Source organism: Rousettus aegyptiacus, unplaced genomic scaffold (genome assembly GCF_014176215.1).
Source record: "Rousettus aegyptiacus isolate mRouAeg1 unplaced genomic scaffold, mRouAeg1.p scaffold_m13_p_14, whole genome shotgun sequence".
In the NCBI taxonomy this organism is placed as follows: domain Eukaryota; kingdom Metazoa; phylum Chordata; class Mammalia; order Chiroptera; family Pteropodidae; genus Rousettus; species Rousettus aegyptiacus.
In genome coordinates this window covers 35,909,752-35,971,203 of record NW_023416289.1, presented here as the reverse complement: position 1 = coordinate 35,971,203, position 61,452 = coordinate 35,909,752, and the positions used below count along the sequence as shown (strand labels likewise).

Genomic DNA, 61,452 nt, shown 5'->3' with positions numbered 1-61,452 from the left:
GGAACAATATGACTTGAGAGGGACTTGAGCCATCTTAAATAGGTCAGCTATAGAGTGAAGGGAGTGGTTTATGTTGGGAAAAGGGCTAGGGCTCATGAGAGTGAGTTTGAAAAGCTGGGAGAGGAGCTGATGGGCAAAGTGCATGAGGAAGGAAATGCTAGTGCTCAGAGACAGGTATTGGGAGGCGGGAAGAGGAGCATTCCAGGGGAACCTTGGAAAATGGGATGAAGACTTGATTACTCAGGAGTACAGCCTGGGGAATCTAAGGTGGGTGCTAAAGCCAGTGGGAGAACTTAGACACAGAGATAGCAGTGTGGCTAGAGCCCAGAGAAGTTTCCTATAAAGACTGACAAAGGATCCAGAATCAGATTGTAGTAGGGCTTGTTTGGTTTACCTCAGGATCAGGGTTACATCTCAGTTAAAGCCAGTTAGTCCTTGCATTATGTATACTTTAGTGTTGGGTTAAGGATTTGAAGCATCTGGAAGGAGGGACTGAGAGAACATGAAACATTCAAGGGGAGGGGTGCCAGACTCAAGTGACTTTGTGGATGAGGCTTCACTATCCCTAATAGTCATCACTGTAGGAGTTAAAAACCCTTAGTGTCCTCTCTCCTGTGGATCCTATGCTACTATCAACAGAAGGGGCACAAGACCCACTCCTGCTTCAGACTGCTGGGTAGATGGGCACTGTCCTTTCAAACTTTATAAACAGAGGAGATGGAGGGGCAGGGAAAGAAGGGCAAGGGAAGGAGTATGAGATGGGAGAAACATGAGGAGAAGGAATTGGAAAATTACTGTCAGGAGAGAGGGGGGACCATAAAGATGATGAAAAGTGGGAGTAGGAATGTGGGGATCATAGTGGAGATAATATTGAGAAACTCGAAGCTGCACAGACACGAGCAGGACTGGGCAGGCCTGTGGTGAATGCAGGCAAGATGCAGGGATGGGTAATTGACAGAAGGAAATAGGGAAAGTATGTATTAGTCAGGACTCAGTTCAAGGAGCAAACACCTAACTCGAAGTAGCCTAAGAGGGTAGGGTAGGAGAGTTAAGGAGTAACTGACTCCAGTAGAGGTATCGCTGCCTTTAGCCTCACATGGGTCCAGGTTTCATGCAAAATTTCCAAGACATCTGCCTTGAGTTTTGGCTCAGCTTAAGAGTAGCTTTTATGCAGAGGCTGCACATAGTGGTCCTGACCATGCCAGGCTCCATCATACTTAAAGCTGACAATATTAGGAAGAAAAAATATCTCTCAATTGCTCCACAGGTTCTGCAGAATTGAGTCTCTCAGACTGGCTCAAGAGTCTATCCTGAAAACTATCTCCATGGCAAAGTGGATTCAAAACGTCTCCAGTGCCACCCAAACCTCATAATCACTCTGAAGCCCACAGAAAGCTCTCAGAGGATGATGGGGTTGGGGTTTTTAACAAGAACATTGAGCTTTCACACAAGTTGGCCAGATCCTAGAGAACTAGCAGCTGTCCACCCCAGAGCAGAAACCAGGACATTTCTACATTCAAGTGAGGGCATGGTTTCAGAAGAGGCTGACCCCATACACACACGTGTGTTTGTGTGTGTGTGTGTGTGTGTGTGTGTGTGTGTGTGTGTGTGTAGGGATAGTATGAGAAGGCAGCATCCTGAGCCTTCCTGTCCTTTTCTAGTTTCAAAATTACCCTTACCAAATAGTTCATATAGTCTCCAGTAGTCCATCAAAAAGTTAGAAGTATATGGTACTTTACTACCATGTGTAATTTCTAATACCATACTTCGTATAGACTTTTGAAGTTTTCATTTCTGGGGTTTCAGCACACTGTACAATTTCACTGGTGTTCTGCACACAATTCGGATTTTTTCCTGTGCTTGGTGCAGCTTCCCTGAAAATTGCTGTATTCCAGCACAATGCTACTCAACCAGCGTTTCCACTTTTTTGCTTGGTGGACAGTTCCATGTCAGCATTTTGGCCTTTCCTACATTTCTGCCTCAGATCTCCATTCTCTTTACAAGAAAAGTCCCCTTTATCTCCTAGTGGCTGCTACTCTGGTATCAGAGTTCTGACAAGTTCTTCACTGCCCGGTGAAACAATCATTGCATCAGGCTCTTGTGTTTTGAGAGACTAGTTTTAAGGCAGCTCTATGGAGTTCTCCATATCACATCACTGTTTGCTTCTGGTGCAGATCCTAAATGGAAATGTCTTAGTTTACTGGATTTTTTGTTTTGTTTTGTTTTGCTCTACATTAGAATGTGAGTTCTTGAATCCTGTGACCTTTTTGGCTTGCTTACCTCTGAGTCCTGATCCCTTTGAACAATATGATGTACACTATATGCAGTGAAGAAATGTCTGTTGAATGAATGAATTTTATTTGGCTTTATTAAGTCATTAACTAATGATCTTCTTGCACATATTGGCATAAGAAATACTTTATTGTTAAGGAAATGTCTAAGGAGCTGTTGCAAGGACTCATGAGATCTCATCAGAAACCATGGAAACCAGAGAAAGACCAGAAAAGGGAGGAACAATGTATTTAAATTACTTAAAGAAAAAGCCACCCTGTCAAAACTATCCTTCAGAAGTGGAAGAGAAATTAAAGACATTTCTAGAAATAAAGGAGAGGGAGTTGCTTACTGGTAGACCTGCCTTACAAAAGCCAAAGGGAGTCTGTTCTTCAGGCAGAAATGAAAGAACACTTGACAGTAATTTGAAGACATATTAACAGTAATTACATCAATAAATATAAAAGCCTTTAGTATTATGCTTTTTGTTTGTAAAGACTCTTAATAAGATTTAAAATATAAATGTATAAAATATCAATCCATGTTAATCCACAAAATGTATAAGGAGTCATTTATGACAATTACATTTCAGTTATTGAATGCAAGTTGGTATCTACTCAGACTCAATTACTATAAACTTAGGATGTCAATTATAACCCCCATGGTAACCATTAAAATATCTTTTAAAAATACACAAAAGGAAATGTAATCAAAACATTTCACTACAAAAATAAACAGAAGGCAGTAATGGAGGAAATGAGAAACAAATAGGCATAAGACACAGAAAGCAGACAGCAAAATAGCTGAAGTCCTTCCTTAGCCATTACTTTAAAGAGATCTAAGGTGGCCGTACAACTATCAGACCATGTAGTAGGCTTTAACTCAAACTCTTACAAGAGACAGAGGACATCATATATTAATAAAATTCATTTAACAATTATATACTCAACAAAAATACCTCAAAATATATGAAGTAAACATTGACAGAACTGAGAGAAATGAGATGTACAATAATAGAGATTTCAATACCCCACTTTGAATAATGGATAGAACATCTAGCCAGGAGATAGATTTTTTAAAAAGGGTTGATGCCATAAATCAATGAAACCTAACATGTATACAGCAGAATACATATTCTTCTCTAGAGCACATAGAACATTCTCCAGGATAGACCATATGTTAGGCCACAGAACAAGTCTCAACAAATTGGGAAAGGGTAAAATCATAGAATCTATGACCACAATGGAATGAAACCAGAAATCAACACAAGGAGGAAAATAAACCACACACTGTTAAACAACAAATGGGTCAAAGAAGAAATTGCAAGGGAAATTAGAAAATACAGAGAAATGAAAATTAAAAAGCTTGTAAGATACTGCGAAAGCTGTATTCAGAAGGAAATTTGTAGCAGTAAGCACCTACATTAAAAGAAGATTACAACTCAATAAGCTAACTCCACCCCATAAGATACTAGAAAAAGAGTGAGCTAAACTGAAAGTTCTTAGCAGAAGGAAGAAAATAAATATTAGAGTAGTTAGAAAAATGATAATGAAGTCAAAAGTTAGTTCTTGAAAGGATTAACAAAACTGACAAACCTTTAGCCAGAGTAAGAAATAAAGTAATCATACAAAGAAAAACCAAAAATCATTGGAGATCATTTCAATCTTATCTAGGCACGTGTGACTAAAGTGAAACTGGAAAACACAAGACAAATTCAAACACAAAATAGTGGATAAGCAGAATAGAAGTGAGAATATTTAGTTACTGTTTTCCGTTAAGGACCAAACAGTAAACAGGTTTTGTAGGCCACGTATGCTCTGTGTTACATATTCATTTTATTTTTTCTTTACAATCTTTTGAAAATAACCATTCAGCCTCTAGGCTGTACCAAAACAGGGCCACATGCGAAATTTGCATCATGGACCAGATTTTATCTGCCTGCTGCACAAAACCAACAAGTAAGAATGGGAGAAAATTCTCAAGAAGCATTGTTCAGTACTCTGGTACAGTAACCATTAGCCATATACTGCAGTAAGGAGGTGGTAACACAAGTGTAAAATACACAGTGGGTTTTGCAGACTTTGTTCAAAAATAAGGTAAAATACCATTAATGATTTTTACATTTACTACAGGTTGAAATGCTAACATTTGGATGTATTTGGGCTAAATAAAATACAGTATTTAAATCAATTTTACCTGTTTCTGTTTGCTATTTTAATGTGATACTGGAAATTTTTAAATTACATATGTGGTTCTCATTACATTTGTTTGGACAACACTGCAACATGGCAATACTGTGCTTCACTTTATTACGTTTCACAGATGATGCCTTTTCAACATCAAGGGACCCTTCACCAGCAAAAAAGATTATGACTCACTGAAGGCTCAGATGATGGCTAGCATTTTTTGCAATACAGTATTTTCTAATTAAGGTAAGGACATTTTCTTAGACAATGCTATTCCACAGTTAGACTACTGTTTAGCATAAGCATAATTTATATACACTGGGAAGCCAAAAAAATTATGTGACTTGTTTTATTATAATGGTCCGGAACTGAACCCACTGTATCAGAGGCATGCCTGTATCTGTCAAAATCTTTGTATTTTGTTTGTTTTTTTGTTTGTTTGACCTGCCAAAACTTTTAAATGTACATGCCTTTTACTCAATATATCCACTTATAAGAATCTATTATTTTCATAGCATGAACTGACACTTTTCCTATGTCATTTACATAGAAACATATCACCTTTCCCAAAGAACCTCATTTTATTCTCAGAAGCTCATTAGTGAAAATCACATTGATTAACTTTCTGTGGAGATTTTTTTTGGGAAGAACAGAGCTGGCAGGGATGGGGTGGGATAAGGAAGGCACTGCAGTGTAAATGTAAGGCAAAACTCATGGATAAGTCCATCGAAAACTTCCATATCTAGTTACGTTGTGTCTATTGCTAGACAGAATTCATATTCTTTCAACTATTAATGTACTGAGTGAACTAGCCAACTGAGATTTCCAATCATTTAACAAAATCAGGCAATCTGACAAAAGTGACAGCTGAAATTAAGCAGACTGGCCCAGAGGAAGGACTTTAGTGGAAGACATACAAAGAGTAAACAAGTAGAGTACAGTTGTGCTTTAAGCCTTGCAGGTAAATAAGAGATGAGGAAGGGAGCTAGACAGTGTTTGCAGAATTTGAGATTTTTTTCCAAGATACACAGAGAAGGTCACACTGAGAATGTGACCTTTGAGTAAATACAAGTGTCTTAGAGAAAGGTTTCAGAAAAAAATCTATAGAAAGGAAAAATGAAGATAAAAATTCAATTGCAGTGTTAAACTGTCCCATGAACTAAACAATAAATGACCACCCCCTGCATCCTCAGCACAACCTCTCATTATTATAGTTCTTCCAGTATAGTGATCTTGAACATACTAACATACAGGTCAAGGACATTTCCTATAGCTCTTGTTTAAGACCCTTCAAATGCTTTGCACCACACTGATACCCAAATCCACATTACTAATCCTTGCTGTCATTTTTTTAAAACTCATGAATATTATGATGCTAGGATGTAAGTTTTTATCATTCTTCCCATTTTCTGTATGAGGGTATGGAGATCCAGTGAGATGGAGTAATTTGCCGAAGGTAGCACCAATACTACATGGGAAAGCTGGGCTCATACCCAGCCTGCCTGCCTCTGACAGCATGTCTTTAATCGCTATGCTGAATGACCATGGCATGGGTGCACCACGTGCAAAACACCACATGGGGCTTTGCATGCATTGACCAAATCCTGAGACAGCTCTGGGTTGAAGACACTATCACTGTCCCCACATTCTTATGAAACTGCTGAGGCACAGATAGGTCCACCGCTAAGTCACGAAGTGCAAGAGCTCAATTTAGAGCCAGGAATTCTCACTGTACATGCCTGAACATTTGATTATTTGGTCGAATCACCTGCATGAAGTCAACCTGCTTGAAATGGATGAGTGCATCTCATGTCTATCACTGCATAGTTGGTACTATCTTTTCCTTATGGCCACATCAATCATCTACTCTCCACTGATTTTTCTCAGTATATATGAAGTCTTTCATCCATTGCAAACTGGATGATGCCTGCAGAACTTCGTGGAGACCACTGTAGCCAGTATCACCCACAAGACCCCTGAGTAAACCCAACATTCATGTCTGGAGTGTACTGCCATTACTCTCAACACAAAACACTGCTGCCCTCTCAGAACCACTCATTAAGAATATCTTATAAATTTATAATAATTAACTCCTTAATATCCTCTAATTCACTTTTTCACAAGTCTCTTATCTGTTATACAGTTGGTTAGTTCTAAATCACATCTAAATGGCTTTTATTTTTTTTCCTTGATTAGGATCTTTTAAAGCACATCCAAAATCTTACATACTTTTTAAAAACATAACCACAATACCATTATCACACCCAAATAGACTGAACGATATATATTCTGCCTGGCAATGGACAAGGTAGATTATTTCATCAAATGTAAACATCTGACTCTTGTGTTTAGTACATATTTAATCTGCAACTACTAAGTCCATTTTGGATCATATCATTTATCATTTAACAGAAAGTGCCCATTTTTTCTTTCCTGGAAAAGTGCCCACATTTTAGTATGACCGATTGTGTTTTTAGTTGATAAGAGACTCTACACCTTTAAGTCTTCTGTGAGCTGATGCTGATCTAGAGGCTCAATTACATTCAGATACAGTTTTTCAAGAATATTTTATGGGCAGTGTTCTGTATTGCCTGTCACAGCCTAATGGGATGTATGTGATCTGACTGTCCCACATTAAGTGTAGTAAGAATTATAAATTGGGTGATACCAGCCTTTTCTTCCACCTAAAGTTTCAGTCTCCATTAATTAATGTTTTCTAAACCTGTAATTTCACCAGGGCTTCGAATTCTATTAATCCTCCATTTTTCTTAATTCGTCAAATAACTTTGCCACACGGTTTCTTGACCTTCATCCTTCCAATAGTCATATTCTTAACTGCAGTTGCTCATTCCCACAGACAATGCTATACTTTTTACCAACACCCTCAATATCCATGAATCTCAATTTCAAGCATTCTGTTCTGCAGTAACAACTCTGTATCTTGTATTTCCAGTTTAACTTCCTTTTAGTTCCCCACAACAGTAACCATTTACCAACCACATACCCCACCCTCTGCTTCCGGCAATGCTGCTATTTTTCTGTGGAGAACTCTTCCTCATAAACTTTGTCGTGTAACTCTTAAGAGTCTGCCACAGAAACAAAGAAAAATGATCATTTACACAATGCTACTGGTCAATTATATCTCAGTAAAGCTAGGGAGAAAATAAAAATGATCATTTCTACCATTACAAAATGATCCATTTGCTCTGCTTTTATTCTTTTCTTCAAGTCTACTTCATCTGATATTAATATAGCTGTGCCAGCTTTCTAATGTTATTGATGACATGAGCTATCTTTTCCCTTCCTTTTGCTTTCAACCTATCTGTGTACTCATATTTAAAGTGCGACTCTTGGCACAATATATAGTTGAAACCTGTCTTTTCTTCCCATGTGGCAATCTGTTTTTCTTGGAAATACACAGAAGAGGAAACTTCTTACGTGCAGGAAATATTTTATTTCTTCCTTTGGTTGCTGGTTACCTTTATAATTTCTTTGTGAAAATGCACTTTCCTGTGTGTATAATATGCTTTTTAAAGTTTAGTTAAAAATATACAAAGTTAAAGGTATTTTGTCCACTGGCAATAAATCCAGGGATCTAAATGCATCCCATCTTCACACTCAATAGGGGCTCAGTCTCCATTGAACCAGAAAATACCTCCAGTGTATGGAGGTTCCACACAGTATCTGTTTCCTGTGGTTAAACTAATTCAGCACTAGGGACATTTTTGTCAAGAGCTTGGGAGCTTGATACCGGTGGCTGTTGATCATTGGTCTCCTCCACGCTGTGTCGGATCCCGTATCCAAAGTATATGGCAAATCCTAATATCGAAATGAGACAATGAGAGGGAAAAGTGGGCACTCTCCCCACTTCCAGGTGCCCAATAGGCCTCCTATTACAGCATCTGAGACAGTTTTGGGATAAGGTAATAGGAAGAGGGTTGGGTTCAGTCACCCAAGAGGACTCTTGCCCCTAGAAAGCCACTTACCAATCACCATCCAGATGCCAAATTGGGCCCAGGTTCTAGTGGTCATCTGCATCATCAAATAAGTATTCACAAAGATGCTCGTCAGTGGGAGGACAGGCAAAGCAGGGACCTGTAGGCAAAGTCAGTTAATCCTTGCACATGACACAAATGCTTGAAAAGCAGACTCTTTACTCCACTGCATGGAAGGAAGACTCCAGTCCTATTTGGACTGTGTGTTTGATACCTACTTATATCAAGTATCCCACTGAATGTTCCCAAATGGAACTAGTAAGTACTGAGTGTGGATCACAGAATGGTCCATTGGTTTTAGAACTCCCCTTGTTCTCTCCTGGTCCAGCAAAGAATGCTTAGACTGAAAAGTATGCAGAATTCATTCACTCAAGGTAGATAGATTAGAGACATAAAGTCACTTACCTTGAAGCGAAGAGGAATTGGGTTCTGGGGCTGTCTCCAAATGATGAACGTGATTCCTAGAATAAGCAGAAGTAGCAGCCCAGCCACTGTTGTGAACACTGGGTCTACAGAGAACAGATGGCTGGGCCAATGGGCCAGTATCAAGCACAGGATCGTCAACAAAAGAGCTGCAAGAGTCAAGTTAAAGGAGAACAGGTCTAACTCCAGAAGTCAAATATGTTGGGACCTTGGGTCACATCCCACCCCAAAATTTCCCCCATCAAGAAGGGCCACCATGTTTCCAAGACTCCTCATCATCTGCCAAAGGCACACTTCCTGTCAATTTTAGAACACCACCAAAGAGAAAACCCACACTGCTCACCAAGCAGTAAGGCACATCCATAGACAGTGTGGCCAGATTTCCGAGTAGGGATGGTGTTGACAGGGTAACACAGACTCTTTAGAGTCTTTGAGGTTCCTGCTTCAGGTACAGATTCCAAAGAACTTGCTTGAAGTTCAGATTTTGTCTCAATTATTTCCACCTCCATTTTCTCATTCTTTCTTAAAACCTGGTCTGGTTGGTACCTGAATGAAAGATATCAAGTCCATATTCACACTAGCCCTACTCATCCAACATCAGGCAGCCTAAGCCACTTCTTCTGCACTTAGAAGACAGTATGAAGGCAGAAGAGGGTTAGCCCCCCAACAATCCTCATGAGTTCAAGACCTCCGATCAAGAGGTAGTAGAGTCTCACCTGAGGACAAGCACAGAGAAGGCCACTAGGGAATAAGTAAGCAGTGTTCCAATTGACATGAGGTCCACAAGATCACTGAGCTCGAAGAAGAATGCCATGAATGCTAAAAAGAAGATGCAAATGAGGTGAGAAACCACTGGAAGTGTCCAAGTTGAGGAAATTGATCAGAAAAGGGGTGGGTTTTGTTTATTTACCTGCAAGGGTTCCAGAAACGATGGTGGCTGTGATGGGAGTGTGAGTGCGGGCATGGATCCGGGCAAGTCCCCGGAAAAGGAGCCCATCCTCTGCCATCGCGTAGATCACTCGAGGCATGGGGAACATGGAACCCAGAAGGCTGGAGGAAAAAATGGGAATGAGTGTGAAGATGTGGAGAGCAGGATACACCAGGGCTTCTGCTCCCCAGCCTACATGGGGTAAGGTGTCTCTTCCTCTCATCTCTCCATCTAAGGCTGGGGCACTTGAGAATCTGAAGTAGATGGAGAGGAAACTTTGACACTGACCTGGATGAAAGAGCACAGAGGGTGCCAGCAGCCACAACATATTTGGCAGAGGCCCATCCGACATAGTGAAAAGCTTGTGGCAAGGGGCTGTCAGAATCAATATGATAGTAGGGCACCATGAGGGTGAGTGCCGCTGAGACACCAAAATATGCCAAGAAGCATATGAAGAGCGAGATCACAATGCCCAGGGGGATGGAACGCTGAGGATTGCGGGCTTCTTCCCCTGCAGGACAGGTAGAAGCATTGGTTCAGGAAAACACACCAAGATGAAAGCACAAAATACTCTTAAACCTCCAAAGCAGGTTAACTTTTTAACATCCTATGCCCAAGGGCAGCCTAAATTGTGTCCAAACCCCAAATGGGACGGAATGACCATGTTACCTGCTGTAGCAATGCAATCAAAACCAACGAATGCGTAGAAACATGTAGCTGCTCCATGGAGAATCCCATCAAAGCCAAAAGGTATAAACCCTCCAGAACCCAGAGGGCCCAAGCTGTGGTGAGAGATGGTGCAAGGAAGAACATGGGTGAGCTGTGTTCAGCCATGTCTACTGGATGCTTCAGTCAAGACCACAGTCCTCATCAACTGGACCCATCAGCTCAGATCTGTTCCCTAACATATTCCTACTCCACCACCCCCCTGGCCCCCCGCCCCCAAGCACAGACACTGCCATGACCAAGATTGCCTCCTAACCTGTAGGTGTCATTGGATCCAGATTTGGCCTCTTCATAGTCCTGTTGTGTGAGCTGCCAGTGGTGTAGGTCTCCCTTAATGAAGCCAGAGAGGATGACAAAGCTGAGAACCAAAAGGTTCACACTTGTGAACATCTTGGTAACCAGAGCTGACTCACTAGCTCCCAGAACCAGTAGACCTGTGGGAAAGGTGAAATATAAAACATAGTTGAATAAAAAATAGCTGACTCCATAGAGACAGAAAGCAGACCAGTGGTTTCCAGGGACGGGGGGAAGCAGGATGGGCAGTGATTGCTTAATGGGGACAGGGTTCCTTTTGAAATGATGAAAATATTTTGGAACTAGGTGAAGACGATGGTTCCACAACATGGCAAATGTACTAAGTGCCACTGAATCATATACTGTAAAATGGGTAATTTCTTACTGTTGTTGCCATCTCAGAGTATAGATATGTATCAAATCACATTGGACACCATAAACTTACACAATGTGATGGGTGTCATTAGATCTTAATAAAGTGGGAGAAAATAATAAAATAAAATTGTTAATTTTACATTATGTGAATTTCACCTCAATTTTGTTTTAATTAAACAACATCATTTTTAAAAACTTTGGTTTCACCACAGAGGAAGAAATGTGTCTGTCTAAGTTGATAGTTCTCAGATGGAGGTGGCTTCATCTTCCAAGGGACATTTGGCAATGTCTGGAGACATTCTGATTGTCCCATTTGATGGAGTAGGTGCCATGGCCATCTAGTGAGTAGATCATTGGCAGATCACTCAATATCCTAAAATGATTTTTTAAAAAACGAATCCCAACAAAAACATAGGACAGCCCCACCCCCAACACATACAAATGAATGATCCAGCTCAAAATGCCAGTAGCGCCAAGGGTGGGAAACAGTGGTCTACGTTTTGTCTTCCTGCCTCTCCCACCACGTGTCCATTTATCCAGTCTCTAATTCACCCACCATTTCGCCATCTCGAAGCCCTTCCCATCCTAGCTCCTTATCCGTGCCCCACTCTTCCCATTGTGTCTCTGACCCCTGTCTCACCAGTGAGCAGCAGCACCAGGCCTAGTGAGATAAAGTCTGTGTACTTGGCCAGGTGAGGCACATGCAGAGAGAAACTGCCCTGCAGGACCCGAGAAATATGGTTCCCAGTCAGGCTATCGATGGTGGAGCTCCAGGCCCTGGCCACACTGGCACTACCTGTAGGGCAAAAGAAGTAACATTCATCTGCAAATGTTTTGCATCCCTATTAGGGTGCCAAGGGATATATTTTGAGGAGAAAAACACAAAATACATAATCTCAAAGAATTTTTTTTTTTTTTTTGCAGGGTGGGGAGAGCAGGCACAGATGTTTCACAAAACAGGGAAACTAAGATGTCAGGAGGAGATCAGTGTTGTGTAGAGCAATAGGGAAGTGGGAGCTGGAGGGCTAGGAGGTGGGCACTGAAATTTTAAATTGGGTAGTGGAGAGTTTCACGGAAGCAACAGCTGAACAAAGACCTCACAGTGGTGAGAGTGTTGAGCCTTGAAGAATATGTCTCTCTGTCACCCGCGGGAATTCTTCCCCACTTCCTACAATTCCCACTTCTTCCTGATTCTTTGTTCAGTAATTTAAGAAAAGAAGGATAGAGTTGAGTAGAATGAAGTTTGGGAGTGTTCTGACACTCTTACCCATTTCCCCTCACAAGGTAAATAAAGCATTTATGAATGAGGATGAAGACTCCAATCCCTTCTTCCTATAGTCCTGATCTGCAGTCCCTTGTTTTCCCCATCATCCCCATCATCTCACCGATAACATATGAGAGTATAAGGGTCCATCCAGTGATGAAGGCACACAATTGTCCCACCGTGACATAGCTGTAGAGATAGGAAGAACCGGAACATGGAACCCGGGTCCCAAACTCTGCATAACAGAGCCCAGACAACACGGAACTCAGGGCAGCCACCAAAAAGCAGATGACAATTGCCGGTCCAGCTTTCTCTTTGGCTACTTCACCAGCCAGGATGTATACGCCTGCTCCCAGGGTGCTGCCCACACCCAAGGCCACCAGATCTAGGGTGCTCAGACAACGGGCCAAGCCAATTTCAGACCCTTCTCTTGGCTCCACGGTCCGCCTGCGGACCAGCTTCCGGCCAAATAGACGAACATGCTGACACAGCATCCCAGATGGAGTTGAGGAGGAGGCTAAGATCTGCAGAGAAACCAAGACAGATAGCTATCAGAATGCCCATCCACCCTTGGCCCTGGGAGTTGGGAATAGAAAACCGTGGCAGAGCAGTGGTAAAAGGACATATTGGGTAAGTCATTCATCTCTAAGCCTTGGTTTCAAATGTAAATAGGACTTAATACATTTCAAAGTTACTGGAAGGATTGCTTGAAGAGTGCTGTGCCTGGCACCTAGTAGCTACTCAGTTGCTATGAGCTGAGTGGATAAGAGTGCTGATTTTTGAAGCCATATCACCCAGGTTCACATCCAGCTCTGCCAGGTATCAGTGATCTGATTTTGCACAAGCTACATACTAATGCTGAGTAGGAGGCAAGAGAACCGTAATCAAAGACTACAATATCCTGATCAGCCCTGCAGCCAGGCCAGGAGGACACCTGCAACACAAAAAGAGATTTCTCCTGGGATTACTAACAGCCTATTCTCCACACCTGTGAAGGGGAAAGAGGAACCGAGTCATTCTCCGTGGCTAAAACTATGGGAAACCTAAGGATTAAAGGCTGGAAACTGCCAGCAGGCCTTTCATTCTACATATTCTTACCTTTTCATGCTACATACTCTTCCCCTTCCTCACTGTATGTCCACATTAAAGGAAATGGGTTAACAAAGTCTTTTAAACTATAATTCACAAGAACTAAAAAAAAAAAAAATGATATATAAACTGAATTTGCTAAACACTCAGGACCCCTCTCAGTGCCTTTACTCTGTCTCTCACTGTTTCTCTCACTGTCCCCCTCGCTTTCAGCCTCTGAGAGGACACCACACTGTAGAGTGTTACCCTTTTTCTAATAAACCTTCCTTTTGACTCCAACTTTGGTGTGTGTTGAATTCTTTATACACTTTCCGCCAAAAGACCTTCCTCCTCTCTTGGTGCAGGGCTTGGTCTCCCTCCCCACCAACCCTCCCCCACCTCGGGGAAATTTGCCCTATCCTGCATCATCAATACTGCTCTTTGTCCACCCTTCTCAGTAAAACAGAGGAAACTCTTACTATTATCATCATTATTTCCTCCTTTCCTTGATAGGTGACTGCGAGACTTGGTCAAGGAGAGAGAAACTTGATGGCTTTGTGTTTTGTTGCCTGCAGAGTGAAACAGATTTGGAATTTGGAATAGAGCAGAAAGAGATGGAATTTATAGGGAGGGAGAGATTCTAGCCCAGATCAGTTTCAAGCATCAAACCAGTGTGGCCTCCCAGTTGCCTGGAGGGAGGGAAGACTGCTCTTCATTCCAAATCAGAAATCAAGAGACTATTTCCTATTCTTTTGGGGCTTGGAATGTCTCCTCATCACATTTCTGCAGGGCAAAAAAACATGACCTATAAAGGAAGGAAATTCTTACACAGGCTACAACATGAATGAACTTTAAGGACATTATGCTCAATGAAAGAAACCAGTTACCAAAAGACAAATACTGTATGATTCCACTTCTGTGAATTACCTAGAGTAGTCAGATTCAGAGACAAAAAGTAGAATGATGGGGGGTTGGGTATAAAAGGTGTAGGGATTAAGATGTCGGATTGGTAGTTACAAAATAGTCAGAGGGATGCGAAGTATAGCACAGGGAATATAGTCAATATTATAATAACTATGTATGGTGTCAGGTGGGGACTAGACTTATCAGGGAGATCACCTCATATGGTATATAAATGTCTAACCACTATGCTGCACACCTAAAACTAATGTAATATTGAGTCACAACTGTAATTGAAATTTTTTTTTAAAAAAAGAAAAAAAAAAAAAAGTAGAATGGTAGTTGCCAGGGACTGGGAGAGGGGAAGTGGGGAGTTATTATTTAATGGTTATGGCGCTTAACTTGGGCAAGATGAGTTCTAGAGACTGGTTGCACATCAATATAACTATACTTGACATTCCTGAACTGTACACCTAAAAATAATTTAAAATGGTCAATTTTATGTTATGTGTATGTTACCACAATTTTTTAGGAAATACTGTCAATAATAATAGAGTCCATTATTAAGACGGTAAATTTTGTGTGTTTTACCACCATTTTTTAGAATTGCTGGGTGTTTAACAAACAAATCAGCATATATAAGAGACTAAAATCAATGGCCCATCAATCTTAAACCCTGAATAAGTTTTACCCGTTAATATTATTTATACATGAATCAAAAAAAAAAAAACAGCCTTAGAGCATTCAAATACTCATCTCATCTCTCCCCTCACTCCCCCCATACACGCAGCTCCTAGCTCCTTCTACTTTCTTCCAAAAAATGGGTCTTTTCTACCCTTGGCATGGAAAGAATCAAGCTGAGTAACTGTATGCTGGGATTGCCAAGGTGTTTGGGAATATCTGAACCTATGTGCCCTGTCTCCTACAGAAGAAGTGTTATCCACACTTACCGGACTGCCGGAGCAGACCCTGGATCACTGGATCGAAGTCAGTGAGGTTAAACCAGGTGGAGCTGCAGCTGATGATCTCTCTAAAATGAGCTAAGAACCCATATAAGACAACTCTATCCCTGAGTAGGCAGGGCAGGGGTGGGTGGGCCGGGAGTCTCTACAGTGATGTTATCAGATGTGGAGGCTTCTGTGGTTACCCTCAAGGCACTGTACTAAGATTGTTTTAAAATTGTAGTTAAATAGCCTGTGGCCATGCTACCCTGAACAGTCTGATCTTGGAAGCAAAGCAGGGTTGGGCCTGGTTAGTACTTGAATGGGAAACCACATAGAAGACTGAGTACTGTAGGCATAAAAAATATATAAATAAAATAAAATAAATTGTGGTTAAAGAAATATAACATAAAATTTGCCATTTTAACCATTTTGAAGTGTTCAATTTGATAGTGTTAAATATATTCACATTTTTGTACCTTCACATCTCAAGAATTCTTTTCATCTTTCAAAACTGCAACTGAAACTCTGTCCCCAACTAAACACTCCCAATTCCCCATCTTCCTGGGCTCTGGCAACCACCATTCTATTTTCTGTCTCTATGAATTTTACCACTGTAGATACTTCATAGAAATGGAATTGTATGGTATTTACCATCTTTTGTCAGGTTTATATCACTTAGAATAATGTCCTCAAGATTTACCCATGTTGTAGCCTGTGTCAGAATTTCCTTGCTTTTAAGGCTGAATAAGATTGCTTAGTATGGATAGACCACCTTGCATTTATCCATTCCTTCATAGATGGAACTTGAGTTGTTTCCATTTTGGGGCTGCTGTGAACATAGAAGTACAAATATCTCTTCGAGACCCTGATTTCAGTTCTTTTGGATATATACCCAGAAGTAGAATCACCAGATGACATGAATCTAAGATTTGTTTAAACGCGTGATGATATATGTGGGCACCATGCCTGACTGGCCCAAGGTCTGGCTGGTCCAAGGTCTGGCTGTGATCTAGGCCCACAGCTAGGAATAGGAATCTGCAGCCAGATTTAGAAAATATGAAAACATACTTCAGCTTATTGTATCACACATGTGTGGCCGAAGGCCACTTTTGTACTCTGCTATGTGAGGAGACATGCTGTCTCCTAGAGAGGTAGGAGAGAAAGCAGAAAGAGAGAACAGAAGGGGAGCACAAGAAAGGGGAGTAGAAGAAGTGCGTGTAAGATTGAGTGCACCATGCACTCCCCAATAGGACTGAACTCCCCAGTAGAACTGCACTTTCCAACAGAAGTGTGCTCCACACAATAAAGTTGGTGCCTGCCATTTCATCCTCATATCTGCATCTTGTGTATTCTTCCAGCTGGGCCTCACACCAGCAAACCTTCCCTTCTTGGTCAGCAATATCCCTGACCCTTATAATATAGGACAGGGCAAATTTCCCCGATGAGGAGAGGGGGGGTTGGGGGGAAGGAGAACAAGCCCTGCATCGAGAGTAGAAGAGGGTCCTTTGGTGTAGGGTGTAGAAAGAATTCAGCACACACACCAAAGTTGGAGTCAAAAGGAAAGTTTATCAGAAAAAGGGTAACACTCTACAGACAGAGTGGTGAGTGGTGTCCTCTCCGAGGCAGAGAGTGAGAAGGAGAGTGAAAGAGACAATGAGAGAGAGACAGAATAAAGATGCTGGGAAAGACTCTGAGTGTTCAGGGAATTCAGTTTATATGTCATTTTTTAGTTTCCATTTCCTTTAATGTGGATATACAGTGAGGAAGGAGAAGAGTACGTAGTGTGAAAAGGTAAGACTACTAGAATGATAGACCTACTGGCAGTTTTCAGCCTATAATTCATGGGTTCCTGCTTCCCACAGGTGTGGGGAAAGGATTGTTAGCAATCCCAGTAGAAATCTTCCTTTGTTCTACAGGTGTCCTCCTAGTCTGGCTGCAAGGCTGATCAGCATATTTCAGTCTCTGATTGTGGTTTGATTAACATTTTTAATTCTCCTCTCTACATAAATTTGACCATCAGGGACCCTGACATAGCAGCCTTATAACATGGGACCCACTCGCCATGCTCTTTCTGTCCTCTTACACTTGTTGGGAGTGGGGAAACTTTCCCTCTTTTCCTCTCACTTCTTCTTGCTGGTTGAACATGAAACAGAGTAACAGGAGAAAATCCAGTTTTAATATGTGTGCACGGGGAATTCACATAAGCATAAAAATTCCACAGACAGGAAGGCAAGATGTCATTCTGGAACAAGGAGTGGGAAGCAGGTGTCTAGGACTTTGGAGGGAAGTCAATTTGTGAGGGGATGAAAAGAGTTAATGTTTAGTAAACTCTTTGTTGGGGCATCTTGAGACAGTGGGACACAGCGAAGTCTTTAATCAAATGAGCCTTGCTAGGTTCCTTCCTATTTGTCACACTAGTTCATGTTAAACTATATTTATCTATGATGACATCTCCCTTTTTGGAGCAGGTCCTCTTCCTTAAGTTCTTTTAGGCAGTAGTCAAAAGTTCTTCCTGAACCTCCTGGGCCTTTATTATTTTCAGCTCAAAATATTCTGCATGTCACAGCGGCACATCTAGGGGTGACTCATTCTCAAGCCCCACACAATTCTCAACTTCCCACAGTCTGCACATAGATGCTCGATTGTCGAGGACATCCCCGGCCCCAACCGAAAGAAGGGAAGCTTAAAATCTCTGATGTTTGCTAATTCACACAGCAAAATCTTGTAACAAGTATCAGGCATGCTCCCAGCCTTGCACACAGGGACCAAAGGAGATAAAGATGAGTGTGATTTGGTCCCATTCTGCCAGGAGCTCGGTATGCTGAAAGAGATGAAATGCAGGCAGAGAAAGGTGACATGATGTAAGATGTAAGCACCACTGGTTCATGGAAGGAAATACATGGGAGCAGGAAGGAGAGTGTGCAATAAAGACACTGGGGAAGGGATGACAGGCCAGATTATGTCATGATTAAATTACCCACATGCTAAAACACTGAGCACAAATCACTGAAACTGGACTAAAAATATATTCATTGACTCTTAACACTAACCTTAAAAAGCCAATCACATAAGGACAAGACAGTGGCTTAAGCTATTGTAGAGAGATTTAGTTGGTTGTGTGTACCCCAGAGTTGGGATGAAGATTACTTTAAATGGAAGACATTTGAGAGTCAACAGACACAGAAAGAACCCTTCTCAGGGTGTCCCTTATCTGTCCAAAAGCAGAAAATTGTGAGAACTAAGGCTGCCAAAAATTCCCTCTTCAAGAGATGGCCTTCTCCCAGAGGTGGAAAGGAAGTAAACCTGTTATTATAACTCCCATCTCTGGAAAGTTTTATGAGCCCTAAGAAGATGGAAAAACCATTCACACCCACATAGACAAACATTATCATGAAGTTTCCTATCTCCCCTTTTTTTCTCTTAAAACCCTATTTTTCTTCCTAAGGAAACCTACTTGTTTTTCCCCTAGAAGACCTTTTACCCCATTCCCTGTCCCTTGCAAAATCAGGTATATAAGCCTCTAATTTTAACCATTTAGCAAGCTAGCTACTTTCGTTAGCTCCTATATGCATAAATACTCCTTTGTTAGACAGGAAGGAAACTAGCAAGGTGCATTTGATCAAATAATCCTGCGGCTCTGTCTCTTGTCTATTTTTGCAGGCCCCTAGTCACAGAACCTAAGAGAGTAAAGAAAAGTTTTTCCTCCCCAAAAGTAGAAAGGTTTAAATGCTTTAAAATGTGATGCAGCTACTGAACACAGTATGTAGTTGAGTCAAAAAAGTAAAATATAGAAGTACAGCAGAGGGAATATAGTCAATAATATTACAGTAACTATATGCATGATATCAGGTAGGTACTAGAATTATCACAATGATCACTTTGTAAGTTATGTAAATGTCTAATCACTACATTGTAGACCTGAAACTAATTTATTGTATGTCAACTGTAACTGAAAAATAAAAACATAAATTTTTAAGAAGTATAGTTATCCATTTAACATTGCCAAAGGCCCACTATATGCCAGGCACCAAAATAGGCACCAATATTTAGAAATAAAGACACACTCCCCTTTTTAACAACAGTGGGACATTTGGAAATGATTTACAGTCATGTATCACATGATGACATTTCATTCAGCAATGGACCACACATATGACAGTGGTCCCATAGGATTATAATGGAGCTGAAAAATTCCTATTACCTAGTGACGTCATAGCCATCAAAACATCAGAGTGGAATGCATTACTCACATGCTTGTGGTGATGCTGGTGTAAATAAAACCTACTGTGCTGCCAGTTGTATAAAAATACTGTGTACCATAATTTTACTGTACTTTTCTATTTTTAGATATACAATCACTTCTCATTGTGTTACAATTGCTTACAGCATTCAGTACAGTAACATACTCATAGCCTAGGAGTAATGGGCTGTACCATATAACCTAGGTTTGCAGTAGGCTACACCATCTAGGTTTGTGTGACACACTCAACGATGTTTGCACGACAATGAAGCCACCTAACTATGCATCTCTCAGAATGTACCCCTGTTGTTAAGTGACACATGGCTGTATATGGAATTCTTATATTAAAATAAATTCCACATCGTTAAAAGAGTGTAACTTTTCAAAAAAATCATAAAATAATGGAAGGGCTTATGCAAAGAGTTTAAAATAATATTAGAACAACGATTTGAGCCTTGAGAATATCATCTCCAATATCACATTGTAAAGAATTTGAAAGACCCAAATCATCAGGTGTGGGGGAAAAGACACTTTCCTCTACCTTTTAGATTCTTCTGGATGGTCCAGTAATCAAATTGGCATGAGATAGATTCACAAGAGAAAACAACCAAATTTAATTACATACATGTATATGGGAACCCCACATACTCAGAGTCAGAGACCCCACATGCTGGAGAGATTCAGGGATAGAAAGGAAAACAGGTATGTATGACATTCTGAGCTAGGGATGATGTAAGGCACCTTGGGTCCTCAGAGGAGAGGAAGGGCATTGTATAACCGCAAGAAGAGTAGGCATTCAGAATTAGATGTTTGCAGGTAGAGGTTGATAAGTTTTCACAAACTGAAAGTACCCATCTCAAGAGCATCTATGACAGCAAGGAGACATTACCAACACCCCAGAAATTGCCCTCACCCCTTGCTCCCATCCAAGCCTTCGAGGGATAACCACTATCTTGATTTCTAGTGGCACAAACTGACTTTATCTCATTTTGTATCATACATAAATGGACTCATTGGGCTTGGAGATCCATCCACAGGGTTGTTGCATGTAGTTGAGGTTGCCCATACCTGTTGCAGTAAGAAATTTTATCATTGTACATACATCTCAAACTTACACAGCATCATAGGTCAATTATATCTCAATAAAGCTGGGGGGAAATCATGTAAATATGCCACAAATTATTTATCCATTCTACTATTGATGGACTTTTAAGTAGGCTCCAGTTTGGGGCTATTACAAATAGAGCTTAGTAGATGTCTCATAATGAATACGTGAACAAAATTGTGTTGGGTATATACCTAGGAGAGGTTACACTGATTTCACTTCCAACAGCTGAATATCCTCATTCTACATTCCTGCCAGCCCTTGTTTTTTTCCCATCGTTTTCATTCTAGTTATTCTGGAGATGTGTAGTGCTATCACATTGTGCTTTTAAACTCGTGAAAGATGATAAGACTACAACTCAATATCTGAAATAGGTAAAACTGAGTTTACTGATTATTATAGCAAGGGAGTGCTGTGGTAGTCAGGTGTAGTCTCTCCAAACAAAGCAAATTGTAGGGAATTGATGAACTCTCAGAGGCATGAGTGGGTGGACATCACCTATAGAATTTTGATCACTCAGATATAACCCTTGTCAATTAATTGGCACTCAGATGTGTGTTCATTGGAGTGTGACCATTCCTAACTGGTTGACTTTCAGAAGTTAGAAGCTATTACTTACTCATTGTCTTTGAAACTGTGTTTACTGAAGCAAGTTGTTGATCAGAGGAATTTAAAACCAGTCCTACTGGCTACCTATCATGGAAACAGAACAGTCTTTTCCTAAGAGTGTGTGAACATTTTCATTCTCAGTTTCCCCTCTAGGTCCCCACTCAGACAAAAGTGCCAGAGAGATCATCAAAGATTGTACAAATATTGAATACAATTTTTGATACCTCTAAAGATGAATTTATTGGAGAGATCTAGATATTAGAGCCTTGCTTAGTATGACTTTATCCTGTTTTTCGAAATCATTTATCCAGTCATCTCTGAGACTATTTATGCAGAAGTATTTAAGACAATCGACAACAGATACCAAACAGACCTGAGACAAAAAAGAAAGGTCTGTAAGACACTTCAGAACTATAACTCAAGATTTCACAAGCCTGACTAAGGAAACAAGATCTAATGTTTTTTTTTTTTTTTTCGAGTTTATTTAGATAGCCGGATGCCTTTTGACATAGATAAAGATTATTCCCACTCACCTATAATGTGGTTGTACCACACAAGTTATTAAAAATCTTTGAATTGTATACTTGAATGGATGCATTTTGTGACATGTAAACTATACTTCAGTAGATTTGTTTTTAAAATTTAACCTAAATTTGTCTCTACTCTTCTTATATGATCCAAATGAGTATATACCTATGTCATGCATATTGGCTCAGTTTAAATGAGTAAGCTACTACTATTGATAATACTTGGATAATATTTGTATATCTCCAATGCAACTTTTCTATATTGGAAGCAGATTGAGAAAGGATTTTTTAAAAAATTATGCCCTCAGGTTAACTAGAAGGCAGAGAATGCTCAAACTTCAAATTTCATGTAAGGGGGAAAAAAAAAAACCACACCAAAATCCCAAAACATTCCTTCTGAGCCTTTGCATTGAGTGCACTTTAAAAAAGTGTATTTCATCACACAGTGAAGTACACAGATGTCATATTATAAAGTTGAAATTTATATGTTATTAACCAATGCAACCCCAGTAAATTTAATAAAAATTGTTTTAAAATAATTTTTCACAGCCAAACGAAATGACAACTAGCAACCTGATAGAAAGTTTTACAACATGCACTAACTACAGACATAGGACTGCTATACTGTCAAAATTAAAAACAAATAGAGACCAGACTTAAAAATTCCCTAAGCAGACAAAATCAATTTAGTCAAGCACGCAAAGCTTAACTTAACTTATTTTTGCAAGACAAGGGAGGTTAACTTGACCTGGGTCACTTCTTGCTTATGCCTCTGAAAATCATAAGCGAAACTTAAATTGCTCCCCAAAATTGATATGAGGTGACTGCTAATCAATTTCCTGTTATTTAAGAAAATTCAAAAGTTGTAACTGATCACCGTAAAGATGGTGAAGACACCGTCAAACTGCTTCATCACTGAATATGCTGCTTTATAACAATATACCATTGAGCCTCATTCCATGTTTTGATTTGAGTGCTTCTGGTTTGTTAGATGTCATTTTGGTGTGTGCATAATAAGCTTTTACTAATTACCGCTTCAGGGATTCATTGGTTTTACTCCTTTCTCTTTTTTTTCCCTGAACTTCGACAATATCTAACATATAAAGAAGAAAAACAGACTGAAATCTAAGAGGAAAATGGTCACTCACAGCCATCTTCTGAGGTAAGGTTATTACCCTCCTACTTTACAGATAAGAACACTGAGACTCAGAGAAAGCTAACTTTTTTTTTTTTTTTTGAGAAAGCTAACTTCATTTGAGAACTTATCTTCCAGATATACAGACATAGTTTTCTCTTATAGGGAAAAAAAAAAAAAACCCAGATCAAATCCAAAGGTTCCAGTTTCTGCAGTGTATTTCCTACCAGGAAAAACATAGAAATGTCTCTAACCCATTAGTTTGGGTATGGAAGCACACTCAAAGGAAAAGGGACAAGAGAAGGAAAGGCAGAAAGATCCTTTATAAATTCTGCCGTGACCTAAAGCCACAGGTTTTGAAATATATGGGATTAAGCATCCCAGAGGCTTTGTAGAATTTCCAGCTTGCTCCTGTGCTGCAGGCGTCAGAAGCCTTAAGGGAGCTAGGCGGTGGGGGACCGAACCCGCTAACAACTCTCAGATAGCAGAGAGATACTGATAAAGGCGAGTGAAGGAACTCTGTCCTCTTCAAAACATCCATAAGCTTCTACGACCTGAGCTATGTCATAAGCAGGGGAAGACAAGGCAGAGACTGTGGGCACCAGCCCATCCAGCTCAGAGTCACACTGTAGCCAAATGCAGTCTGGGTTACCCATGCAGGCTTCCAGGGGTTCGGGCAGAGGTGTCCCTTGGGGATCCAGAAAGCTTGGAGGGACAGGGCCTTCACTGACATGGTGTCTGGGAGCCCTCCTTCTCATTCTTTCTACTCATTCTCCATTGAATGTGGCAGTTCTTACACCAAACCTGTGGAGTGAAGAGGGGCATTGAGGACACTGAGGTAGCCTCTGTACCCTGGAGAGTGTAATAATGCTGCAACAAGCAAATGTATGCACGTCTTTTCAAATTAGTGTTTTGGGTGAATGGATAAAGAAGATGTGGTGCATATATACCATGGAACATTATCTAAGCCATAAAAAAAGGAAATCTTGCCATCTGCAACAACATGGATGGACCTAGAGAGTATTGCGCTGAGTGGAGTAAGTCAGATAAAGACAAATGCCATATGATTTCAATTATATGTGGAATCTAAAGAATAAAATAGGTGAACAAACAAAACAGAAAAAGACTCAGATACAGAGAACATTTTGATGGTTGCCAGATGGGAAGGGGCTTGGTGGACTGGAGAGCTGGGACACACTGGGACTGTGACCTCCCCATTGTGCATGATGGGGAAGCCGGACTGTGGGTTAGGATAGAAACCCCATTCCTGACACTGAGAATAGTGAGGTGTCTCCCTCTTCCGCTCCTCACCGGGGAATGGAAGATGACACTCAAACACAGGTTGGATGAGGGCATTGCCTAGCACACACACAGGGTGGAAGGGAGGAGGAAGTGAAGGGCTGGGAAGGCGGGTGGGAACATTCCCAGGAATCAGTGTGGGACTTGATCTGAACTGAGCCAGTGCCTCTCCTGGGATTTGTCAATTAACAAGAACGAATCTCAAGTAAGACACAACGTTAACCATTTTTCATAGATGATTTTTCCCTGGGGCCAGCTTCATTGTGTTCATCTCTTAAATAGGGGTACTAAAAATCTTGCCTAATGGCTGTACAACTCAAGGAGAGACTCCCTGCCCAGAGCCCAGCCAGGTCCTCCAGCCTAGGTGTCCTTCCTTCACACCTGGATTCTGGGTCTTGTGAATTTATGGAGCTGCGATGGGTTCTGAGAAGTGTTGTAAAACCCTGGCATTTCAGTCCTTTTGCCAAGATTTGCACATCCCGAGTTTTCATGAAAAGTACAAACCACCTGGACATATGCCTCACTGAATCCCCAGGAGGAGATTTCCACGACAGGGTGCCAAGTTGAGCCAATAAAACACAGGGTGCCTAGCAAAATTTGAAATCCAAATAAACAATGGATCAAGTTTTAGTAAAGTATGTTCCATATCAATTGCCTACTGGAGACAAACTTGTAGGAAAAACGGTTCGTTGTTGAAGTGTGGAAATTATTTGTGGTTCTAGCCTCCAATACAGGAGCCATACCTCTTTGACTAAAATATGACTCATCGTTCACTTGAAATTCAAATTCAAATGTGTGTCCTGGATTTTATCTGGCCACCTCTTTTCACTGCCTGTGAGTGCCCATGTCTGGCAGAATGGCTCCCTGACATCCTGGACACGGCCAGATGGTGCACGGTCTCACATCAGAAGACTTATTAGTCACCCTTTCGTGGACCAATTAAGAAAAATATTTTTTTGAGCAATGCTTCTTGCCAAACACTGTCCCATTGTTTAGACAGGGAATTTGAGAATAACATCTGTCTTCGAGGATCTTACTGAAGGAGGACCTGATAAAGATCCTGTATTATGGGCCTCATGGTATTCCTGGCCTCACTTCTTCTTACCTTATAACTTGTAACCTCACACAAACTTCATTTTTATAATATAGTCTTTTCTTTCCTTTGATTCAAGCTGGTTTTGCCCAAGTAAAGGCTTTACAACTCATTTGCAGCCAACACCCCTCCCCCACCTCCCTCTCCTTGTCCTCTGTAGGCCTGCTCCTCAAATCATTAAGCTTTAGGACAAATAAGCTTGGTTAAACTTTGGACCAAAGATAATACCTTGGCTTTAGAAGGGTTTCATCCTCAGGCCACAGGATCAGATGGGTGGTGCCATGACTGATTCCAGAACCAGACACAATGATCAGTGACCTCCTTCCCCTTTAATCATCCAATCAGTAGCACTCAAGATACCAACTCTGTAGTTTCCATAGTGAATGATTTTTCCCTATATAATCTGTGTATCCAAGATACCCTGAGAGCCTTTGAGCGTTAGCTCTTTGGCATCTCTAGGAATTGCAATTCTCTAATGAACACTTATTCTAAATAGCCCAACTCCTGTGTTGATCTATTGGCTAAAAGCAAAACAGGCAGTATGAGTCCCAGACTCGATTGCCTCTGGTTTCATTATGATCCCAGTAGGATACAGAAATACATCATTAAAATGAAGACTGATGACCACTGCAATAAAGGAAGTCACACAGAAATAATCCTTCTTTTCTGATGCTCCTCCATCCCCCAGACCCTTCTGAATATTATATTCACTTCAGTATAATCTCTGTTGTAGAATCTGAGCCCCTGGGCCTGTAAGAGCATCTCACAGGCTGGATTTTGCTGGTTGTGTTGCAGCCGCCAGCCCCCGAAAGACACATGGACCACCAGAACTCAGTGAGTTATAGGGAACACACTCTTTATTCAGTCAGCTGGGTCTGTCAGGGGTATGCAGACCCCAAATAAAGCAGCTCCGAAATGTAGAGGCACAGAGTTTTTGAGCCCCAAATCCCATTCTTCATTCTGTCTAAACATAAAGGTCTATTTTTCTTCTATTCATTATCCGTCGACCCACAGGTCGGGTGCTCAAGCAGGGGTACAGAAGCAGAAAGCTTATTGTTAGGATGTTATGTTCTTATAGGTGACAGCCTATGTTCCCGTGGACATAGCCAAGCAGTAATTTTCCAGCCAGCACAGTTGCACATTCTTGGTACAATTCACTGTGTCCCTATATTCTCTATATTTCTGCCAGTTGACAGTGGCATCAGGAACTGGTCCAGACTTAGTATACCCAGTATGTTCCTGTTCATTTTGTGACATCTTATCCCTCCCCCCCCAAAAAAAAAAACAGAGATATAATAGAAACTTCTGAGTATTTTTTAAAATGTGATCTGTTGTGCAAAAGAGAAAAATGGAGGAATCACTCTTTCATCTTCCCTTCTGAGAAAAGCGCATGTAAGTTTAAAAAGATGCACAGAGATGGGCCTGGTGATTAGCTAGCAAAAAGCATTCCCGGAAAAGAAAAATCATATGCTGACAGTTATGATGAAGAAACTAATGAGGACAAGGTCTTTACAAGAACTGATAAGAATTCCATTTTTCAAAGACATCTGGGAACATTAAGGTACTTTTTAGCTAGGTTATGTCAAGATAATTATGTGCGTTTTGAAAAGAACATTCTGGTCTAGCTCCAGAACATATCCCAGAGAGGCCAGAGTGGATGTCGGGCAAATGCATATGATGCTGATTTGTCACCCAGGGGACATCACAGTCAGCAAAAGGGAGGCAGTGGGGTGTAGGGAAGTATTGGCAGGGGGGATATTTTGGGAGGGGGAATTTCAAGGACTGTTAAGTTCCCACTGACTTAGGGTGATAGGGGAGATGGAGTGATGTACTGGCAGTGGGAGTGCATACAGGAGATTTTGTGGATGCAGATCAGTAAATCAAATTTGACCTCAATCCAAATTGATTTCTCCCTAAAGTGCTGTGAGCACTTCACAAGCAGAAAAATGTCATTAACCAGAGATGCGCTTTCCCAGGCAGGCCACCAGGGGGCGCGCCGAGCGAGGCAATTTCAAGCAGTGCTGAGGTGCTGTTTCTGCAAACTTCTTTTTTCTGGCCCTTAGAGATGAACCAAACCAGAATTGCTAAGGTTGTTATCTTGTGGCAGAAAACGCTTTCAGAACCAACGTCCCGGTTCAAAACCCAATGCCACCACTTGGCCAGCTACTGGATGCCTTTAATATTTATCTCTGTGCTTCATTTTCTCCTTTTATAAAATGGGCCACAGGTAAGTGCTAGGTAAGTATGAGCATTTTGTGATTATAATGCCTATGACCTTAAAACAGTCCTTGTCCTAGGCCCCAGAGGACCAGATGACCTGTGCTAACTGCTTTCTGTGACACTCCTCACCCTAGAGTGATGTCTGTAAGATGCAGAATAGCCTGAGTATTCCTAAAAAAGCAAACAAACAAACAAAGACTTCCTAAAACAATTTGGAAAATGAAGTCACACAGGTCTGATTTTTTTCTCCTCCTTTGACCCTGCAGGACACTAACATGCTGCACTGTAAATTTCTAAGAGGGAGAATGTAGGTTCCAGCATTTCCCTAATTTCTTTTCTTATATCCTGTTTAAATAAAGAAGGCAGTAGATTTGATTGCCAGCGAAAGAGTGTCCACCTAAGTCTTATAAGAGTTTATTTGACAATGAGTTCCAGAAGGCAAAATCTCAAGGGATTGAAAAAATGCTCCAAAGAATGGCAGTTTTCAGCTTCTTTGAAACATTAGAATCAAAGAGGAAGATGTAAGAGGAGTTACATGAAATCCATTGGTGGTAGATTAGGGAGGTAGGAGAAAGCAAAGCAGGAGAAATCTCTGGGAATGGATAAAAAAGACAAAATAGAAGAACACACACTTCTTTTACACTTATTGGTGGGTACACAATAGTAAATAATAGAGATGTTATTTGGGAAACAACATAAGAATGTGGCCTTCTATGGTCTCTGCTAACCTGTTGTGGTGAGGCACGGTCCCTGCAAACTTTTTTTCTGGCCATTAGAAATGAACCAAACCAGAACTGCGAAGGTTGTATCTTGTGACAGAAAACGCTTTTAGTACCAGCGTCCCGGTTCAAAACCCAACTAAGTATCTTAGATGCAAAAAGACGATGGGCTCACTTAAGGTAAAGATGACCTTTGTCAAGAAAGCTACAGGCCTAGGAGGTAAGGATCTGCCATGATCTGCTTTTAGTTAGGTATTTTTATGCTTAGACCATCCTATGTGGTTACTTTCAGTCTCTGAATTTGTATGACCTGTTTTGGAAGATGAGGTTCTGGAGATGGATGATAGTCAGGTTTAGTATGTGGCCCCTTTTTCATCCATAGGTTTAATTTACCTGGTTCCAGAATTTTAAAATAATTTTTAAAAGTTAAAAATTGGCAGCTCGTACTTCCACTCTTGTTTCTTTCACCATCAGTCATGTTTGCTTACTACCCATACACATGTAGGCCCTGCGGGTACTACTCTATTAGATCTTATGTTATTTGGGTTTTGTAAATTGTTTTCTCCCACTATATGCATTCTCCTGAACCTCTTTGTTTTTTTTTTTTTTTTCATTCAACAGTGTATCCTAGAGATTTTTTTAAATCAAAGACAGCTTCCTTAGTTTTCTGCACAGTTGCATACCATTCCCATGTACATGTATGGATTAGAATTATTTATTTACTCTTTTACTGACGGATTGTTTCCAATATTTTGCTGTTATACACAGTGCTACAATTAATAACCTTGTATTTACTTAATTCTGTACATGTGTAATTCTCTCTGTAAGATAATTAGAAAGAAATGGTAAGAGGGCAAATGCTTTTTTGATTTGAATTCCCAAGTGGCCACCAGAGAGTCTTCCCATTTTGTGCTACAATTCTAATATCTGAGGACTTGTTTCTCCACTGGGTTTCCAACAGTGTGAATCTATTTCCATGGAATATCCATTCATATCCTTTACCCATTTGAGGACACAGATTTCCAAAGATACTTGGTCATTCATTTTGAGGTACGTATCAATCATCTCTGTTTGCAAGACACTGATTTGAAAGACTTGACATCCCCTTACCTCATGTCACTCCCATTCTCCCTCACTATAACATCATGAAATCAGGATTTTTAATATTCTCATTTAAGAAATGAACACAATGAGGCTGGGCCTGGGGGGAAATCATCTATGAAAAGTGGTTGGCACCATGTCTTACTTGTGACATGTTCTCATAAATTGGGAGATAATATAACAGTATTACTGTATTATAGTGATGACTAGACTATTATTATAATAAATATTATCATTATTATCACTATTGTCATTGTTGCTTATAAGAATTAGTATTATAAATATTGCTATCGTAGTAACAAGTATTACTAATACTTAAGTATAACTATTACTACTTGTAAGTATTGTTATTTTTCTAATAATAAGTATTACTATGATTATCACATTGCTTTTGTCACAATTTACTTTTTTTTGATAACAACCATCAACATTTATTAATCATTGTTTTAGTTCAGGGTGCTATGACAAAAAGTACCACAAACTGGGTGGCTTAAACAGCAAATATTGATTATTACAGTTCTAAGGGTTGGAGGCCAAGATCTGTGTCCGGTGCTGGCAGATCTGTGTCTGATGAGGACCCTCTTTCCAGTTTGCAGATGGCCATCTTCTTGCTATCTCTATGGTAGCTCTTATTCACAGATCCCACTCTCAGATGTGCTTGTGTGCAGGTTGGGTATTTTTTGTTGAGTTTTAGATGTTCAGCTTATTGTTGTTTCAAAGGGAGAGATCTGGAGACATCTCTCACCCTGCCATGTTTCTGACATCACTCCCTTTTGTTACTATTTAGAATAACAAATATCACTATTATTATTTGAGTTCCAGACTTATGGGCCTTGAGGACTCAGCTCTAACCACTTTTTTACCCTGTCTACCTTCTCCCACTGAAGGAGACCCCCAAGCAAACACTCCAAAGCCCTTAGCTAATTAGCAACACTAGTGAGCAGGAGTCCTGGTTTGCAACAGCTCCATGATCATGAACAAATGACTTGATGTTTCTGGATTTTCAAATAAAAAAGAGAACTGCAGTAGCCATTGCACTTCTGTGTGCTTGGGACAAAAAAAAAAAAAAAAGAAAAAAGAAAAGAAAGGATGCTGTGAAGCACTACGATGTTGCTTAGCAAACAGTCATGCTCAGTAAATGGAGCCATAATCGAGTTCCCTGGCCGTCTTCTCCTGGCTCAAGGCTCTCCCCCTCCCCCCGCCCCACCCCAGATTTGTGAGGAACTCACTGACTCATCCATCCAGCTTTTTGCAGGCCATCGCCTAAGCTAAAATATGACAGAAACGTGTCTGACTTACACTTTGCCCTCGAGACACCCCCAGTCTGATGGGATAGGCACTCCAGCCCAGGCAGAGTGACTCAAGCATGGAACTTAGGTGGAAAGTCACAAATCTCCCAACTAAATATAAGTGCTCTCTCTAAAAGGAACTTCCAGGAGATTTCACACATTTGTCTTTCTGGGGATTTATACTTCTTCTTCAATGTTTATTTCAAGTCTCCATGCCCTCTCCCCCTTCTCCACGGTCACCCAAAATGTGCTTCCCTGTGCAGTTAGGGAAGGTGACAGCGGGGACTTCAGAATGTGCTGGGATCTAAGTGTGCCCATTTGTGAAATGGGAACAGTGGCAGTCTAAATACAAGAATGTTTTGACTTTCAATTGCTCGTAGTAAAAATCGAACTTAAGATATAATTTATAACTGACTCATCAAATACTGAGCACAGATGTAAACGTCCTAGAATAATGATTAATTCGAACCTGTTCTCTCCTCCAAGGTCAGATTCCTGACTCTGAAGCTTCGACCCTCCTCCCAGGCCCCAGGATCCCAGCCTCCAGCCTCAGGAAGTTCTCCCCACAAAAGACTTTCAGGTCAAAGCCTTTATTCTGCTAATGCCAGTCCTCGCAGCACCTCCTTCCCTACCTCTCACCCCTACTCTGCTTGTCAGTCTTAACCACTCTTTAATGTGGGGACCCACGTAGACCCCAGAGTTGAGATGAAGATTATTTTGTCTATTCCAAAGTGAAAACATCTGAGCTACCAGAGATGCAGAAACCTAGATGAACTTCCCTCATTGACACTCCCCCCAAAAACCAGCTGCTCTCTACCCCCCTCCGAGTGAGTTTCCTGCTAAGACAGCAGCCATCACACACTGCCCCATTTTCTTTAGCATCAAAAAGCCCAGGAGGACCTTCCATCCGCTCCCATAGAAGCCCCACCACCCCTTCTTTTGTTAAATCGATTGATATAAACGTTCCTTGAGGCTATTCCTCCAGGTTCTCATTACAGGGAGATGATCCTTCAGGCGTGTGTAAACAAATCTGATCTTTTCTCTTGTTAATCTGTCTATTGTCCATTCATTTCCAGGCCCTATTGCTGGACCCAAGTTGGAAGAGGAAAAAATTTTTCTCCCCACACCTGAGAATATCGTTCATAAAACTTCCTATATCGTGGGGAGTCAGCTCTGTACTGACCCCCTCCATCCAACTGCCAGATGTTTTAGCCTTTTCAAACCCTGAGCTCTTGATGCTGGGCCCCAAGTACTAAGGAATTATCTCTCCAATGAAGACCTGGAAAATAGTTGCGTTCAACTAATACTTGTTGGACCACTAAATGCATCACAAGACACTTTACTTTAGAAATATCCAATAAGAGAGAAGACCAGAAATTTAAAAACAGTCCCACCTAGTAAGTCCTCAACTGATAAAGAAAATGAAATAATATCCCACCCCGATCCTTTAAGATTCTACAGTAATTTGAAAAGAAATTCCCAGTCACTATTGTGTATCTGTTAAAAAAAAAAAAAAAAAATTGAGGGGGACCAAGTTCATCAGAACCTATTCTTTGAAGTCTCTTTCCCAGAAGCTGCAAAGTGTGTCTGACTCATGCCTTGGAATCTAATCGCATTTTCTAGACCTCTCCCCTATACCTGCTCTCGCTTCCATTTGCATTCCTTCTGCATTATTCCTCTCCATCTCCCAGACCTAACTCTTACAGTAGAAGCCATGTCACGGGTCAGCAATGTGCAATAAAACATTCTGCCAGGATGCAGATATCCGTGCTGTCCAGTATGGTAGTCATGTGCCACCGTTGTCTACTGAGCGCTTGCTAATGTGGCCACTGTGGCTGAGGGAGAGTTGTCAGATTTGGGATGAAGAAAATGAAAGACACCAAGTTAAATGTGCATTTCAGATATACACGCGCACTTTGGGACATGCTTGGACTGAAAAATTATCCCAAGAAAACATTAATTGTTCATCTAAACATCAGATTTAACTGGACATCCTGTAATGTGCCCAGTGACTTTAGACTGAGCAGCTGACTTCCTCATTTTATTTTATCTTAATTAATTGAAGTTTAAAGAGCTATGTAATGGCTGAAAAATGACTGCTAGAATTTTATTACTTGCAGGAAAATTACTGCTCGGCTGTGCCCATGGGAACATGGCTATGTACATGGGAACATAGGCCGTCACCCATAGGAACATAACATTCTAACAATAAGCTTTCTGCTTCTGTACCCCCGCTTACACACCTGATGTGTGAGTTGACAGGTAGTGAATAGAAGAAAGATAGCCCTTTATGTTTAGAAAGAATGAAGAATGGGATTTTGGACTTTAAAACCCTGTACCTCTACATTTCAGAGCTGCTTAATTTGGGGTCTGTGTACCCCTGGCAGACCCAGCTGGCTGAATAAAGAGTGTTTCCTATAACTCACTGAGTTCCGGTGGTCCATGTGTCTTTTGGGGGCTGGCGGCTACAACAATAGAATTTGAATTTGCCATTATTAACAGACATATGCCTACTCTTTGTGTTCTGTGATAATCTACTGAGTCTCCAAACAGCTCATAGATTCTCATTCTTTGCCCTGAATGAGGATTTGAATGTCTTTCCTGAGCTCTGGAGAGGAAGGAATTCTTGCCTCAATGTCCCTGTCTCACACTGAGATCACCCCGGCCCTGCCCCACTTTGTTCTTAGTTTTTTCACTCATTCCCTCAGCCCTAACCCTCCACTCCCATCTTTCCATCAGTTATTAAGGAAATTATGATCTTGACCTTGGTCCCGACTTGCCTCTGATCTGCCCAGCCAGGGTTTAGCGACAGCATTCTCTCCATCTTTAATATCTGATCAACTTCCTCATCATCCAGCATTTAACCAAGTCCTTGCTCTGCCCTCAGCAAGAATCCTGTTGGTCCAGTTTAGTGAGACCCCCCTGGCCCAGGGACCTCCTTAACAATTCTCCAACCATTGACACTCTCATTCTCTTTGGTTGCAAATCCGCAATTCCCCTTGCCGTATTCGGGGCGAGTTCATTCTGCCTCTGCTATCGAGATAATCTTGATCCTGAAGACCTTTGGAACAAGCTGCCCCTAACTGCCACTTTAGCATAGCCATTATTTTGAGGGAAAGGCACCTAAAACAGCAAATACCAGAAAAAATCTCTGACCTTTTTTTTTTTTTTTTTTTTAAAGCAGGAGATAAAATTTCCATATGAAAGCTATCCTCTCTGCCCTGAAGGAATACCACATTCTAGTCAAGGACTAGAAGCTAAAATAGCAAAAAAATATATGCTTTCCTCCTTTTCCATCTTCCGTCAGTTTAATTCTCAGGCCCAACCAAAAAGAACATAAAGATAAAAGTTTGCCTCCTTACACCTCGTGTTGCAAGTCTTGAATAAAAATCCTCCTTACCATTTATAGCAAGCATCAGAATAAGCCAGAATAATTTCTCTTCTACAATCCACATTGTTTTGTCACAGTTAACCCTAATACAGAGGCTAGCCAGTGTTTTTTGTAAAGGTCCAGAGAGCAAATATTTTAGGTTGTGACATCGTTTGTCACAATTACCCAACCCTACCTTTGTCACAAGGGGGCAGCCATAGAATATAGGTAAATGAATCAATGTGGCTGTGCTACAATCAAACTTCATTTATGAACACTGAAATTTGAATTTCACATAATGTTCATGTGTCATGAAACATTGTTCTTTTGGATTTTTTTCCCCACTCAAAAAGGCAAAATTCTCAGCTCACGGGCTATATGAGAACAGACATCATCAGGCCAAATGGGCCACAGTATTTCAGCCCCTGTTCCACTGCTTCATCTTCCACTTCCGGAACTGAGCCTCACTGATAGTAATTTCTCAACTCGTGTTTCAATGCCCTTCAGCCAAAGATGACTAGAATCTCTCTTTTGGATGAATACTTTAGGTTTCTTATTCCATGAAGTAAGGGAGACACACAGCTTAGGGAACCATTACCTTTAAGTCTCGAGCTAAAGGGTGTTAGAAGGGACCTATGATAGGATTTGGGCTTTGTGTGGGTTTGGGTGGGGAGAGTCTGAGGAAGCTGGGTGGCAGGGTGCTTGCTCTAAATTGGTCCTGTGAAAAATTGCAGGAACAATTCTAAGATTGGGCCCTTCGTGGACACCACAGTGACCTCAGTTTTTTTGTGCTGAAATAAAATGATTAAGTGGGCTTATTTGTTTTCTCGTTAACTCCACCTGAGTCAAAATTTTCTTTTTGCCTTATATATTTTTAATCCTTTTATTTTCAACACTTAAGACTGAGAACAGCAAATCTCAGGTACTCAGTATGCATTGAGTGAGGTGTATTAAGCCTTGGAGACATCAGACGCAGAAGCAAAAGAAAGAGACACGCATGACACCCAGGTGCCCTTGAGAAGCATCTTTCATCTAGTCTGGAAAGAATCCTTCCCCCACTTTTTTTTCCTAGCCTCACCCCAAAACAGTAAATTTAGATAAAATAAAATAGAATTCCCTTAAGCTCAGAAATAGGATTATCACCACCAGACTGTAGGTAAATCTTCCATTGAATCATGGGCCTTAGAAAAGCAAATACCATGCATAAAAGGATTTCAAAAACCGTTGAGATTTAAAAAAAAAAAAAAAGGTTTTAATTGGTATGGAGACCAGCCTGATAACACTAAGGACTGAGTAGGGAGGGTGGAGAGTCCAGGATGATTGTAATGACAACGATTTGCAAATGAAAACCTTTCAATTCTTCAGGAAGAATTCCAGATTAGGCGAAATTCCTTCCATACCCAGCCCCGCCCCTTAACCACCACAGGCCATCGAATCTCATTTCCGTGGTCTTTGGGATTTCATTTTTTTCTGTCAGGAGCCAAAAGAAAAAAGAAAAAAGAAAAAAAAGAAAAAGAAAGGCTCATTAAAGAGTAAAGATATAACCCGAGACTTAAAATTAACATTAATCAATAGTAAATTAATTTTACCTCAATAATGGGGGGGGGGAGAAAAAAGGTTAAGAAAAATAAGAAAGATGTTAACTTGAGACCTTAAATATGCATATTCAATGATCAAAATGACGAAGACTAAACCGAGCATGGAATTGTCAGCTCAGAATGTAAGTATAAGAATGCATCATTTACAATGATATGAATCGTGGAAAACATTAGATTAGGTCTTTTGCTTTAAATTTACTTAACATCATCTTTGAATATTGACTTTGTTTAATGTTCCTTTGATTCAATTGCATAATAAAAATTGGCATCCTTAAAAGAATGCGCTTCCTTACCAAACGACAGGCCGAGGACTGGTCATTTGGAGGTGGGGGACACAGGTGAACAAGACAAGCAAGCCATTGTCTTTCTGAGACAAATAAACTGTGACAAATAATTGAGAACCAACCGATAAGCAGGTTATTAGACAAACAACTGCTAAGGAAGTTGGCAATCAAAAGGGGGCACAGGATGCTATTAAAGGTAACACCTATTCTGGAGGTCTCCCCCTTATCAAATTTGCTCTCAAAAGGGTTCACTGCAGCATCATTAACCCATTTTCCTAAATGCATAAAAATGGAAAAGGCCTAATACTCTATATTGCCATTCAATGAAGAAAACACATTTTTTTATTTTTATTTTTAAAGATTTTCTGAAATCCATCCATCTACAGCAACTCCCTTGAATTTAAATTTCTCCAAGATTTGTCATAGGGGGAGTTGTAAGACCTCAAATCTCAATAATATATACAACTAACTAATACTCCGCATCTTTTAAAAAGATATCAAAAACATACTGAGAAACTTTTCATATTTATGGTTGTCAAAACATATTTTAAATACTTTTTAAAAGACTATTGGATTTCGAGCACAGAAACTTGTCTTCAATATAAATGTTTAGATGGATATGTGGAATTGGAAATATAATAAATGAATATAAACACAATTATATGTATCTGTGCTTGTGTGTATGTTTGTTTTTCTGCCTATCACACTACTGCTACACCAGGAGTTGTCGCTTTTGGCCCTACTCATATTTTGGGCAGGAGACAATGCTTTATTATAAGGGACTGTCCCGTACTATAGGAAGTTTACCACCAGCCCTGGCCCCTGGACACTAAATGCTGGTAGCCTCCCTCTCTCCACCCCATTGTGACAACAAAAATTGTCCCCCGGCATTGTCAAATATCCCCCAAGGGAAAAAAATCAGCCCCAGTTGAAAACCGCTGTTCCAGACTATAAAATTCACGATCTCAGTCACTTCTTTCACCTCAAGATCTAGCAGAGCTCCTAGTATCTTATTTGCTCAAAAATAATATTTAAATATTTGTTTTATAGGAGGATCACCTTGTAAGTTATATAAATGTCTAACCACTAGGTAGTACTCCTGAAACTAATATAATATTGAATGTCAACTGTCATTGAAAAAATATTTTGAATTTTTAAAAAATTTGCAAAATGCACAATTTATTTTAATTCCCTCAAGACATGAAATTACTTCCTTCGGGGTAATTCTCTGCATTTTCCTGTTCTTTACAATTAGTTCTGATGAGATAAACAATAAAAGAATAAATAGTTTAAAGAATAAGTGAAGTGCGTCTAAGCAAGAGCTCCAATCTAAGGGGGCAGGGTGGGTCAGGGCGGAGGCAAGGGGAGGAGAGTAGTCTTGCCTCAGAGTGGGGGTAGGGATGTGGGTGGGGGTGGGGGTAGGGGCGAGTTGAATGGATCTTCTGCTTATATAAGGGCCCAGCATCGCCCTACTTCTGGAAATAGAAGCAGCAGAAGTTGAAGTCACGTCTCTCTACCTTCCATGATTCCATATACTTTGTAAGTATTACCTTCGTTACTCCCTTTTGTTTCCATAATTTGTAGTCTGTTCTTATTATAGTTTCTGAAATCCCTTATTTTCAATACTTTATTCCCTATTACATTACCTAAAACTTTCTCCCTTGCTTCCTAAATTTCCTATATGCCACGTGTTTTCTGTCCAGGTGCCTGGATCTAGAAGCCATGTGGGTGGGATTGTGAGGTTTCCTTTCGTGTGCCAGGAACACAAGGCATTTCACTAAATCGGCCCTGTAGTCAATTTTAAGTTGACACTAAACGGGCCCCCCAAATGGAGCCACTTAGGCTAAAACCCAGGCTACCAATCCGAAACTGTAATTACCCTAAGTATTAAGTCTCGGTTTGGTGGCGTGGGTGCATGCGCTAAATTCTATGCAAATTGTGCAGTTGGTTAAAAGTCCTTTCAAAAACCATTTCTCATTTTAACTTAACATGTTTTCCAGATTTTAAGATTTAAGGCGGCCTTAACCTTTTTATCCTTTTGCAAGCAAGAGTTCTTTGCCTGGTAAGTCCTTCCGCTGGCGATGACATCCCTGGATTCTCTCAACCTGTGGAACTCAAACTGTGGGGGCACTTTCTGTTCTGACTACGAAAGTGCCGCCATTTTTTGAGTTTTACCGATTGAGCTAGTAACTTCCGGTGGTGTGGGCTTCGGTTGACGTTTCATTATCAACAACGGGGCACAGATTAGGTTGGGCAGTGCAGGCCTGGTGACCTAACGACTTGGGTAGCAGTGCTGCCTGTGACATTCGGATGTAAAAGCACTCGGGTGTCCAGGTCGAAAGCGCCGCATTATGTGTGTCAGTGGACACCACTGAGGAGACCCAAAGCTATCTGGTCTTGGTAGTCTAATTTGGAATCTTCCTATGTAGGTTTTAATGAATCCTGTTCCTTTAGAAAATATGAAATGCCATAGCATGGAACTGCTACTACCTGGTAAACAAATGGGGCCGCTAGCTGGAAGTGTGCTTTGCTGATGGGAAGGGAAACTCAAACGTTTAACAAGTTTAACAATTTTCCTTTCAAATCCATGACTACCGTTTCTGGCATTTTCTAGATTCCTTGTGCGAACCTTGCATTACTAGTGGCTTCCGTGGACGAGTGCAACACCTCAGATCGTGTTACTCAAAAAGGGGGCACTTGCCGTTTTTGGGACTGGGAAGTGCTCCCTTTTTGTGTGTCACTGTTTTGAGGAAAGCATCTTACTATTTAGAACGGTGGTTTTTTGAGCGTGCTAACGTGTCTTTGATTTCCCCAGACTTGCTCTTCAACTTGGATCCTGTGCGTGATTGCAGCAACCAGCCTGGTAGCAATTACCATCAGCCTCTGCTCCCTTAATTGCGTGCTAGGCACCATCCAGATTGGTACATGCCAATCAGCTTCATCTTGGCTTTCTCCTGACAGGGATTTTGCATAAGACAGTTTTGGCATCAAAAGCCCAGGGGCAATTGTCTGGAACAAAGGGCTTCAGTTTACTCTTGAATAATCTCCCAAATAAGTTTCTGTCATTAAATAGTTCTACAACCTTAAATTCTAAAACTTGTAAGTCCTCGTCCATCTTTAATGTGTTGAATGGTATTGGATTAGTAACATTTAAGTGTACAAAGTAGAATTAGAAAATAAAAGTTGTCTATGTAATGCTTCCATGTGTAATTTTTTTGCCTCCGAGTACACTAGCAAAGTGTGGCATGCAGCAGTCTGGAGTGGGGAGGGATGGGTAAAGTCCTGGGCTTGCCCACCCAAAAAAGATAGGGCAAGCATCTGTTTGAGACCCCTTTACTTTAATCCGCAGGCATTTATACTCCCCAAAATCTCCATCTGGTAAGGCATTGGCTAGTTTACTGTAACCTTTTGGATGTGAAAATACAAGGCCCACGGGACTTATGACATGGAAAAACATCAGCATCCTCAAACTAATGGTGGCCTTGCATTTTAATTAAGCACACATTTCATTGGGATACTGAGGTGGGCAAAGCCAATCAACTAATAGGACATTCAGCCAAGTAACCTAGCTGTTAAAACCCTTATAAAAGTACCCTCTACTTGGAGTATTACACATTTAGAAATGTAGCTTGTGGCCACAGGTACACTTGGAAAAATTGGTTGACATTAAGCACCATTCCTCCATCCCTTTCTGCCAACTTCAGGGGCAAGTATTTTAATTCCCATTAACTCTTGCTGGGCTTCTGCTTTGGAAGGCTGGGAGATTAAGCATCACACGTAACCCCACCATTAATGCAACATGTTGCCCACAGATTTTAGTGACCCTCATCTTTAAGGCAGCTCAGGGATTGACAATGAGGTTTCTTGCTCACCCAACTTCTGAATATGAGAACTGCTGTTGGTTTTGGAAGCCACTGTTGAAAGGGGTTGGAGGCCAGGCCAGGGACACAGAGGGTTTGGTAATTAAAGAATTTGATATCAAGGGACATGTGCGAGTGGTCATGGAGTATTTATTCATGTCCACAGAATCCAAGTTACTTTTCCAACCTTTCATAGATTACCAGGCCACTAAATACTTGTATCCCTACAAATCTTGCTTCCTAGTAAATTCTGGTCTCCATACAGCAGTTACTGAGTTAGGTATCACATGTTCATGGCATTCTTAGGAAGTTTTACAACAATCGTTGGCTTAGTCTGAAGTTCCCTAATTCAAGTCTCCAAGAATAAAATTCTGATTTCATGTTTTCATCCAAAACCTAATGTAGATTACTGGTCAGCCTATGGTTGCCTGATAGTGGCAGGTGTCTAGACATGGTTTGATTGACTCCAGCCAGGAGACGGTCATGGTGCAAAACAGGATTGCCAGGGTTGTTAGCGGGACTGTCGCATCACAACTGGTATCAACTACACTTACTATACCATTAACTCTTTGGGAACAGGACTTCCTAACTTGGGCACAATTGACATTTTCAGTTAAATTGTTGTAGGGGGCTGCCTTTATTATAGAATGTATTATAGAATGTTTAGCAGGACCCATGGCTTCTACTCATTAAATACCAGTAGCTCCCTTACTCCAATGTCTGCTAACATTATCAGTGTCCCCTTTTGGGGGTCGGGGGGCATATGCAAAATCACCCTTGGTTGAGAGCCTCTGATCTAGAATCTGGCCCTAAATTCTCTCCATGTCACCAACGTTCCCCAAACTAGAGCCCCAAGCCCCATCACATGTTGATTACATAGACCTCAAATAAAAAGGACATATTCTGCCTAGGCGGTTGCCTCTTGAGGAAATATAGAGCCTGAGTATTATGTTATTAACAGGTCCTGGGGCAATCTCCCTCTGTTCCGACTTCAAGAGAAGAACCAGCAGACAGAACCAGTCAGCAGCCAATGTCCAAGTAAGGTTTTGTTACCCGGAGCGCTGCCAGTCTTCTGTGGGTCATTTTATTCAGGTCCATTCCAAATAACCTGAGGACACAGGTTGGGAAATATCATTTCAGACCACTCTTGTGACATTTGATTGATATACTCAATCTACCATGCATCTTGCCCTGTTAAAATAATTCCATTATCTAGTACTTCACTTGAAACCAAATCCTCTTGGAAAACATGTTTACTTAAGCTACACACCATTTTAAGTCCCTCATGGGTGTCAACTCATTTAATTCATGATCATCATATGAAGAAGTAATTTTCCCTCATTTTTATAGTCAGGGACATTGAGGTACTAAGAGGTTGGATAATTTGCCAAAAACAAACAAACAAACAAACAAAAACCACACACACCACAAAATTAGAAAGTCATAGAATTAGAATTTGAGGCCAGGCAGAGTAATTAGAGATTCTCACTCAGCTATGATGGCCTCATTTGACAGATTAGAAAATAGATACTCAGTGCATTCTCCAAAGCTGCACAGCCAAGCATATGGTAGAAGTATTGCCCAAGATGCAACATGAGGTCTCCTCTGTATTCTATTCAAATTGCATACATGAGATGAATGAATAACAAGTGAAATAGTCCCAAATTTTCTAGATTATTTGTCTATCCAAACTGGGGAGGGGGGGGTCTTAATTATTGATTTTCACTCCTAACTCCAAGCCCCATGTCCTGTCCACCCAGAGCCAGGAACCATCTCTCACCAGAGGACTCGAAGTTTGCAACCAGGATGACTCAGCCGCTTGCACAGCAGCCTGACACCAGTGTTGCCCAGGGAGTTGTTGGTCAGATAAAGCTCTGTCAGGGTCTGGTTGACCCCCAGGGTGGAAGAAAGATCTTCAGAGGCTTTGGCAGTGAGGCCACAACTGTCCAGCCTGTTATTGAAGATGAAAGGGAAAAAAAAAAAAAGGTTGAAAAAATAATCATGAGCTACTTTTGGAAAGTCTTTTTTTCATAAGGAATCAGGATAAAGATTTTAGGGGACTAGTTTACAAGAAAGCAGAGTAGAACCAAACCAGTCCAGGTCACAGTGCTGATGGCAAGCTCTTCAGAGAGGCATTTAGGGATGCCCCTCCATTTACAGCTTCATCTATAATAGAAACCAGTTGGCTTTGCCTTTTGGGAATTATACCCCAATTTCTCATTGGTACCTCAGTGTCAGTCCATCTGGGGTTCACGTGGTTCTCAACCTCCAGAGGTGAATAGAGGGTCCAGGCCTAAGCAGGTTGGTTTCTGTGTCCCAAGCCATCATAAGTGGTTCAGCTGGACACAGGATCCATCCACCTAGAGCTTGTGAATCGGAACCACACTTTTCCTAGAGCTTTTGCTTTCAGAACTTGGACTTGGAAAGAAGTCATCTACAAAGTTGTAAGCATCTGCTACCAAGCAGAGTCAAGGCTAACCTGATCTGATAGTGGAGCCAATACAGCAATGAGTACAGAAGATAATGGAAATCAAGGTTCCAAATGCCTAGATCAAGCCATATCTGAAGAATGTCTTTTGGTTACAGTTAATAAATCCTGTTTTTTAGAAGCCAGTGTGAATTGGGCCACCACCTGCCCTAGAAATATATCGTCTAATTCTTTGTGATTTCTATTCTGCTCCCGATTTTGTATCTTTCCTGTATTCTCTGCTGTTACAATGCAAATAAGAATAGGTAACATTTATTGAGAACCGATAAAGTTCTAAGGGCTTTACACTTAACTTTATCATTTATTCCTCATAGTGGTATCATAGCTGGGATGTTAAATGGAAATATTTTAATCTTAGTTTGGCAGATGTCATGAGGCACCCAATGCTAGCCTCTAAAACAAGGTACAAGAGAACAGTCTGGGACTTGCAAGAGAGAAAAAAAAAAACAGAGCTTCGTGAACTGGAACCACCTACATGACAGGTACAGAAAGTCAGGAATAGAAGACTGTGGTGAGAGCTGAGGAGGGGGTTGTGTAAGGAAGCCTGGGCAGTGGAGGCACCTCCTAGAGGCCCCTAGAAGAACTCATATATAATCCTTATGAGAGGGGTAGCAGTTGGATGCCTGCCAGATGGGGGTACTGACAACCCAGAGAGACCTTGGGAGCACTGATTAAGGGAGAAAAGCTATCCCCAAGCCCCCATCTTAATCCTCAGTTACCCAATGCCCTGGATAAGCAAGACTCAGAAATAGAAGACAATTTAAAAAGTCGACATGCCTGATCCACTTGTAAGTCTTTCAGGTTGGGGGCCAGGCTGGTATTGGAAGAAGGAGGAAGCAATAGTTCACCTTTGATTAGAAAATTTATTATACTTTGAATTTTTATTATATAAAAGTTACCAAAAAGCCATAGGTCTGCCCAAGTCAAAATCCAAGGAAAGAGGGGGTTTTATAGAAAAAGTTTAGAGGCAATGACTGAAGGAAAAATGAGGCATTTCCTGTCTGTATTCCCCCAGAGTATGAAGTATTCTGTGACTTGTTTGCACAGTTTTTCTTTTTACCTGTAGACTCCCATATCTTCCAAAGTGACACAGGGATAACCCTTCAATAGAAAAATCAAGGACAAACAAACGCTGGCACCCCAGGGACCACCACCACCACCACCGCCAGTCCTGAATACCAGCCGCTCACCACAGTTTCTGGAGTCTGCATGTGGGGTGCCTTAGCCCCTCACACAGCAACCACATGCCCCTGTCACCTAGGTCATTGAAACTCAGGTCCAGTTCTCGGAGGTGATGATTGAACTGGAACACGGTGGACAGACCCTCACACGCCGCAGAGCTGAGCCGGCAAATGCCCAACCTGGAAAGACACGGTACACAGAGCAGAGCTGACATCTCCAGGGACCTCTCCTGAGAAGGCTTTTGTGCCAGGCACTGTGCTCACTGCAGAGAGAGTGATAGACTCCATCGCTACCCTTGAGAGAGAAAATGAAGGAGGAAGAAAGAAGCAGGCAGGAACGAAGCTGGAAGGAAGAGACAAAAAGGAAGGAACACAAGAATAGCAAAAAGAAAAAATAAAAGATAATATTTAATATCTCTTGGATGTTTAGAACAGGTTAAGTGTATTATTAGTTGGATAATAAGCACTATAACAAGCACTACAGACTAGGGGCTTAAACAAACATTATCTCCCAGTTCGGAAGCCAGAAGTCCGAGATCAAGGTGTCAGCAGGATTGGTTGCTGCTGAGGCTGTGAAGGAGAGTTCGTTCTAGTCTCCTCCTCCAGCTTCTGGGAGTTTGTTGGTGACCTTTACCATTCCCTGGCTTGGAGACGCATTATCTTGTCTGTGCCTTCACCTGCACGTGGTGTTCTCATTTGTGTGTGTGTCTGTCCAAACTTGCCTTTTTCATAAAGACACCTTCTTAAGGGTCCGCCCTACTCCATTATAATCTCATCTGAACTAAGTTCATCTGCACCAACCCGGGCTGATTGCATCTCCCTCCCCACCAGCTTCATTTGAAGCCTTAACTCTTAGTCCTTCAGAATGTGACTGGAGAAGGGGCCTTTCAAGAGATGATTAAGTTAACATAAGGCCGTTAGATATGCCCTTATCCAATTTGACTGATGTCCTTATAAGAGGAAATGAAGACTCACAAAGAGACACCAGATGTCTCCAGAGAGGACACAGCGAGGTCTCAGGAGAAACTAACCCTGTCGATTCCTTGATCACAAACTTCCAGCCATCAGAACTGTGAGAAAGTAAATATCTATTGTTTAAGCCACCCAGGCTGTGGTATTTGATGATGGCAGCTTGAGCAAACGAGTACAGATTGATACAGACCTTATTTCCAAACAAGGTCACATTCTCAGGTACTTGGGGTCAGGACTTCAATATAAATTTTTGGAACATATGAATCCATAACACAAGTGATTTATGGGTATCACTTCATTTGTTCCTTACAACAGCCATTAGGAGGGAAAAGGACTGAGGCTCTCAAAGGTGTCATGCCCTCCTCAGGTCACAGAGCTAGAGTGTATGTCCTTGATGTAAGTGTCATTCTCAACCACACTCCATGCAACTAGTGTGGTGACCATTGAGACTGGAAGCGTATTTGGGGGCTTAAGAGAGTCAAAAGAGCTTTCATATAGTTTTTTCAAATTTTCAAAGATTCCTTCTTGTCCTTAGATATAGCTACCCATACTGTAAAAACCTGAAGTCCCCTTGCTTTTGCATGCATCAGTGTCCTCAGGTGACATGTAAGATCTGTGTAAATATGAATATCTGGCAGACCTGCTGCCACTGGACAAGAGGGAAGGACCCAGAGCAGTCTAAGATTCTCATGAAAGAGGGTGAAAAAATGGGGCACAGATTTATCTCAGTCCTCTAAAGATTAAAAAAAATCTCCTTTGGGACTACAAAGAAAAAAATTTTTCTGAAAATAGACAGCCTTGCTGCATTTTTTGTTCATTTGTTTATCCATCTCTTCACAATTCCTGAATTAGAATACCACACACATACACACAAATGACCAATTTTGATTAGTGATGCTGAAGAGAAGTCCAAAGTCAAATAGGATGAAAAAACTAGGACCTTATCTTAGGGTTAGGGAAGGCATCCAAAGGGAAGAAGTATTTGTTTTGAGTCCTAACAGATAAAACAGATGTTATCAGGATAAAAAGGGAGGACTACAGAGCAGAAAGAAATTCCAGGAAGAAGGAGCAGCTGGTACAAGAGCCCTATGAAAGAAAGTTCTTTGAAAGGACACAGATAGAGCTAAAGGTTAAGAAAGGAAGGGAAGGAGCATGGCCCCAGTAAGACCAGACTGAAGGGCAAGGATTGAAAATTTGGACTTCAATGATGGTGAGAAAAGGGAGACTCACCGGAGGGTCTGGAGTTTGCACTGGGGATGCCTGAGGCCCTCACACAGCAGCAGCACCCCAGGATCCCCCAGGTCATTCAGGCTTAGGTCTAGTTCCATCAGGCTCTGGTTCACACTCAGGGTGGAGGCCAAGTCTTCACAGGCAGCAGCAGTGAGGTGGCAAATCTTCAACCTATTCAACGTATGTTATGGAGTGTTTTCTATATAATGCCAATTTTTCCTCCCTACCTCCAGTCTTCAGAGCAATGCATTCTCAAACAAACAATTCATTTTTTAAAAACACACAAAGGCCTGGAGTGGATCTTTTCAGAGAAGATATATGAATGGCCACAAATCACACAAAAAGATGCTCAACATCACTGATCATTCGGGAAATGAAAATCAAAACTACAATGAGACACTACCTCACACCCATTAGAATGGTCATTATAAAAAAAAAGAAGAAGAAGAAAGAAGAAAGAAAGAAAGAAAGAAAGAAAGAAAGAAAGAAGGAAGGAAGGAAGGAAGGAAGGAAGGAAGGAAGGAAGGAAGGAAAAGAAAAGAAAAGAAAACAGACAAAAACAAAACCCAGAAAATAACAAGTACTGGAAAGGATGTGGAGAAATTGGAACCTTTGTGCACTATTGGTAGGAATGTGAAATGGTGCAGCTGCTGTGGGTAATGGTATAGTGGTTCCTCAAAAAATTAAAAATAGTCAAATGAGTCATCAATTCCATTTCCAGGTACACCTCCAAAAGAATTGAAAGCAGGGGTTCAAAGAAATATTTGCACACCCATGTTCACAACAGCATTATTCAAAATAGCCAAAAGGTGGAAGCAACCTAAGCGTCCATCCATGAATGGATAAACAAAGTATAACACATACACAGAATGAATACATAACATAAAAAATTACCATTTTAACCACTTTTAAGTGTACAGTTTAGTGGCATTAAGTATGTTCACACTGTTGTGTATCCGTCATGACGATCCATCTCCAGAACGGAAACTCTGTATTCATTACATAACTTCCCATCCCCTCCTGCCCTGGCCCTTGACAACCACTGTTCTACTTCCTGTCTCTATGGATTTGACTATTCTAGTTACCTCATATAATCTTTGTCTTTTATGATTGATATTTCACTTAGCATTATGTCTTCAGGTTTGTCCATGTTGTAGCCCATATGAGAATGTTATTCCCTTTTTAAGGTAGAATAATGCTCCATTGTATGTAGAGACCACATTTTGTTTATCCATTCCCCGCTGATGGACATTTGCGTTGTTTCCACTTCTTGGTTACTGTAGATAATGCTGCTCTGAATATGGGTGTGCAAACAATGAATGCATAGCCATAGCATCATTCAACATGAGGAGCTCTGCCTCCTATTGTGTTGGCCCCACAAAGAACTCACCACAAGGTCTGCAGCCTACAGACTGGGTTCCTCAGGCCTTGACACAACAGCTTCAGACCCAAGTCCTCCAGTGCATTTCCTGTCAGGTCCAGCTCCACTAGGTGTCGGCTGGTGCTGAGCACTGAAGCCATCTCCTGACAAGCGCGGGCCTCCAGGTGACACTTTCTCAACCTCGGGAGGAAAGAAACGTTGGAGGTGGCACCATCTTGAATTTCTGCATCCTGATGGCTCATCCCCCTGGCCCATTTTGTTACCAACACAAACCCACACGTGTCACTAAAGCTGCAGAGAAGGACAAGACTTCATGATCTCCAGAAAGGAGTGTCTTGTCTAATAAGACAAAGAAGTAGCAGTTACAATTCAATGTAGGTTGTGCCACTAAGGCAGTGCAGCACAACAGCTCAGAGGGGTCTCTAGAGCTCAGCGGCTTGCGTTTGCCCCCATCTCCACCACCCACTACCGCTGTGACCTCAAGCAAGTGTCCATCAAGTCTTAATTTTCGGTTTCATGTGTTACAGTGTCTCAGGTTCATTGACTCTAAAATAAGGATAATAACAGAGCCGACCTCAGAGGGCTGTTGCAAGGACTACATAATTTACTAAAGGCTGAGGATATGGGGCTGGGGCTGGCATAGAGAGAATGCTCAGTCAACGTGAGCTACTGTTTATCAAAATCGTCATGGCTGAGGAGCCACCTCACTCAGCAAACAGTGTGTGCAATTAGAGGAGACTTTGGGTTGGTTCTTGAAAGCTGCAGAATGAGGGTGGCTGTGAGATAACAGAAAATATGTATACTGGTCTCTGCCCCTGGTTCCTGACACAGAAGTTCTAAAATCCTTGCAATTTCCTAAGTAATGAGAGTACTAGCAGTATCTTCTGTTCTATTGAGGCAACTCTTGGTAGGCTTCTGGATAGGGGCTGGTGACTGACCAGAAAGACCACGCAATGCTTAGAAGCTTGGAATTTTCAGCCTTACCTCCACACTCTAGATAAGGGAAAAGGGCTGGAAACAGAGTTACTTACTGATCCTGCCTACGTGAGGATGCTTCCATAAGATTCCAATAGTAGGGTGCTCAAAGACTTCCAAGTGGGTAAACACATCCCTGTCAGGAGGATGACACATTCCAACCCACCAGGATAGCAGCTCCTATGCTTGGGACCCTCCCATGCCTGGCCCTATGCATGTCATCATCTGACTGTCCATCTGAGTCCTTTTTCACATTCTTTGATAGACTGGTAAATATAAGCATTTCCCTGCCTGAGTTTTGGGAGCCGCTCTAGTAAATTAATCAAACCTGAAGTTAGAGGGTCATGGGAACCTCTGATTTGTAGCCCATCAGTCAGAAGCACAGGTGACCACCTGGACTTGCAACTGTCATCTGAAGTTGGGGAGAGTGGTCTCCTGGGACTGAGCCCTTAACCTGTGGGGTGTGACACTTTCTCCAGGGTGATAGTATCAGAACCGCATAAAATTGTAGGACACCCAGCTGGTGCCCCAGAGAATGGCTTGGTATGGTAGAAACCCTCCCCCCCACACACACACATTTGGTGACCAGAGGTGTCAGAAGCAAACTGTGTAAGTGGTAAAGGAGATACACAGGAGGGAAACTCGGTGGTCTTTCTAGCACAATGACATTGCAGAAGGGGGCTGTGCAATGAAAAGGTATTGGCATGGGGAGCTCAGGGGTTCTGACTCCCCAGGATGAGAGTGGGTGCTTGGTGGGCAGGTAGCCCCGGGGACTCCTCACCATGTGGGAATGGTGAGGTCAGAGGAGGCCAGAAAGAGGTTCTCTGAAGTGCAGAGTCTAAGGCAGAGTTATGAGTCACGAGTTGAAGTGCAGCCTTAATTTCCAGATAGAGACTTGGGAGTCATCTGCTATTCCAAGCCCAGGAGACAAGGAGTTTGCCCGGGGAGATGGCACAGATTAGGACTCACTGGATCATCTGCAGCCTGCACTTGGGGTGCTGGAGCCCCTCACAGAGCAGCTTCATGCCTGGCAGCCCGAGGTCATTGCCGCTTAGGTCCATCCTCATTAAGTTCTTATTAGCCATCAATGCGGCTGTGAGGTCCTGACAGGCAGAGCTGGAGACCCAGCACCTCTTAAGCCTAGAATGGGAAGAAGGAGAAGATAGCCAGTCATTTCCTTTGTGTTTTTTTTAGTCGAGGTTCTGTCCCTTGTCCTTTCTTGCCCTCTCTCTTTTGGTCTATACCTATTTTTCTGTTTTTCTAAAATCAAAGGAAGGAGATTACTAGTTGCCAGGGGCGGGAAGCAGGGGCATCAGAGGAGTCGCTGCTCATGGTAAGGGTGTTTCTTCTTGGTGCGATGAAAATGTTCTGGAATTAGATCATGCAGATATGTTGCACAATCTTGTGCAATATACCCAACAAAGAAAAATTGTTGCCTCATAAGTGAATAATATCTCAATAAAAATAAATAAAAGCAACAAGAACAGTGTGAAAAGTTTTTGGTGCTTTGTAGTCAAGGCAATGCTTTCACAGAGGTTGCCCTTGGGAAAGAAATCCAAGATCCCTCCCACTCTCTCTTCTCCACTTCTTTCTTTCCCTATCACTATGAGAAGAAGCAGGTCCCAAGGTGCTCACTGGGTCACATTTGCTGATTGGCAGGGTTACTGTGCCTTGAAAGCATAACATAATATTCACCATTTTTTAAAGTTTTATTTTTCAACTACAGTTGACATTCTATATTATTTTATATTAGTTTCAGGTGTGTAGTGCAGTGGTTAGCCATTCACATAATTTACGAAGTGGTCCCCTTATTGGTCTGGCCCTCAAATTCATCATTAAGTATCCAGTGCAGTAGCATTAAGCATATTTACATTACTTTGTGACCATCACTACCATCCATCTCCAGAACTTCATCTTCCAAAATAGAAACTCTGTACCTGTTAAATAATAACTCCCCATTCCCCCTTCCTCTCAGCCCCGGGCAGCCAGCATGCTGCTTTCTGTCCCTATGGATTTGCCTCTTCTAGACATCTCCATTGTGTAGTCCTGGCATCCTTGTTGGAGATCTTTGGCTGTATATGAATGGGTTTATTTCTAGGCTCTCTATTCTATTCCATCGGTCTACATATCTGTCTTTTTGCCAGGACCATGCTGTTTAATTACTGTAGCTTGATAATATAGTTTGAAAACAGCAGGTATGAGATAGGAAGCCTGCAAAGGGGCAGATAAAATTAAGAAGAGCGAGAGATAATGACACCTGAACTAATATCAATCCTCATCTGTTATGGGCCAAGCCGTGTCCCCCATGAAATTCATATATTGAAGCCCTAAGCCCCTATACCTCAGTGTGCAATTGCATTTGAAGAGAGGGTCTTTAAAGAGATGACTTAAGTTAAAACTGGGTCATATGGGTGGGACCTGGTCCAATCTGACTGGTGTCCTCATAAGAAGAGATGCAGACACAGGCACACACAGATGGAGGGCCATGTGAGAACACAGGGAGAAGATGTTCATCTACAAGCCAAGGAGAGAGACCTCAGAAGGAATCAGCCCTACCGACACCTTGATCTCAAACTTCCAGTGTCCAGAATTGTGAGAAATAAATTTCTATTGTTTAAGTTACCCAGCCTGTGGCACTTTGTCGTGGTGGTTCGAATTGACACTGTTTTGTGTCCTTTCTGACTAAGGCCCACAACAGGGCCTGGCGGGGCCATTGGAAGGTCCTCAACCAGCTTAGGCTCACCTCAGATTCTGAAGTTTGCAGTTGGGGTGTTGGAGCCCTTGACACAGCAGCTTCACCCCCCGGCTCCCCAGGGCATTGCGGTACAAAGCCAGCTCCATCAGATTCGGGTTGGTGCTCAGGGCGGCAGCAAGTTGCTCACTATAGGCATCTGGCAAAATATTCCTCTCAGGTCTGCATGAAGGAATGACAAGTCGAGTCTAGTTTTCCCAGTCGCTTTACAATGATTACGTTTGGCACTTGACTGTCACTTCAAAATTTATAAAGCATTCTGTCATCTTCATTTTAATTTATCTTCCGAGTGACTCTGTGTTACTCACCCAAGGTCATGTAGCTGGCAAGTAGTAGAAACCAGACTTAAACCCTGAGACTAGGGATGGGACATAGATTTCATCTAAGAGGTATATGTATTTTTATATATTGAGATAACACTGGTTAATAACATTATGTAAGCTTCAGATACACAACATTATAGTGCAATGTCTGTATACTCTATTGCATGTTCATCACCCAATGTCTTCTTTCTATCCATCACCATATATTTGACCCTTTTTACTCGTTTCACCCTACCCACTACATCCTTCCCCCCTAGCAACAACCAATCTGTTGTCTGTATCTGTTGTCTGTTTGTTTTTGTTTTGTTTTGTTGGTTGGTTACTTTTTTGTTTTTATTTTGCATGGGCGAAATCATATGGTTTTTGTCCTTTTCTACCTGACTTACCTCACTTAGCATAATACCCTCTAGGTCTACCCATGTTGGCACAAATGACAATATTTCATCTTTTTCAGGCTGAGTAGTATGCCATTGTATATATGTAACACATCTCATCTTCTTTATCCAATCATCCACAAGTAGACAACTGCCTGGATGATATTTGTTGATCAAATACATTCCCCTTGACCGCAATTTAGTACCAATGAGCATTGTTTGAGAGCAGGAAACTAACCTGGACACTACTGACATCTGGAGGCAGATCATCTTTATTGTTGGGGGGATGTCCTGAGCACAGAGATGTGTTTGCAGCGTCCCTGGCCTCTACCCACTAGATGCCAGTAGCTCTCCTCCCATCTCCCCAAGTTGCTACAACCAAGTCTTTCTCCAGATATTGCTGAGTGTGTTCTGGAGTAGGGGCAACATCACCCCCAGGTAAGAGCATGAACTTAGCCAGCAAGCCCCAATAAGTACTTACAATGGTGCCAGAGGCATCTGGGGCCCTGAAGTCCACCTTGCCCCATCTTCCTCATCTGCACTGTAGGCAGCCCCGTACAAATGCAGCACCAGGACGCTCCTGCAGTTCTTCATGCAAAAGGAGGAGACCATGTGTTCCATCTTTGTGGCAATGCTGCTGACCACAACCACTTGGAAGTGGTCCAGGGCCTGCTGGATGAACTCTTTCTCCTGGATCTCGTACAAACAGCTGAGGAACTCTAAGGAGCCCCGCTGCAGGGTGGAGCCCTCGCTCTGAGCTTTGCTTTGGATGCACTGTAACAGTTCCATCTTGATGCGAGGTGAGACTTTCCAGCAAAGACACTTCTCCAGGTAGCTTCTTGTCTCTTCATTGAGAAGCCCGAACAGGAAACGGACAGTGAGTGCCAAGAAGCTCCTTTCAGAAAACGCATATTCAGCCAACAGCCTCCTCAGGTTCTGGTCTGGGCTGGCCCCACTCTCCCCACCGTCCAGGATGTAGTACATGGCCGCAAAGAATTCCTGGAAACTCAGGTGTATGAAGCTGTAGAACTTCTCACAGTTGATGTCCTTCTGGAAGATGTTCATGTTTAGGAATGAAGAGACATCGACCCCATCCAGGCCATGCTTCCGGAGGTCCTGCTCCTCAAATAGGATTTTCTGGTTCCAGAGACCATCTGCTGCCAAGGAGCATAGCCCTCTCTGGTTGGGCGGGGGCTGGAGGGTTGGAGACCCTGGCTTGGGCTGCATCAGACTCAGAAGGTAGAGCATGTACACCGCTGTGGTGGTCCTGGACGTCTGTCTTAAAAGTCCCCCACCCTCCAGCTGCTGCTTGAGGCAGGTGCAGACCACCCAGCACACCAAAGGGACAAAACACAGAGTGAAAAGGGGCTCATTGTCCCTCACGAAGTTGAAGACTTGGCCCGCCTGCTCCGTGTTGTGGAAATACTTGTAAAAGTACTCTTTCCTTTCAGCTTCAGAGAAGCCCAGGACCTCCACGTGCCTGGGATGCTCCAGCAGGTGTTGCAGTTTCTCCAAGGCCGCTGGCCTGGTAGTGATAAGCAAACACAGCTCCGGCAGCAGCTTCTTCCGAATTAGGCTGCTAAGGAGGAGCTCCGTGGGCTGTTTCTCCTCCCAGCATAGGCAGCAGGATCCCTGAGGGTCGTGGAAGGAGGGCCTGAGCTCGTCAAAGCCATCAATGATGAAAAGGAGGCGCTCGGGAACTTGGACAAGCTCCCAAAGGGGCGCGCTGGGCTCAGGCCAGCAGCTGGAGAGGAGGTCTTGCACGCTCTGATCTGACGCGCTCTGGTTCATCTCCCTGCAATTGATGTAGAAGACGTAGTCGAACCTGTCCTGAAAGACCCTCCCGTCGGCCCAGTCCAGCATCACCTTGTGGGCCAGCATGGATTTGCCCATCCCCGCCGCCCCCTGCAGGACCACTGTGTGCGGAGGCTCGGGACGCTCCTCGTCTGGCTCAAACAGGGTCTCCATCTGGATGAGGCTGGTCTGGTGTCCTATGGTTCGCGCGTGTCCCCAGCCTGTGTCCAAAAGCTTCTGCTGGGCCCACACGGGATTTGAGTGTTCCTTCACCAGGAGCAGCCGGGTGTAGCGGTGGCTGAGATTGACGCATTCCCCCAGGCGCGCGTTGCGGTCCTCCATCAGCCGGAACTTCCTGCGGACGTAGTCCCTGTAGGTTTCCCGCGGATCTGATGGGGAGGAATGAAGGGTGCGTGGAAGATGCATCAGCAATCTTTCATGAATTCTTGAGTTAAAGCACACCAGGGCCTAGTGCCTCCTTGTTCTGCAATATCCTTGGAACAGTGTTCAAGATGGAGCCTGAGTACCTTGGTACTTCTGTGTAAAGATCCCTGCTGGTGGGAGGCGGAGGCATGGACATGGAAAGTGTACTTACACACAAGACTCTAACCCTGCTACTCAAACGGTGGTCGGTGAGCCAAGTAGTGTCGGAATCAGCTTTCAGGTTGATGAAGTGCACGTCTAGGGGAATGTGTCAACCTCTTCCAGCTGTACCCTTGTACTCTCCTGGTGAAGGAACACCAAACCCCACGTGGCTTCATCAGGGAGCTAGTTGGAAATGCGAAATCTTGAGCCCCACTCCTCACCTACTGAATCAGAAACTGTGTCGCTAGCAAGATCGCTGTGTGGTTTGCATGCGGCTGAAAGTTTTTGGTGCCTTCTCTGAAAAATGGTAGATGCATGTCTACAATGGAGAACTTATCCGTTCTATATAAATCCTTCGCTCAAAATGTCTTTGGGAAAGGCTGTTTGGTGTAGATGAGTAATGTAGAACACTGCTTCTCAGTGGGGTGATCGTTCCCCCCTCCCCCACCCCCGCACATTCTGCAAGATCTGGAGATTTTTTTTTTGGTTGACACAACTATGGGTGCTGCTGCCATCTAGTGGGTAAAGTTCTGGGACACTGCTCAACAGCCCACAATACACAGGTCAGGCCTCTCACAACTGTCCTGCCCAAAGTGTCAACAGAGTGAAGGTGGAAAACCCTTGACCTGGACAAAAATGTGTCCCTTTGTATTTGGATGTCACAGAGGCCCATAATATCTGCCCAAGGGAAAGTAAAAAAGAGATCTGAATTTGACCCCAGAAGTCTCAAAAGGAATGCATGTATTGTTTTATTTTTAATTATGGTGAAATATACATAATATTTACCATTTTAACCATTTTCAAGTGTATAAGTCAGTGGCAGTGAGTGCATTCATGCTGTTGAGCAACAATCACACTATCTCTTCCCAGAACTTTTTCATCATGCCCATTAAATACTGACTCACCATTTCTGCCCTCCCCCCAAACCACTAGCAGCCTCCATTCTACTTTCTGTCTCTATGAATGTGACTGTTTTTGGTACTTCATACAAGTGGAATTATACAATATTGTTTCCTTTTGTGTTTGGCTCATTTCACTTAGCAGAATGCTTTTAAAAATTCATCTCCGTTACAGCAAGTATCAGAGTTTCATTCTTCTTTAAGGCTGAGTAATATTTCATGGTTGTATATATACCATATTTTGTTTATCTGTTCATCTCTTCATAGATAATTATTTTATTAGCTCTCAATGTGTACTGATAAACAATATTAAAACTTCTAGGTTTATAAAGTCCAAGTATACTGCTCTTTTGATACTGTCTGGTGTAGAAAACATTTTTGCATGGAACCAAAGTGGTTGTGACAGCAATCTTTGGGTTTTGTAAAAGTCTTATAGTCTTTCCTTGTAGAGAAAGAAGTGTGTTATTGTTGGTGGTGTTGCCATTCATCCAACAGCCCATACTCTTGTTTCTTCCTTGCCAACAATTCTGATTCTATTCAAGTAGTGGGTGTTGATCACTTGATTTCAGTTGTCCCTTCAGAAGCCCACAGGGATGGATGATGGTTTTCCTAAATTAGTCATGAGTGACTTAGTTCCCCTTTGCCAGTGGCTGGTCTGGGATTAGGCATGTGCCTTGGTCCTGGCCAAGCGTTACATGGATATGACTGCTTTAGGGAAAGAAACTTTTTGGAAGAGTTTTATTCCTGGATAAAATGACAGTCACTTGAGGAAGAAAGCCTTTGCCTTCGCTTTTGTCCCTGCTAAGAATTCTTTTCTATGAGGTGGTTTGGTCCCCATCTAGCAAATATGAAGTGAAAATCCTTGGAACAAAATGCCAACATAGGGAGGTTGATAGAATTGAAACAGGAAGAAGTTGGGGCTTCGATGGTGTTGTTAACACCTCCCAAGACTTCTTGTTATATGCAAACATGAAGTAAATGCCTTTTTGTGTTTGATCTACTCTCAGCTGGATAGTTTAATATGTGTAGCCCAATGCATTCTAATGGATACCTGGCTCATAGCTCACCTTTTCTTGGAGTTCCAGTAAAGATTTTCAGAGAACATGCTGACTGGCTCCCCACTGAGGATAGGCCACGGGGTGAAGTATCTGGAAGAGAAATTTAGGGGAATTCAGATAGCACATATCTGGCTAGCTCTCAACATTAGCCACTACTACATCAAACTGTTTACATAATAACTCCCTGCCCACCCACACCCCAGAATGTTCAGCCAACAACTCATACACACTATTGTTGAAAACATTTGTTTTTTCATAACCCAATTTCCTTCCTGGGTACCCATATCATGGTGTCTGGTACCTCTACCCAGCCAATTAGTCTTCTCAGACAGTAAGTCCCGAGTCAGCTTGGATTCCCTCCTCCCCTTCAGCCCTCGGCCATGTCTGATCTATGCATCCATCCATGCATCCATGCATCCATGCATCCATCCATCCATCCATCCATCCATCCAACAAATATACATATACTGGTCACCAGACATTTTTCTAGTCATTGGCAATATGCTCCATGGACTTTATGTTCTAATAGAATGGAAAAGCCAGTGTATAGAAAATAAACACCAATGTAACTTCAGATAATTTATCACAATTAAAAAAAAAGTAATTCTTGAATATTACAGCTGAAAAAGACATCAAAGATGTTGTACCTTAGCATTTCCCAAAACATGTATGAAGCATATACTACCACCCACTTCTACAGGCAGATTCCTAGTGCCCCAGACCTGCTGAACCAGAGTCCCTGGTGTGGGTCTTTGATTCTACATTCGTAAGAAGGTGTCCAGGTGACTCTGATGTACATTAACATGTGAAAACATGTTATATACAAAAATGATTTAGTCCAATCCCCTTTGTCTTACAGATAAGGAGAGAGAAGCCCAGAGAGGTACATGGATTCTTCAACATCACACAGTTAGACTAGAGCAAAACTAGACATGTGATCTCCTTAAGACCAAGGGGTCACCTCCTTGTGAATTAAAAGGAGAAGGATATTGATCAAATAGTTCCCAGTTGTTAGAGCTGGGGAGAGATTTAGGTGGGATGGGGAGAAAGGAGGGAATTGATACTTGTATATTATTTGAATTTCTTAAAATAAATATAAAGCTTCTCTAAGTAAATACAATTCTTCTGAATCACACATGAATACATTTGTCTTTTTATTTATTGCTGATAACACTTTTTCATTTATGTCTCTAAGTAAAAATGTAACCCAATGTCATATTCCCCAAGTCCAATGCACCTTCAATATTCTCCAAGAATGGAGACAAGGAGAGAAGGAATCATGTAAGATCAGATCTGGGAAGGCCTTAAGAGGTTATCTTCCCATTGTACATTTCCAGCTCAAGAGCCTACTGTTAAATTTCTATAAATTACAAGCCAGGTGACATCGTATAGTAACTTAAAATCAGCCATGCTCTGATACTTACGCAATGGAAATAGCAAAAGCCACAAACCAGAGCCTTTGTGTTTTCAGCCTCATTAAAGACTGTTTTTTGTTTTTTGTTTTTTTAGAGATGTTCAACATTTACTGACACAGCACTGCCATCACACATCCTTTGAGACACTAAGCCTCACAGAGGTGACTGTGCATAGCCAGGTGTTGGCACAACATGAATGTTCATTCAAGAAACACTTGCCAAGACTTACTCTGTTCCTGGCCATAGCTAGACACTGGAATCTCAGAGAACCAAATAAAGAGTCAGAAGTCTCCCTGCTCTTGAGGGACCCACATTCCATTAGGGGTGACAAGTGACATTAAAAACCAGAGCTCAGATGGGATAAAAAGGATCAAATATGTGGTGACAGAAAGAAATCTAACTATGGGAGGTGAACGCACAATATAAATATATATATGCCTTACTGTTAAAATGTACAGCTGAAATTAACCAGATTTTGTTAACCAATGTCACCATAAACAATAAATTAATTTAAAAACATAATAAAATAAAGTTAATGGCCCTGGGCAGGGGTGGGGTTGGGGCAGGAACAGAGTTCAAATGCCATCTCTGCCACATTCAATAAAAGCTGGTGTTTGCTGAGTACTTACCATCTGCTGGGCATTGTGTTAAGCACTTGGCACATACTGTCTCATGGACTTTTGTCTGGGGGTAAATCATTTTTTTTTCTGAGCCTCAGTTTTCACATTTATGGAATAGACACAATAATAAATTCATCACACAGCATTTTAGACATTGAATGTACCAAAGCATCATTACACACAATGGGTACCTTATTATCACAGGGAACCAATAAGTGTTTGTGTCATTGTGATTATTAAATAGGACAGAAGATACAATCAAATAAATCTGAATGCTAAAGAGGCACGAGTGGGGTCACTAAGCCAGCCAGAGAGGGACAAGAGGAGGGAGGAGAGGAGCAAAGAACTCACAGGAAAGGTAGCACCTCAAAGGTTCTGATGGATAAATAACAATTTTCCAGGCAAAGAAGATAGAGGGAGGGTGTCCCAGGCAGAACACAGCAAGAACAAAGGCTAAGGGGATAAGTTAGAAGTCAGGTCTTATGGGCTCAGTGGTTATCAGAAAGAAGGAGATTGGTGGGTTGCAGTCCTGAAGGTCTCATCACCACCTCCTTACCCATCACCAGGTCCTCTCTCTGTCCTCTCTCCCACAGGTCCTTCCTGTTGATCCGATCAAAGATGCTCAGTGCCAGCACCCAGGCCTCCCCTATCCCATAATGGGCCACCAGCAGCTGCGCCATTTCCAGGGGACCAGCTGTCTCCATTCGTCCCCAGGGAATCCCATCCTCCCCCATGTCTGTAGCTGTCCCCAGGTGTAACTTGAACTTCTTCAGCTCCACAGCCTCCAGTTCTTCCAAGTAGACAGACAGGCGACAAAGGCCATCTCTGACCATGGTTCGGGACATGGGGACGCTAGGAACCCTGAAGGAAAGCAGCTGTAGCCCAGAATGTTTCTACACACAGGACGAACAATTCCAACATGGCCACCATCTCGTCACTCACAGGCAGAGGCTGTAGGAATGAGACACAGGAAAGTCTTGCTTTTGAAATAAAGCTTCCTCACCCTCCAGTTTCCGCCTGCCCTGCCCCACCCCGCCTCACCAACTAGGTTGAAGAAGAGGAAGTGGGGAGAAATTAGGAAATTGCCATTCCACTCATGAAAAGACCAAACAGGCTTTTTCCTTTGTCCCAGCTATGTTTCCCTTGTCTCACTAGTGTCTGTAGTCCATTGTACTACCATCAAAACCATTACTCCGCTTCCCTATTAGACATCCTCCCATTGGTGTCAGCCTTGGACAAGTAACTCGCATCGGCCAATGGAATGTGAGTGAATGTGCTGTGACCCATGGGCCAATGTTGGCAAGTTTCTCTTCCAGGCATCTTTTCCAGATGAGGAGACAGAATCCCAGAGAGGTACATGGATTCCGTAACGTCACACAGCTAGACTAGAGCAAAGTTAGATATCCAATCTCTTTCAGACCACGGGGTCACTCCCTGGTGAATTAAAAGGACACAGTCTGAAGGAGGATGCTCATCAAATAGTTATTAGCGCTGAGGAGAGGTTGAAGTGGAAAGTTGCAAAGGGTTTTTATTATCATTGTCGATCTGGATTGATGAGAGGCATGAAAGAGCTGGCGTGATGCGGGAGACAGTGGGAAATCATGATTCTTGTTTTTTTCCACCAGAATTCACAAAAATGGGCAGTTGTCACAGGTAGCGGGGAATGAATGAAGTTTTTTGAGCACAGCACCAACGTGAAGGTGTTTCAGAAAGACGAATGAGTTTCTGCAGTCTCTGCAGGAACAGGGGTGCAACATGGAGATCCTCCAGGCTTTATACGTTCCTCCTGCCCGTACCCCATGCCTCACCACTTTACCAGCAGTGTGATCTTGGAAAAGTCACCTTACCTTCACTCTAAATCTCCAAAGGCTTGGCAAAGGAAGGAAGAACTCGGACACAGGTTAAGTCCTTCTATGACCTGCCTTAAATGAGACGCTTGGAGCAGGTTTGGCCTTGAGCCTCAAATGTGGCGTACTTTAATTTTCTTGCTCTCACTTCCTTTTTCCTTCAACTGATATCATCCTTGGAAGTCTATTTACTCAATGCCATTGCTGCTAGAGTTAGGGATTGGACAGATACACTCAAGGGAAAGTGGAGACTCGTGAGGGCCAATCGCATTTTCTGGACTCAAAATACAGCTGTATTCACAATATGCAAAGAATATAGATCCAGAGGTTATTTAAGGAATAGAATTGTGGTTAGGGACCATTTATAGGTACAATCTCAAAACCATATCACCACTTAATGTTTTTCAAACCCCAATGTGCATGTGAATCACCTGGGGATCTTATTAAAATAAAGGTTCTGATTTAGTGGGTCTGAGTCTGCATTTCAAACAGACTCCCAGTTGGTGCTGATGCTGCTGGTCCAAGTTCACATCTGCAGGGAGCTGTACTTCTGCAGAGGACAAACCTCCATCAACCATCCTCAGAAGGTCTTAGTATAGAGCAGTTGTGAAGAAAGAAAGAAACACATTTACATAATAATAATTTTTAAAAGTATGGGATAACTTCGGATTTTTCAAAACCTCAGAGTTGAGAGTTTTAAAAGCCAGAGATGCCCCAGCTGCTACCTGGGTGACATTCTCATAAACAATTATTTATTAAGCACCCACACTTGGACTTTGTCCTGAGGATGATGGGGAGCTATGGAGTTGTTGTTGTTGTTGTTGTTGTTGTTGTTTAAATTTAGGTGAAATACACAGTGCATAAAATTCATCATTTTAACTATTTCAAAGTGTACAATTCAGAGATATTAAATAGCTTGGCCATGGTGTGTAACATCATCACTATCTATTTCTAGAACTTGTTCACCATCCCAAAAGAAAACCCCATACTCACGAAGAGAGTTGCTTGGCATTTCCCCTTCCCCCAGCCCCTGGCAACCATCAATCTACTTTCTCTCTCTATGAAATTGTCTTTTTTGGACATTTCCTATGAATGGAATCATACAATATGCGACCTTCTATATCTGGCTGATTTCACTTAGTGTAGTGTTTCCAAGGGTCATCCATGTTGGTGCACGTATCAGTACTTCATTCCTTTTCGTGGCTGAGTGAGATTCCATTACAGGATATGGCATAGTTTTGAGCAGGGGAAGGATTGAGTCAGATCCATGTTAAGGAAGGTCTTTCAGGGCTGCTGTGGTGGGTGACCAAGGGAGGAAGCATGGAGGCTGAGAGGACAGGAACGGGGGCTGGAGCTGTGGTTCAGGGGCCTGAGTGGGTGCAGTGGACATGTATGAGGGACATGGGGGTGAGCAGTAAAAGTTCTAAGGTGGGGCGGAGGTTATGGGGAAGATGCTACTAATCTGGTTCTCTGTGGCTCACATTCAGGCTTTCCCAAATAACCCACATCACAGTCACAAGAGGGGAAAGACAAATTTCTAGAAATCCACAGGGGTGGGGGGAAGCTGAGTCAGTAAATATCTATTTCCTACATCCCCTTTTTAAAAAGCCCTTCTTGAAGGGAAAAAGGAGGGAGATAAGGGTAAAGGGGGTTAACTATATGGTGATGGAAGGAAATTTAACTTTGAGTGATGAATACACAATGCAATATACATATGATATATTATTGAATTGTG

At 42.0% G+C, this 61,452-nt stretch overlaps 1 protein-coding gene and 1 long non-coding RNA gene across 3 annotated transcripts; one reads left to right on the top strand and one right to left on the bottom strand.

Moving 5' to 3' along the window:
• The first annotated feature begins 4,642 nt into the window (after positions 1 to 4,642).
• Positions 4,643 to 32,822, top strand: LOC118611439. 2 transcript variants are annotated; one of them, XR_004954419.1, is made up of 5 exons: positions 4,643 to 4,703; positions 22,962 to 23,017; positions 27,446 to 29,371; positions 31,198 to 31,291; positions 31,788 to 32,822. It is a non-coding gene; the product is annotated as an uncharacterized LOC118611439 (long non-coding RNA). The 2 variants fall into 2 exon arrangements; XR_004954420.1 differs by having other exon boundaries at positions 4,646 to 4,703; positions 27,359 to 29,371.
• A 6,742-nt stretch (positions 32,823 to 39,564) lies between these two features.
• NLRP12 (NLR family pyrin domain containing 12) lies at positions 39,565 to 59,791 on the bottom strand. The gene is made up of 11 exons (XM_016130921.2): positions 59,718 to 59,791; positions 58,427 to 58,821; positions 55,845 to 55,925; positions 51,981 to 53,682; positions 50,794 to 50,964; positions 49,020 to 49,190; positions 47,085 to 47,255; positions 45,695 to 45,865; positions 43,502 to 43,672; positions 41,604 to 41,774; positions 39,565 to 40,931 (listed from the first exon to the last, which is right to left on the bottom strand). The coding sequence occupies exons 2-11, from the start codon at positions 58,713 to 58,715 to the stop codon at positions 40,844 to 40,846; spliced, it is 3,186 nt and encodes a 1,061-aa protein (XP_015986407.2). The 5' UTR covers positions 58,716 to 58,821; positions 59,718 to 59,791; the 3' UTR covers positions 39,565 to 40,843.
• Positions 59,792 to 61,452: the final 1,661 nt, after the last annotated feature.

What these genes read in the sequence shown, in the direction of transcription:
- NLRP12 (XM_016130921.2), bottom strand. Translation starts at nt 58,715, where the DNA reads ATGTCCCGAACCATGGTCAGAGATGGCCTTTGTCGCCTGTCTGTCTAC. An exon ending in GAGAGAGGACCTGGTGATGG is followed by an intron (nt 55,926 to 58,426) that starts GTAAGGAGGTGG and finishes TTTCTCTTCCAG; the next exon opens with ATACTTCACCCCGTGGCCTA. An exon ending in TGCAAACTTCGAGTCCTCTG is followed by an intron (nt 40,932 to 41,603) that starts GTGAGAGATGGT and finishes CTGTGTCCTCAG; the next exon opens with GTTATTTGGAATGGACCTGA.